Below are 72,089 nucleotides of genomic sequence, written 5' to 3'. Positions count from 1 at the left end.
TTTACGGACCATGGTATTTCTGTTCTAAATTGGCCCGCCAACTCCCCTGACCTTAGCCCCATAGAAAATCTGTGGGGTATTGTGAAAAGGAAGATGCAGAATGCCAGACCCAAAAACGCAGAAGAGTTGAAGGCCACTATCAGAGCAACCTGGGCTCTCATAACACCTGAGCAGTGCCAGAAACTCATCGACTCCATGCCACGCCGCATGAACGCAGTAATTGAGGCAAAAGGAGCTCCAACCAAGTATTGAGTATTGTACATGCTCATATTTTTCATTTTCATACTTTTCAGTTGGCCAACATTTCTAAAAATCCCTTTTTTGTATTAGCCTTAAGTAATATTCTAATTTTGTGACACACGGAATTTTGGATTTTCATTTGTTGCCACTTCAAATCATCAAAATTAAATGAAATAAACATTTGAATGCATCAGTCTGTGTGCAATGAATAAATATAATGTACAAGTTACACCTTTTGAATGCAATTACTGAAATAAATCAAGTTTTTCAAAATATTCTAATTTACTGGCTTTTACCTGTGTGTATATATATATATATATATATATATATATATATATATATATATATATATATATATATATATATATATATATATATATATATATATATATATATATATATATATATATATATCCTGAAAATATGCAAACAAAACTGTTTAGATATTTGATACTTCAAACTTGCATAAATAAATCTTAAGGAATATAACATAACTTGGCTTCTGAGAGCTTCAAAATGTAATGAATAAAATGCTAAAGTTGTTGATAAACAAGCAATTATTTTAATAATTAAATATGGTCATTTAAATGAATTATTTTTTTTTTTTTTTTTAATATTTATTTTTAGGTAAGATAAACATAATAATAAAATGTATCTCTAGTCTGGATGATTTAGTTCTTGTCACCCTGTTGTCCTCCCGTCATGAAAAAAGGCTGTCCTCACTCCGGTCTGCATGGAGCTGGAGGCCACGCCCCCTCCAGCTCCGGCTGAAAATCGGGAGATTTTCGGGAGAATATTTGTCCCGGGAGGTTTTCGGGAGAGGCGCTGAATTTCGGGAGTCTCCTGGAAAATTCGGGAGGGTTGGCAATTATGGCAATATGACTCAAGTAAACAACACCAACATTTAATTAATTCCATTTAATTTAATAATGCTGGGACATGATGATGCATTTACTAAAATCAATAAGAATGTACCGTATTTTTCGGACTGTAAGGCTGTCTTAAGTGATTTATATTGCGACAAATTAGCTGTAGTGCACAACACATTCCGTATTCGAAAGCCGTCTTTTACCCGTGGAAGGACAAGCTCCGCTTCCTCCTCGTCTCGCCTTCTCCTCCAACAAACCCATCGCACAGTCCCTCTGTTCTCGCACCCCGAGGCGCAACGTTGTGTCAGAGCTAACCAGGGAGAGGAACAGAGAGAAGAAGGGGAAAGACGGGGCGAGAGGCAAGGAAAGAGAAGTCGGGGGCCGCAGCAAAAAAAAAAAAAAGATGAGACGCATGCACAGAGTTTGTTTCATGTGCTGCAAGGAGAGGCCGGATTCATAGTTGATGTTGTTTTTACAGCGTGACCCATCACTCTTTCCTTCTTTAGACGTAATGGCCCACTAACCTTTGTTCCACCGGGCCCACTTCTAACACCTGACATCAGTCAGTGCATTCTTGCAAACACACATGATGTCACCACCTGACAAAATATCTGTTTTTAGTCACGTCTAAACATACAAGCACAACTCAGGCACTGTAAACACACCTGAGTGATGTACACTCACTCACACTCACACCTTAAAGGGGAACTGCACTTTTTTTTTTTTTTTTTTTAAATGTTGCCTGTCTTTCACAATCTCTATGTAAGACAAGCACACATGTACAGTCGTGGTCAAAAGTTGTTGTTTTTTTCATTTCATTTTATTTATCTCCTTCATTGATGTGCATTTTTGATCAATAGACAATTCAACTTTAACAACAAAACACATATTTACACACCTATGCTTGAAAAGGAACAGGATGAAGAAAATTAGGGATGTCCGAAAATGGCTTTTTGCAGATATCCGATATTCCGATATTGTCCAACTCTTTAAGTACCGATACCGATATCAACCGATATATACAGTCGTGGAATTAACACATTATTGTCATGACTTGGTCTTGGGTGTGTGCTTTTCCGGGATGCAACGGAAAGTTGGCTCGGGCGAGACGGGAATGAAGGTACATGATTTATTTATTATTATCAAAAAAAAAGGAATAAATGAAAGCGCGCACAGTGGCGGAGAATAAACTATGAAACCAAAAGACTATAGCAAAAAAGTACAAATGAAAAGCACGCACAGTGGCGGAGAACAAACTATGAAAAACAAAAAGACTATAAACATGGAACAAAAATTTACTTGGCTTGGACAAAAACAGTTGCATGAAGAATGGACATGGGAAGAAGTGCCAGGCATGGACAGAGCATAAATGTGGTGAGGTCGTCAGAACGACAAACTGAAAAGAATGAACTTAAATACTATGGACATGATTAGTGAAAGCAGGTGCGTGACTCAAAACGTGAAACAGGTGCGTGACGTGACAGGTGAAAACTAATGGGTTGCTATGGTGACAATCAAGAGTGCACAATGAGTCCAAACGTGGAACAGGTGAAACTAATGGGGTAATCATGGAAACAAGACAAAGGAGTGAAAAGACAGAAACTAAAGAGTCCTATAACTAAACAAAACATGACTTAAAACAAAACATGATTACACAGACATGACAATTATTATGCCTAATTTGGACAACCAGGTATGGTGAAGATAAGGTACTTTTAAAGAATAAAATAAAATAAGATAAATAAATTAAAAACATTTTCTTGAATAAAAAAGAAAGTAAAACAATATAAAAACAGTTACATTGAAACTAGTAATTAATGAAAATGAGTAAAATTAACTGTTAAAGGTAAGATCTATTAGTGGACCAGCAGCACACACAATCATGTGTGCTTACGGACTGTATCCCTTGCAGACTGTATTGATATATATTGATATATAATGTAGGAACCACAATATTAATAACAGAAAGAAACAACCCTTTTGTGTGAATGAGTGGGGGAGGGAGTTTCTTTGGGTTGGTGCACTAATTGTGAGTGTATCTTGTGTTTTTTATGTTGATTTAATAAAAATAAAAAAATAATAAAAATAAAAAACAATTTAAAAAAATACTGATACTGATAATAAAAAAAACGATACCGATAATTTCCGATACTACATTTTAACGCATTTATCTGCCGATAACATCTCTAAAGAAAATGTTATATTTCCTGCTCCCTTCAACATAATAAGTAGTTAATGGGTAGCCCAGATTCACAAGCATACAAACCAAACAAATGCATCCAATTATAGAATAGAATAGAACAGAATAGAATAGAATAGAAAGTACTTTATTGATCCCTGGGGGAAATTCAGCACCACAGTTCGCTCACAATAGACTAATAATAATACATAATATAATATATATAATTAGGGATGATGTTTGATAAGAAATTATCGAGTTCGAGCCTATTATCGAATCCTCTTATCGAACCCATTCCTTATCGATTCTCTTATCGAGTCTAGATAGGTTGTTGTGTATTGGAAAAAAACAACACAATATTTGGTTTAACAAAAGCTCACTTTTATTATATAAGAAAAAAATTAAATCTAATAAATAAATAAATATTGACTGTTACCCCCCTAAAAAAATTAAATAAAATAAATAAATATTGACTGTTGTTACCCAAAGTATATTAAGTGGAATTTTTCAGAAAAACAAATATATAAAGTAGCACAAAAACAACCTGTCTCTGTGATCACTATAGGTGTATAAATAATAATATAGTGTTAAATAAAATCAGTCCCTTGGGCACAAAAGTGAAAATAATACAGCTCTCCAAAAAGTGCACTTCTGCTGCTATTTGACATAACTGTTTGTTATGATGCTTTGACATTGTTGCACTTTATTTCTTTATTGAAAGAAAATTCTAAGAAGAGAAAAGTTGTTTGCAAATGTGGTTACAATGCTAAAAAATGAAAAGTTAAAGCTAAAAAAAGAAATAGACTTTATTGAGTTAACATTGTTTCTTTATAGGGGGAAAGATGTAATGTTATGAGCTAGGAGGGAATATAACAACTACACTACCCAGCATGCAACGGGAGTGCGCGGTAGCCCCGAAAAGTGTTGTTGCATGTCGTCACCCAGCAGCTCAGAATGAAGTTATGAGCACGCTGTGAAAGTAAACGTCAAGAACTCAGCCGACACGCCTCGTCTGTATTATTTATAATTAGACAGACAACACATATACAGTGTGATGTTGTTTTGTTTACAAGGAAAGAAAAAGAAAAGTTAAAAAAGGGAGATATGTTGTATATATATGTATGTGCTGCGGTTGCTTTAAGAACGTTGCGACAGCTGCCATAAAGGAGGTGCGTTGCTAGCCTGGTTGCTATGTTTCCGCTTGGTCGTAAAAGTGTTGGTCATGTGTTTGTACCCTGCTCAAATCTCTCAGTAAAGTTGTTCATTGGATTATATATTTTGTTTTGAACTTTATTACACCTTGGAGCGCTTTTTCCGGTCCATTGTTTTTCCTGCTGTCGCTATCTGCGCCTAATGACTGAGCTATGTGACGTCATTTCTTGTGATGCCTCACGTAGCATTTCTGGTCGGGACGGGATTCGTTCCAAGGGATTCAAATAAAGAACCAACTCTTTTTCTTTACTATAGTGGTCTCGATAACGAGTACCGGTTCTCAAAAAGGGATTTGAGTCCGAGGACTTGGTTCTTTTCTAATCGAACAACCGGGAAAACCGGTTTCGAGTATCATCCCTATATATTATATATATAATATATTCTACATTTAAGTGCAGTCAAGAAGGAACATATGCATTATACAGTCTGATGGCTGTCTGTATGAAGGACCTCCTGTGTCGTTCCGTGTTGCATTTTGGGAGTCTGAGCCTTCCACTGAACGTGCTCATTCTCTCCGCAAGGTCCGAGTATAGTGGGTGGGAGGTGTTGTCCATAATGGCTAGGAGTTTTGCTAGACTTCTCCTCTCTGACACCACCGCCAGAGAGTCTAGCTCCACTCCCACCATGTTACTGGCCTTCTTTACCAGCTTGTCCAGTCCGTTTGCGTCCCTCGCTCTCAGCCCGCTGACCCAGCAGGCCACGGCGTACAAGAAGGCGCCCGCCACTACCGACTCGTAGAACATCTTTGTACAGACGTTGAAGGATACTATCCTCCTGAGGAAGTAGAGGCAGCTCTGTCCCTTCTTGTAGAGTCCCTCAGCATGTTTTGACCCATTCAGCTTGTTGTCCATGTGTACACCGAGGCATTTACTTCATTTAAGAATATTTTTCAACAGATCAAGAAAAGTGCACTTGTCATTAGTGAGAATATACTTATTTTAAGGTATTTTGGGGTTCATTGTTAGCTTAATAGGGACCGAGTCCCTTTGGAACAGAGGACCCTATTGTATTTCTAGCGTTTTATTATTATTATTATTCCGCCGCCTTTTTGAGCTGTAATTTGACTCCCTTAACATGCTTCAAAACTCACCAAATTGGACACACTCATCAGGACTGGCAAAAATTGCGATCTAATAAAAAAACCAAACCCCAGAACTCAAAATTGCGCTCTAGCGCCCCCTAGGAAGAAAACACAGACAAAACTGCCTCTAACTCCCAGTAGGAATGTCGTAGAGACATGAAACAAAAACCTCTAGATTTCATTCACTGAAAACCCCCAGCAAAAATCAACAGGAATTTTGCAATTCCCCCTTCAAAACAAAAGTTGAGTAAAAACAGTCACCTTTTTTCGAACATTATCTCCTCTGAGCGCGTTTGTCGTGTCGGCTTCAAATTAGCACAGGAGAGAGATTGAACCCTTCTGATTAAAAGTTGATAATGAGTTTTAATTACTGCTCCGGTTCTGTCCATAACCTTTATGGACAGAATTTCTAGGCGCAGTCAAGGCGTTGAGGGGATCTGGTTTGGTGGCTGCAGGATTAGGTCACTGCTATTTGCAGATGATGTGGTCCTGATGGCTTCCTCCGGCCAAGATCTTCAGCTCTCACTGGATCGGTTCGCAGCCGAGTGTGAAGCGACTGGGATGGGAATCAGCACCTCCAAGTCCGAGTCCATGGTTCTCTCCCGGAAAAGGGTGGAGTGCCATCTCCGGGTTGGGGAGGAGATCTTGCCCTAAGTGGAGGAGTTCAAGTACCTCGGAGTCTTGTTCACGAGTGGGGGAAGAGTGGATCGTGAGATCGACAGGCGGATCGGTGCGGCGTCTTCAGTAATGCGGACGCTGTATCGATCCGTTGTGGTGAAGAAGGAGCTGAGCCGGAAGGCAAAGCTCTCGATTTACCGGTCGATCTACCTTCCCATCCTCACCTATGGTCATGAGCTTTGGGTCATGACCGAAAGGACAAGATCACGGGTACAAGCGGCCCAAATGAGTTTCCTCCGCCGAGTGGCGGGGCTCTCCCTTAGAGATAGGGTGAGAAGCTCTGTCATCCGGGGGGAGCTCAAAGTAAAGCCGCTGCTCCTCCACATGGAGAGGAGCCAGATGAGGTGGTTCGGGCATCTGGTCAGGATGCCACCCGAACGCCTCCCTAGGAAGGTGTTTCGGGCACGTCCGACCGGTAGGAGGCCACGGGGAAGACCCAGGACACGCTGGGAAGACTATCTCTCCCGGCTGGCCTGGGAACGCCTCGGGGTCCCACAGGAAGAGCTGGACGAAGTGGCTGGGGAGAGGGAAGTCTGGGCTTCCCTGCTTAAGCTGCTGCCCCCGCGACCCGACCTCGGATAAGCGGAAGAAGATGGATGGATGGATGGATGGGCTCCGGTTTAGATTTTATGAGCCCTCAAAGTCGGTCCCGTCCATCGCTGCTTGCAGCTTTAATTTTACTTGTTTTGGAAAGTCTTGACAAGCCAAATTTTCTTGTTCTATTGGCAGATCATTTTCCTTAGTTCAAGTAAAATACACCGAATTTTTTTATTTTTTTTTCTTGTTTTTGAACATTGACTTTTTGCAGTGTATGTGAGTCAAGGCAGGTGGCCAAATACTTTTGGCGATATAGTGTATAATTGCATGCAGTACATTTTTTTTTTCCTTTTCAAAATGATGTGGCGGGCCTTGAGTTTGACACCTGTGGTTTAGTGAGTACAAGTCAAGGTGTGATCCATCGGCCCTCGGTGGGGTTTAGGTGAGGGTCTTTTGTTTGGCCCTTCTTGCTTTTGTTGCTCTATCAGCACGCCGGCATCTTTTTTTTTTTTTAGCAAACAAAGTCTTTGGCCGTATTGATTCAGTCACTATCGATGGGCTCCACGTCTTTATTTTGTGTGTGTGTGTGTGTGTGTGTGTGTGTGAGCTACCTGAGTATGTTTTCGCAACACTTCCAGTCAGCCGGTGTGTCATGATGTGCATCTAACAGTCGGTGCATGTAGGCGTGTGCACGAGGCGCACGTGCACGAGCGGCGCTATTCCCTGGGCTGCTAGTTATAATGTTTCTGGGGGTGATGGGGGGGGACTTGAAAGCCCTGTGCTGGCCAAATCAAAACTAACAAGGAAATGATGGGGGCTCCTTTATCTTCTCTCTGGCCTGGGGTGGTGAGGGGGTGTGAAAGGGGGGGGGGAGACGGAGGTGAGGGAGGGGTGGGATGTTTGGAGCGAGAAGAGGGGGGGGGGTGAGGGGGGTGTACGCCATGCTTCCTCTTTGATTTGTAAAAAATACATTACCTCCCGAATCAAACGGAAAATTACTGCGCCGACGCAAAACACATAAGAGGGCCGGGCGGGGATGGGTGTGGGAGTGGGCGGAGCTTGAAAGGAACTGGTGAGGTGAGCGGGAAAGTGGAGGGGATGAGGAAAGGAGGATTCACCTGGATTAGGTACGGGGGGGGGGGGCGTCAAAATGAAAGATGCGAAGCTGCACTGCAAAAACTGAAATCTAAGTAATATTAAATATCTCAAATAAGGGTGATATTTGCTTATTTTCTGTCTGATAAGATCATTCTTCTCACTAAGCAGATTTTATGTGAGAGTGTTTTACTTGTTTTAAGTGTTTTGCTCCTAAATGATCTCAGTAAGATATTACAGCTTGTTGCTGAGATTTGATGACCTATATTGAGTAAAACATGCTTGAAACTAGAATATCAAGTGTTGCAAAGCTGTGTCATCAACACTCACAAGTATAAAACTACTTTTTTAAAGTAATCATTTCTTATTTCAAGCATGAAATAAAAAAAAAATCATGACTTTGACACAATTGTGTCTCATAATTAAAACAGATGACAGCCAAATTGGACTTTGGTGTTTTACAAACCCCGTTTCCATATGAGTTGGGAAATTGTGTTAGATGTAAATATAAACGGAATACAATGATTTGCAAATCCTTTTCAAGCCATATTCAGTTGAATATGCTACAAAGACAACATATTTGATGTTCAAACTGATAAAAAAAAAAAAAAAATTGCAAATAATGATTAACTTTAGAATTTGATGCCAGCAACACGTGACAAAGAAGTTGGGAAAGGTGGCAATAAATACTGATAAAGTTGAGGAATGCTCATCAAACACTTATTTGGAACATCCCACAGGTGTGCAGGCTAATTGGGAACAGGTGGGTGCCATGATTGGGTATAAAAGTAGATTCCATGAAATGCTCAGTCATTCACAAACAAGGATGGGGCGAGGGTCACCACTTTGTCAACAAATGCGTGAGCAAATTGTTGAACAGTTTAAGAAAAACCTTTCTCAACCAGCTATTGCAAGGAATTTAGGGATTTCACCATCTACGCTCCGTAATATCATCAAAGGGTTCAGAGAATCTGGAGAAATCACTGCACGTAAGCAGCTAAGCCCGTGACCTTCCATCCCTCATGCTGTACTGCATCAACAAGCGACATCAGTGTGTAAAGGATATCACCACATGGGCTCAGGAACACTTCAGAAACCCACTGTCAGTAACTACAGTTGGTCGCTACATCTGTAAGTGCAAGTTAAAACTCTCCTATGCAAGGCGAAAAAACCGTTTATCAACAACACCCAGAAATGTTGTCGGCTTCGCTGGGCCTGAGCTCATCTAAGATGGACTGATACAAAGTGGAAAAGTGTTCTGTGGTCTGACGAGTCCACATTTCAAATTGTTTTTGGAAACTGTGGACGTTGTGTCCTCCGGACCAAAGAGGAAAAGAACCGTCCGGATTGTTATAGGCGCAAAGTTGAAAAGCCAGCATCTGTGATGGTATGGGGGTGTATTAGTGCCCAAGACATGGGTAACCTACACATCTGTGAAGGCGCCATTAATGCTGAAAGGTACATACAGGTTTTGGAGCAACATATGTTGCCATCCAAGCAACGTTATCATGGACGCCCCTGCTTATTTCAGCAAGACAATGCCAAGCCACGTGTTACATCAACGTGGCTTCATAGTAAAAGAGTGCGGGTACTAGACTGGCCTGCCTGTAGTCCAGACCTGTCTCCCATTGAAAATGTGTAATATGAAGCATAAAATATGACAGAGACTCCGGACTGTTGAACAACTTAAGCTGTACATCAAGCAAGAATGGGAAAGAATTCCACCTGAGAAGCTTCAAAAATGTGTCTCCTCAGTTCCCAAACGTTTACTGAGTGTTGTTAAAAGGAAAGGCCATGTAACACAGTGGTGAACATGCCCTTTCCCAACTACTTTGGCACGTGTTGCAGCCATGAAATTCTAAGTTAATTATTATTTGCAAAAAAATAAATAAAGTTTATGAGTTTGAACATCAAATATGTTGTCTTTGTAGCATATTCAACTGAATATGGGTTGAAAAGGATTTGCAAATCATTGTATTCCGTTTATATTTACATCTAACACAATTTCCCAACTCTTATGGAAACGGGGTTTGTATTTTCAATGAAACAATTTTTTTGATTTAGGGCTATATAAATAAACATTGATTGATTGATTGATGACCAAAAGTCAACAAGCATTGAAAAAGAGCGCGGAGCTGACATAACCAGCTGCCAATTCAGCGGCGCCGTTTCTACATACAGCTAAAAAAAAAGAAAAGGAAAACCCAAGGAAAATCCAGAAAATGAACAATAAATGATACACATTGAGCACATACGATTGCACCATGCACGGGGAGACAACAGAACAAAACATTTCAACACCCACACTAGTGTTGTCCCCATACCAATATTTTGGTACTGGTACCAAAATGTATTTTGATGCTTTTCGGTACTTTTCTACATAAGGGGGACCACAAAAAATGGCATTATTGGCTTTATTTTAACCAAAGAATAATTTAATTATATATTCAAACACAGTGCCATCCATCCATCCATCCATCTTCTTCCCATTATTCAAGGTCGGGTCGCGGGGGCAGCAGCCTAAGCAGGGAAGCCCAGACTTCCCTCTCCCCAGCCACTTCGTCCAGCTCTTCCTGTGGGATCCCGAGGCGTTCCCAGGCCAGCCGGGAGACATAGTCTTCCCAACGTGTCCTGGGTCTTCCCCGTGGCCTCCTACCGGTCGGACGTGCCCGAAACACCTCCCCAGGGAGGCGTTCGGGTGGCATCCTGACCAGATGCCCGAACCACCTCATCTGGCTCCTCTCCATGTGGAGGAGCAGCGGCTTTACTCTGAGCTCCTCCCGGATGACAGAGCTTCTCACCCTATCTCTAAGGCGGAGGAAACTCATTTGGGCCGCTTGTACCCGTGATCTTGTCCTTTCAGTCATAACCCAAAGCTCATGACCATAGGTGAGGATGGGAACGTAGATCGACCGGTAAATTGAGAGCTTTGCCTTCCGGCTCAGCTCCTTCTTCACCACAACGGGCCACAACATTAGGTACACCTGCAGACTGCAGCACGGATTTCATATTTCATTCATTCACAACTCCTCCAACACGAACATTATTGTTTTAGCACTTTTGGCTTCTTATTAAATAACTTTTTTAAATAGATAGTCTTTCTGTGGCAGCGTCGGAGAAAGTTGTACATGGTGAGTTCAATGACCGCCAAAATGAGTAGGACAAAACGGCGCTGGCCATATATTCTCATCAGTGAAGCATGTTTAATATAAACAATGGGTTTTCTAACAATTAGGAATGTTTGTGTCATGTTTTACTTGTGCCCTACAGAGGACACAAGTAGAGGAAATTAAATGAGCTCAAATACAGGATACCTACAAATGAGGCATAATGATGCAATATGTACACACGGCTAGCCTAAATAGCATGTTAGCATGGATTATTAGCAATCCACGCAAGTCGATAACATCAACAAAGCTCACCTTTGTGCATTCACGCACAGTATAAAACGTTTGGTGGACAAAATGATGCAAAGGAGTGGCATTAAACACATCTTCCTGTGGCAGCGTCGGAGAAAATTGTACACGTAAACCAACTACGGTGAGTTCAAGGACCGGCAAAATGAGTAAGACAAAACGGCGCTGGCCAAATACTCTCATCAGTGAAGCATATTTAATACAAACAATGGGCTTTCTAACAATTAGGAAGGTTTGTGTCATGTTTGTCCTCCTACAGAGGACACAAGTAAAGGAAATTAAATGAGCTCAAATACGATATACCTACAAATGAAATACAATGATGCAATATGTACACACAGCTAGCCTAAATAGCATGTTAGCATGGATTATTAGCACTCCACAGAAGTCAATAACATCAACAAAGCTCACTTTTGTGCATTCACGCACAGTATAAAACGTTTGGTGGACAAAATGATACAAAGGAGTGGCATTAAACACATCTTTCTGTGGCAGCGTCGGAGAAAATTGTACACGTAAACCAACTACGGTGAGTTCAAGGACCGCCAAAATGAGTAGGACAAAACGGCGCTGGCCAAATACTCTCATCAGTGAAGCATGTTTAATATAAACAGTGGGCTTTCTAACAATTAGGAAGGTTTGTGTTATGTTTCTCTTCAATAAGAAACCTTTTCCATTTTTGAAAAAGCTCCAGAGAGCCACTAGGGCGGCGCTAAAGAGCCGCGAGTTGCTGACCCCCGCGCGAGTGGCAGAAATGTGTAAATAAGTCCACTCCCGAGGCTCCTTTTTCTTTGAAACGTTGCATGCTGGCCCGGCGTGCTCAATCCTGCTCTGGTGAAATGGGAGGATAAAATGGCGTCCCGTCCCAAAGGTGACTCAAAAAAGGGACGGCGCAAGATAAAACGAAAGAATGATAAGATGAATGGTAATAAGAGGAGTGGCGTGGAAACACCAAAGATAAAGAGAGAGAGTTTCTAGCATCCAAAGGCCAGGAGCGGGTGGAGAGATGGAGTCTCTCAAAAAAAGAGAGAAGTGCCTGGAGTTAGCAATAATAATTTATACAAACACACCTTAATAATTCACGTTCCATTTCAATGCTGGAGGGAAAAATCCCAAATTCACAGAGCATAATTAAATAGAGGCAGAAGGAAGAGTGATGGAGAGGGCAGCATTAACCATAGCAGGAGAAGAAGTGGAGCAGCAGGGCATCTTCTTCTTCTCCTCTTCTTCTCCTCTTCTTCTTCATGGCAGCTTTGTAAAGCAAACCCTTGATGAAAAGTGGCCGCGTGTCGACCGCACGACCAGCCAGGGTCACGCAGTCGTCCTCTGCCAGCGCCTGCGGACATCGAGTGTGTGAGCGCCGTCATTAGTAACATGATTAGTCTCTGGCTCATTTCAATAGGAGCGGAATTTAGACATGAGCTACCTTGTAATGTGACTCATTGGAATTCAACTCTTATTTTGAAGCCACAGAATGCTCCTGGACTTTGGACTAAAAATCATTTTTAGATTATCGTAATTTAAAAAATAATAATGAAAATGACTTGAATTTACGCCAATACAAACTCTTCATCATAGTAATTAGTAGTGTCCATTTTGGGGATATAATTTGGATTATTTTTTTATTTTTGTCATATTATTATAGTTTTTCTAACTTTTTTGTAATGTTTTTTGGGGGGGTCGGGGTTGACCGAAACAAACTCAAAATCAGCTACATTTTAGGGTTTGGGGCTTGGTAATTTTCTGGAATGCATCATGAACTGTTGAATTAGTAAATATTTAGTAGAAACTCATGTAATATTTAGAATGTGTATTAGTAGTTAGCATATATACTGTATATATAAATATATATATATATATATATATATATATATATATATATATATATATATATATATATATATATATAATTATTCCTATTATTATTTTTATTTATTTATTTCTGAATTATTTACATTTTTGTATAATTTTTTGGGTCCGTTTTCTATAGTATATTTTTTTGTCAAAACTACGCACCTAAACTACTGATTTGTATCGCGATGCAAGTGCTACATGTCCACAATTTTTTGCAATGTTTTTTTGGTATAATTACACAAATATGAATAATACTAGCGCTTAAAGTCAGCAACATTTTAGGCATCAAAGCATTGCAGATTTAAAAAAAAAAAAGGTACTGTTAATTTAGTAAATAGATAGTAGAAACTATTATAATATTTTTAACATACATATATATATATATTTATATGTGTATATATATATTTATATGTGTATATATATATATATATATATATATATGTATATATATATACATATATATATATATATATATATATATATATATATATATATATATGTATTTATATATGCCAAATTTTCAAAGAGAATGGCCTACGGATCACGTCACTTTCAACCTGAGAAATAACAGCTACCAACCATTCACGAAACCCAACACAACACTCCAATACGTGCACCATGACAGCAACCACCCACCCACCACCACGAAAAGAATACCTACCGGAATTAATAAAAGGCTATCGATGCTGTCATCTACCAAAGCTGAATTTGACCAAGCAACCCCCCCGTACCAAAAAGCCCTTGATGAAAGCGGATACAATTTCACCCTCACCTATGAACCCACGCCAGGAAACCAGCCAAAAAAGAACAGAAAACGAAACAACATCATCTGGTACAACCCCCCATACAGCAAAAACGTCTCAACTAACATTGGACACAAATTCCTCAATCTGATTGACAAACACTTTCCCAAAGACAACACCCTAAGAAAAGTATTCAACAAGAACAACATTAAATTGAGCTACAGCTGTATGAACAATATACGACAAATTATCTCAAACCACAACAAAACAATTGCAAATGAGCCGTCGGCCCCCGGACAGAGCGACTCCAAAACCAACAAAGGCTGTAACTGTCGAAAGAAACCTGATTGCCCTCTCAACGGGGGGTGCTTACAAACATCAGTTGTCTACCAATCTAAGGTAATACGCAAGGACATTAACACATCCGACACATATGTAGGATTGACTGAGGGAGAATTCAAAACCAGATGGAACAATCACAAGGCTTCTTTCAGGAACCAAAACCTGCGGAATACCACAGAACTCAGCAAACACATTTGGGACCTCAAAGACAATAATGTTGAATATTCAATAACATGGCAAATTCTTGCATCCAGCACACCTTACAATAGTGGTAATAAAAGATGCAACCTATGCTTGAAAGAGAAACTGTTTATTATTTACCGTCCAGACCTGTCATCCCTCAACAAGCGCAGCGAAATTGTAACAGCATGCCGCCACAGACGGAAACACCTCCTAGGTAACACATGAGCCAATCACCACGCCCCTACGCCAGCCTGTACCCACCCACTCTGTGCTCTATATAAACCATGGTATGCGAATGCTCCCATTAAAATCTCCTGATGATTGAGGGAACCCCCCCTCATGAAACAGGCCTGTAGAGATGAAATAGTCTTGTGATTTTTTTCCCACACATACATATATATATATATATATATATATATATATATATATATATATATATATATATATATATAAATGTTGTTGTTTTCCTTTTGTGAAAACTATGGACCTAAACTACCGATTTTTTTAGCGATGCTAACGCGACATGTCGACGATATTTTGCATGGTTGGTTGCCAATATTTGGTAACGCATCTCTGTAGAATATTGCCATTTAAAAGTGAATTTTGCACTTTTAAATTGAGTGTAATGTTGGTTTTTTTTCTGTCCGTTTCAAATGAAATGCAGGTTTTTAGTCGTAGAAGAAAATAGACTTACTTCACGTGCAACCAATTTGTTTCACTATGTTTTGACGTAGTATTTATATTTTAGTTTAACTGTTTTGTTCGGAAGCGTCTTGCTCAATCACTTTACTTTTTGATTAACGACCCTACTTGCAATTTGGAGGTACATTTGCTTACTCTTTTACTATGAAGCCACGTTGATGTAACACGTGGCTTGGCATTGTCTTGCTGAAATAAGCAGGGGCGTCCATGGTAGCGTTGCTTGGATGGCAACATATGTTGCTCCAAAAGCTGTATGTACCTTTCAGCATTAATGGCGCCTTCACAGATGTGTAAGTTACCCATGTCTTGGGCACTAATACACCCCCATACCATCACACATGCTGGCTTTTACACTTATATATATTAGTTTAACCGTTTTGTTCGGAAGCGTGTTGCTCAATCAGTTTACTTTTTGATTAACGACCCTACTTGCAATTTGGAGGTACATTTGCTCACAAGTTGCGAGTTACTTTTTGTCAACATCCTTGTGGGTTCAACAGAAACTTTTCCACCCTTAGAGTTTTAAAAAAGTTCATTTCAGCATATTGGACTGCGTGTAATATGTACTGCATAAACAAAGTCGTTCGCATTTTTGTGTACTGCCTTACGCAAGAATACTTGAAAATTCTTCCTTATTAAATCAAATTCAACTTTACGCGCTTTTCAAGTGTATTGCTGCTGTTTATGGATGCGTATGCATGTCCAGCGTGTTGCATCACGGCCAGCCTCAGGTGGCCAACACAGGATTGCATCCTCAAACACCTGATCGCTACATAAAAAAACATAACCTTGCCGTGTTTCAACGTCAATACCGAGTTCTAGACCAAATCTTCAGCCTTCACCTCCATTTTCAAGCCCTCCCCCCGGGAAAGGTTTTCAGCCAAGATCACAATCTGCAATACTTTGCTGCAACTTGTGAGCGTGTTTTAACGGCCAAACTCATCATGTTTCTCATCTGTTTGTGTTGAAGGTGTTGCAGAGGCATGGACTGTAACTGCGTCAGCGATCTGCTGCTGCCCCCGGTGCCCGCCCTCTGGACGCCAGGTGAGTACCCCAAGTCTCACTTAGATGACTGACGACGGACCAAGCAGAATAATGGAATTAAAAAACAGAGAATTCAGTCTGGTTGTATTAGTGGTTGTTGAATATTTAGTAGCATTGCAACCTTTGGACACATTTCAGCAGAAAATAGTGGCATTGTTGTAGGGAATCTATTAACAAAAATAAGAAAATATTATTTAAAATATACACTTTAAATATAAAATAATAACAAAATTATTTTGAAATAATACTTGTCCTTCGTGCACGAGTGCAGCTGGGATAGGCTCCAGCGCACCCCGCGATAAATAAGCGGTATAAAGGGGATGGACGGATATTGTACTATATATAAACATGTTTATTATTTTACAAATAGTAAAAATGTGGTTTCTATCAAACATATTTTAGTATTTCTATAACCTAAATATTTTATATTATTTTACTGTTTCTATATTTGTATAATAATATTTGTATATTGATTTCATATATTTTATTAATTCTAAATAAATAATAATAAGTTTCTATGTAATAAACCATTTCAAAAATATTACAATTATTACTTTACAAATTAAGATGTATTTTAAATTACGAAAAAATTAAAACAAAATTAACTAATAAGCGGTAGAAAGGGGATGGACAGATATTATACTATATATAAACATGTTTATTATTTTACAAATAGTAAGTCATTTTAAAACACCAAAAACGAATTAACTAAATAATGCAAATTATCTAAAGTAATGTAATAAAATATGATTTCAAAATAATTTATATTTGTGTTTATACATCATGTATTCAAAAATGTGGTTTCTATCAAACATATTTTAGTGTTTCTATAACCTAAGTATTTTATATTATTTTACTATTTCTATATCTGTATAATAATATTTGTATATTGATTTCATATATTATATTAATTCTAAATAAATAATAATAATTTTCTATGTAATAAACCATTTAAAAAATATTACAATTATTACTTTACAAATTAAAATGTATTTTAAATTACGAAAAAATTAAAACAAAATTAAGTAATAAGCGGTAGAAAGGGGATGGACGGATATTGTACTATATATAAACATGTTTATTATTTTACAAATAGTAAGTCATTTTAAAACACCAAAAACGAATTAACTAAATAATGCAAATTATCTAAAGTAATGTAATAAAATATGATTTCAAAATCATTTATATTTGTGTTTATACATCATGTATTCAAAAATGTGGTTTCTATCAAACATATTTTAGTGTTTCTATAACCTAAATATTTTATATTATTTTACTATTTCTATATCTGTATAATAATATTTGTATATTGATTTCATATATTATATTAATTCTAAATAAATAATAATAATTTTCTATGTAATAAACCGTTTAAAAAATATTACAATTATTACTTTACAAATTAAAATGTATTTTAAATTACGAAAAAATTAAAACAAAATTAAGTAATAAGCGGTAGAATGGGGATGGACGGATATTGTACTATATATAAACATGTTTATTATTTTACAAATAGTAAGTCATTTTAAAACACCAAAAACGAATTAACTAAATAATGCAAATTATCTAAAGTAATGAAATAAAATATGATTTCAAAATAATTTATATTTGTGTTTATACACCATGTATTCAAAAATTTGGTTTCTATCAAACATATTTTAGTGTTTCTATAACCTAAATATTTTATATTATTTTACTATTTCTATATTTTTATAATAATATTTGTATATTGATTTCATATATTATATTAATTCTAAATAAATAATAATAATTTTCTATGTAATAAACCGTTTAAAAAATATTACAATTATTACTTTACAAATTAAAATTTATTTTAAATTACGAAGAAATTAAATCAAAATGAAGTAATAAGCGGTAGAAAGAGGATGGATGGATATTATACTTTATACAAACATGTTTATTATTTTACCAATAGTAGGTCATTCTAAAACACTAAAAACAAATTAACTAAATAATGAAAATTATCTAAGGTAATGAAATAAAATATGATTTCAAAATAACACAAAATAATTTGGTTGTTTATATACCTTGTTTTTATATTCTGTTTATACATCATGTATTCAAAAAATTTGGTTTGCATCAAACATATTTTAGTATTTCCATTACTTAAATATTCGATATTTATTGTAATATTTCTATATTTGTATAGTAATATTTTAATATGTATGTTATATATTATATTAGTTTAAAAATAAATAATAATAATTTTCTATGTAATAAACCTTTTTGTAAATATTACAAATATTAATTTACAAATTAAAATTTGTTTTAAATTACGAAAAAAATTTAACAAAATTACATAATAAGCAGTAGAAAGGGGATGGATGGATATTATACTATATATAAACATGTTTATTATTTTACAAATAGTAAGTAATTTTTAAAACACTGAAATCTAATTAACTAAATAATGCAAATTATTGAAAGTAATGAAGTAAAATATGATTTAAAAATAATTCAAAATATTTTGGTTGTTTATTTACCTTGTTTTTATATTTTGTATTCAAAAAATGCGGTTTGTATCAAACATATTTTAGTATTTCCATAACTTCAATATTTATTTTAATATTTCTATATTTATATAATATTTTAATATTTATTTCATATATTATACTAATTCTAAATAAATAATAATAATTTTCCATGTAATAAACCATTTAAAAAATATTACAATTATTACTTTACAAATTAAAATGTATTTTAAATTACAAAAAAATTTAAACAAAATTAAGTAATAAGCGGCATAAAGGGGATGGATGGACATTATACTATATATAATCATGTTTATTATTTTACAAATAGTAAGTAATTTTAAAACACTAAAAACGAATTAACTAAATAATGCAAATGATCTAAAGTAATTAAATAAAATATGATTTCACAAAAACACAAAATAATTTGGTTGTTTATATATATACCTTGTTTTTATATTTTGTTTATACATCATGTATTCCAAAAATGTGGTTTGTATCAAACATACTTTAGTATTTCTATCATTTAAATATTTAATATTTATTTTAATATTTCTATATTTGTATAATAATATAATAATATTTATTTCATATTATATTCATTCAAAATAAATAATAATTTTCTATGCAATAAACCATTTAAAAATATTACAATTATTACTTTACAAATTAAAATGTATATTAAATTACGAAAAAAATTTAACAAAATTCATAAGCGGTAGAAAGGGGATGGTTGGATATTATACTATATATAAACATGTTTATTATTTTACAAATAGTGAGTCATTTTAAAACACTAAAAACGATTTAACTACATCATTTAAATTATCTAAAGTAATGAAACAAAATATGATTTCAAAATAATTTGGTTGTTTATATACCTTGTTTTTATATTTTGTTTATACATCATGTATTCAAAAAATGTGGTTTGTATCAAACATATTTGAGTATTTCTATAACTTAAATATTTAATATTTATTTTAATATTTCTGTATTTGCATGACAATATTTTAATATATATTTCATGTATTATATTAATTCAAAATAAATAATTTTCTATGTAATAAACCATTTAAAAAAAATATTACAAATCCAAATTAATTTAAAATTACGAAAAATTAAAACAAAATGAAGTAAAACTATTTAAAATTATCCAAAACGATATGTAATTTTTTTTTTTGTTCCAAAGTCTTACAACCAAAATAAAATGTCGAACAACATTAATTACCTGACCATTTGTTGCTAGGCAGAGTTTCAATAACAAAACAGAATGGAGTTCAATCACTGCTCTGCATTCAGAATAAAAAAAACAATGCACCATTGTTGTTTATTCAAACGAGCAATGTTAGTTGTGGTATTGAGCGTCGTCTCGTTGTGTATCGACTTTTCTTCAAGGCTACTTTGATTGTCCCATGAGTTAAGCGCCACGTGTGCTGTGCAAACGGGCAGCTTTAAGGCTGGCGTGTGTGCCGCCGCATCAATCACATCTCACCCAGAGACGTGTCATCATCCACCTGACCAATCTGTGCAGCCTAGAGGGCACCAGCGCATGCTAACATAGCTCAGGGCACGTGCGGTGATATTAAACACATCATCCCTCACCTTCATCACTCATCAGTCATCTGGACAGCGCCCCCACTCCCCCACTCCGCCCTCCTTTACCCACCCATCCCCAGTGGCGAGCGATGGGGATAAACGAGAGGCCTCTTAACCCCCGCTCCTCTCTGGCGCAGGGTTCGCTTTCCCGGACTGGGCCTACAAGCCGGAGTCCAGCCCCGGATCCAGGCAGATCCAGCTGTGGCATTTCATCCTGGAGCTGCTGCAGAAGGAGGAGTACCACGGCGTGATCGCCTGGCAGGGCGACTACGGCGAGTTTGTCATCAAGGACCCGGACGAGGTGGCCCGACTGTGGGGGATCAGGAAGTGCAAACCTCACATGAACTATGACAAGCTGAGCAGGGCACTGAGGTACGCCGCTCGCTTCCACGCAGTCACTTTCTGCCACACATCCTGTACAGTCAAAGTTTGGGGCCTCGTTCTAGAGTCTAATCAAACTTTATTTATAAAGCGCTTTTCATACATAAAAGAAATGCAACGCAAAGTGCTTTACAAAGTTAAAAACAATACCCCGATATCCCCCATTATCACATACATACGCACGGACACAGATACTAAACACAAACACACACACATACACACATATGCAACTATATATGCAAATGATTGCATGACTGAGTACAGAGGAGACATGTGAGTAAACACTATCACAGGAGCAATCTGCACCAGGAGGTCATCAGACCATGGCCACCAGGACGCTGACACAAAGCGCCCCCACAAGCACAGCCGATAACCCCCGAGGCAGATGGCTTATCTGAGGAACATTGGAAAATAAAAATAATAAAACTTGTAAAATAGTAAGAACCATGAGTAGGGATAAAGAATAAAATACTAGTAAAACATATGAAGATTAATGGATTTAAATAAAAATTAAAATAAAATAAAATAAATAATAAAATATACAGTAAATAAATAATAAATAAATAGAACTAAATAAAATATTGCATAACTATTAGGATAAAAATAAAAATACAAATAATTAATATCAGGTAAAAGCCAAATCAAAAAGATGGGTCTTAAGCCTGCTCTTAAAAACATGAACGTTCTCCGCAGCTCTGAGGTCCTCCGGGCAAGCTGTTCCATAGAACGGGGGCCACAATGGTGGAAAAAATGCCATCCCGTGACTTTATGTCCTGACTTTTGGAATAATTAGGAGATGAGTGCCGGGAAGGCTCATAGGGTAAAAGCAAATCTGAAAGATAAGAAGGCCTAACACCATAAAAAACATTTATAAACCATAAGAAGACCCTTAAAATTGATCCTGAAACACACACGGGGAGCCAATGCAGAAATTTTAAATCTGGTGTAATATGAGCCCGTCTTCTGGTCTTCGTCAGGACACGTGCCGCTGAATTTTGGAGTGATTGCAAAGGTGTAATAACCTTTTTAGGAAGAGCAGAAAGCAGGGTGTTACAATAATCTATACTGCCATGTGACGGCCATCTACTGGTCACACTTATTATTACACCATGTACCAAATAAAATTGATTCGAGGTCGGTAAGCACAACCAGAATTTTTACGTACATTAAGCACACTGTCGACCTTTGAGAAAATGATGAAAAGGATTTTAAGTGCGCCTTATAGTCTGAAAAATACGGTAATTCAGACGGAAGAAAGGTGGAAACGTTGGCCACACCTTTTTCTGTTGTTTTTAATTCCAAATCAAATGCATTCCTCTCATGTGGAAGGCTCATAGGGTAAAAGCAAATCTGAAGGATAAGAAGGCCTAATACCATAAAACCATTTATAAACCATAAGAAGAACCTTAAAATTGATCCTGAAACACACGGGGAGCCAATGCAGAGATTTTAAAACTGGTGTAATGTGAGCCCGCCTTCTGGTCTTCGTCAGGACACGTGCCGCTGAATTTTGGAGTAATTGCAAAGGTGTAAAACTTTTTTAGGAAGACCAGAAAGCAGGTTCTAGTCAGGGTTTTTTTTCACACAAAAGGCATAAGGGTCATATTATGATTTTTTTTTTTTCTAAATTTAAAACACTTCCTTGTGGTCTACATAACATGTAATGGTGGTTCTTAGGTCAAAATGTTGCATAGATTATGTTTTACAGATCATCTTCAAGTCGCTTTTTGACAGTCATGGCTTACCAAAGTCGTACTAAAACATTTTGACGGATTTTTGAGCGCCTTGTGTAATGTTCTTTATTTTCAATGGAACATTTAAATTGTTGGTGTTGTTTACTGGCGTCATATTGCAGTCTACACATATCTCTTATGTGTGACTGCCATCTACTGGTCACACTTATTATTACACCATGCATCAAATAAAATAGCTTCGAGGTCGGTAAGCACAGCCAGAATTATTCCGTACATTAAGCACACTGGGTTGTAGGGCGAACTGTCGACTTTTGAGAAAATGATGAAAAGGATTTTAAGTGCGCCTTATAGTCCGAAAAATACGGTCATTCCGACGGAAGAAAGGTGGAAAAGTTGGCCACATTTTTTTCTGTTGTTTTTAATTCCAAACCAAATGCATTCATGTGGAAGGCTCATAGGGTAAAAGCAAATCTGAAAGATCCATCCATCCATCCATTTTCTACCGCTTATTCCCTTCGGGGTCGCGGGGGGCGCTGGAGCCTATCTCAGCTACAATCGGGCGGAAGGCGGGGTACACCCTGGACAAGTCGCCACCTCATCGCAGGGCCAAAAATCTGAAAGATAAGAAGGCCTAATACTATAAAACCATTTATAAACCATAAGAAGAACCTTAAAATTGATCCTGAAACACACACGGGGAGCCAATGCAGAGATTTTAAATCTGGTGTAATATGAGCCCGTCTTCTGGTCTTCGTCAGGACATGTGCCGCTGAATTTTGGAGTGATTGCAAAGGTGTAATAATCTTTTTAGGAAGAGCAGAAAGCAGGGCGTTACAATAATCTATACTGCCATGTGACTGCCATCTAATGGTCACACTTATTATTATACCATGTACCAAATAAAATTGCTTCGAGGTCGGTAAGCACAACCAGAATGTTTACGTACATTAAGCACACTGTCGACCTTTGAGAAAATGATGAAAAGGATTTTAAGTGCGCCTTATAGTCTGAAAAATACGGTAATTCAGACGGAAGAAAGGTGGAAAAGTTGGCCACACCTTTTTCTGTTGTTTTTAATTCCAAATCAAATGCATTACTCTCATGTGGAAGGCTCATAGGGTAAAAGCAAATCTGAAGGATAAGAAGGCCTAATACCATAAAAACATTTATAAACCATAAGAAGAACCTTAAAATTGATCCTGAAACACACACGGGGAGCCAATGCAGAGATTTTAAAACTGGTGTAATGTGAGCCCGCCTTCTGGTCTTCGTCAGGACACGTGCCGCTGAATTTTGGAGTGATTGCAAAGGTGTAATAACCTTTTTAGGAAGAGCAGAAAGCAGGGCGTTACAATAATCTATACCACTTGGAATAAAAGCATGCATTAGCGTCTCCATGTTGCCCTGAGAGAGAATTTGGCGAACTTTGGCTATATTCTTGTGGTGATGAAAACCTATTTTTGGTCTATTTTTTATACGTGGTATCAAACTAAGGTCAGAGTCGAAACCGACGCCCAGATTTGTCACTAGTAGTGATGGAGTTAAAGACAATGATTGTAGTTTTGATATGTGTTTCTCTAACACTGTTTTTCAACCACTGTGAGATACAGTCTGGTGTGCCGTGGAAGATTATCTAATTTCACCTATTTGGGTTAAAAATACTTTTTGCAAACCAGTAATTATAGTCTGCAAATGATGTGTTGTTAGTGTCGGTGCTGTCTAGAGCTCGGCAGAGTAACCGTGTAATACTCTTCCATATCAGTAGGTGGCAGCAGGTAGCTAATTGCTTTGTATATGTCGAAAACAGCGGGAGGCAGGGTGCAGGTAAAACGGTGTCTAATGCTTAAACCAAAAATAAACAAAAGATGAGTGCCCCTAAGAAAAGCCATCGAAGCTTAGGGAAGGCTATGCAGAATGAAACTAAAACTGAAATGGCTACAAAGTAAACAAAAACAGAATGCTGGACGACAGCAAAGACTTACTGTACATCCGTACATGACATGACAATCAACAATGTCTCCACAAAGAAGGATAAAAACAACTGAACTATTCTTGATTGCTAAAACAAAGTAGATGCGGGAAATATCGCTCAAAGGAAGACATAAAACTGCTACAGTAAAATACCAAAAAAAGAGAAAAAGCCACCAAAATAGGAGCGCAAGACAAGAAGTAAAACACTACACACAGGAAAACAGCAAAAAACTCAAAATAAGTCACGGCATGATGTGACAGGTCGTGACAGTACACCTACTTTGAGACAAGAGCTATAGTGATGCATGCTTGGTTATGCTTTAAAGTCATATCCAACAATTGCGACAACGACTTTTTACTGTCAACTGAGTTTCGTTTTTTTAATGATTTCTGCTGGTGGTGTGCATCCGCATTTTTTCAACGCAAAAATGTGCCTCGGCTCAAAAAACAGTTGGGCCAAAATAAAATAAACAGGAGTGATACCTCGCACATCTAATACACAATCTTTGTGCCTCACCAACAACTCAGCCAAAACAAGAAGTGGAACGAAAAATAAGGCAAAGCAACTTTATTTGTATAGCACTTTTCATACACAAGGCAGACTCAAAGTGCTTCACAGACAACAAAGTGAAATGAAAGAAAATAAAAGCAAAATTAAAATGCAGACAATAAAAATAAAAACATTGCGGACGTTAAAAGTTAAAAGATTTAGCTGAAATCGAAGGTGAACATAAAAGTTTTCAGTCTAGCATTTTTTTTCAACGCAAAAATGTGCCTCAGCTCAAAAAACAGTTGGGCCAAAATAAAATAAACAGGAGTGATACCTCGCACATCTAATACACAATCTTTGTGCCTCACCAACAACTCAGCCAAAACAAGAAGTGGAACGAAAAATAAGGCAAAGCAACTTTATTTGTATAGCACTTTTCATACACAAGGCAGACTCAAAGTGCTTCACAGACAACAAAGTGAAATGAAAGAAAATAAAAGCAAAATTAAAATGCAGACAATAAAAATAAAAACAGTGCGGACGTTAAAAGTTAAAAGATTAAAAGATTTAGCTGAAATCGAAGGTGAACATAAAAGTTTTCAGTCTAGCATTTTTTTTCAACGCAAAAATGTGCCTGGGCTCCAAAAAGGTTGCAACACACTGCTCTAACACAATACTAACAGTGACACTTGTGAACGTGTCCAGAATAAACTCTAACAAAAAAATAGGAAAAAAATAAAGAGATGACATTTGGAACCTTTGACTAGGAAACGTCAATATTCCTCAATTGCGGCTTATCGGCGGACTTCTTAATGGAACGTTCCGTGAGGAGCTACTCACAACAAAGACGTTCAATAGGGATTTTAAAATGTGTAAAGTTGCTGGAACTTTGTCAAACTTGTTATGTTTTCCACACACATCATCAAGTGTTATCTGGAATGGCGCCTGGGCCCCGCCTTCTCCTTTCTTGTGGCCTCTCCTTAATGGGGGTTGTCGTCAGACTCTAATTGTTATGAATTGGCTGGGGCCACAATTAGCCTTCTTAATTAGCCTCATTTAATTGCTCAATTAAGGGCCGCAGCACAAAGCAAAACACACAGAGGCGTGTAAGCGCGGGTACGTACGTGATCAGTGGGTGTGTGGGTGCATAATCACTGCTGCGCTCTAAAGGAACAAAGGGGAATACAAAACTATGTGGCTTCTAGTTTCACTTGGTGGGTTCCTTCACACCTGAGCGCCGTAGCCTGAGCCAGGTGGCGTGCAGACGTACACCTCAGTGGGTGACACAGGAAGCTGACATGGCCACAGGGAGACACCTGGAGTTGTTACCATGGAGACACCTGTACCCCCCCGCTGTTCTTATGTTCTTTTGACTGACACTCTCAATACCACACAATGTTTGTTATCCTTTATAAGACCAAAGATTTTGTCAAACTATCACTATCAAAAAATAAATAAATTGCGAGAAATATAGGCTTTTTTTTTTCTTTGAACACCATTGTTAAAATATACCAGTTGCAGATAGGGATGTCCGATAATGGCTTTTTGCCGATATCCGATATTCCGATATTGTCCAACTCTTTAATTACCGATACTGATATCAACCGATACCGATATCAACCGAAATAAAAACAGTCGTGGAATTAACACATTATTATGCCTAATTTGGACAACCAGGTATGGTGAAGATAAGGTACTTTAAAAAAATAAAAAATAAAATAAAATAAGATAAATAAATTAAAAACATTTTCTTGAATAAAAAAGTAAAACAATATTAAAACAGTTACGTAGAAACTAGTAATTAATGAAAATGAGTAAAATGAAGTGTTAAAGGTTAGTACTATTAGTGGACCAATCATGTGTGCTTACGGACTGTATCCCTTGCAGACTGTATTGATATATATTGATATATAATGTAGGAACCACAATATTAATAACAGAAAGAAACAACCCTTTTGTGTGAATGAGTGTGAATGGGAGAGGGAGGTTTTTTGGGTTGGTGCACTAATTAAGTGTATCTTGTGTTTTTTATGTTGATTAAATAAATATTTTCAAAAAAAAACGATACCGATAATTTCCGATATTACATTTTAACGCATGTATCGAGATCTCTAGTTGCAGATTCACATACAATTAAATGTGATATATTTCGATACCTTTGTTGCACGTGACGTCACGTCGGGTTGCAAAATCAGGCACTATATATATATATATATATATATATATATATATACACACAATATATATAAATATATATATATGTATATATATATATATATATATATATATATATATATATATATATATATATATATATATATATATATATACACACACACAATATATATAAATATATATATATATATATATATATATATATATATATATATATATATATATATATATATATGTATATTGTGTATATATATGTATATATGTATGTATCAGTGACGTGCGGTGAGGTTGATGGCTGGTGAGGCACTGACTTCATCACAGTCAGATTTACAAACATATGAACCCTAAAGAGTATCTTATTCACCATTTGATTGGCAGCAGTTAACGGGTTATGTTTAAAAGCTCATACCAGCATTCTTCCCTGCTTGGCACTCAGCATCAAGGCTTGGAATTGGGGGTTAAATCACCAACAATTATTGCCGGGCGCGGCGCCGCTGCTGCCCACTGCTCCCCTCACATCCCAGGGGGTGAGCAAGAGGATGGGTCAAATGCAGAGGAAAAATTTCACCACACCTAGTGTGTGTGTGACAATCATTGGTACTTTAACTTAACTTTAACTTTACACATACAAACTGTAGCACACAAAAAAGCACATTTAATAAAAAAAACGTTATTATGGTCTTACCTTTACTTACAAGTGCGGGAACAGTGGTGTTCGTGTTGGAGGAGTTGTGAATGAATGAAATATGAAATCCGTGCTGCAGTCTGCAGGTGTACCTAATGTTGTGTCCCTGCAGTCGTTCACGGCTCCTCCGGCGCGAGCAATGTTGTTTTTGCACTTTTTGGCTTCTTGTTAAGTGACTTTTTTTGGGTGGATTTGGTCTTGCACATGGAGGGTTTGGGTGTGGGCTTTGGTTGGTGTGGCGCTCCCGTCGGGGGGTGCAGTCTGCGGCGGAGGTGCCTTAACCGGCACCAGGAGGCGGGGTTACGGGAGCCTCAGCCAGTGCGTCTTCGCAGCAGTTTTATGATCGCTCAGCACAAGAAATACGTTACACACATACAGTTGTTGACAAAATACACTGTACATTATATACCTCAGCTAACTAAACTATGGAAATGTATAATATAATTCATATAGCAATACGGTCTCACTGCACAGCAGGCCAGCAGTTAGCCGAGTCCGCAATCCATGTTGAGGCACTGAGTGACGTGCCTCAACTGGCTGCTGATCACCGCACCGTCTCTTCTCAGTATTTGAACGGCAAATGTGAAAATTCTGCGATTTTGAATAAAAATAATCTAAAACTGGTGAAGTTAAATGGAAAATAACTTTATAGTATAATCACTGGATACATATAACTTTTTACATTTTTTTTCTTTCCATGATGGCAGGTGAGGCCCCGCCTCTACTGACCGCACATCACTGGTATATATATATATTGTGTGTGTATATATATATATATATATATACATCCTGAAAATATGCAAACAAAAGTGTGTTTAGATAATTGATACTTCAAACTTGCATAAATAAATATTAAGGAATATAACATAACTTGGCTTCTGAGAGCTTCAAAATGTAATGAATAAAATGCTAAAATTGTTGATAAACAAGCAATTATTTTAATAAGTAAATATGGTCATTTTAAATGAATTATTATGATCATTTAAAATTAAAAAATATTTTTAACCCAAATAGGTGAAATTAGATAATCTCCCACGGCACACCAGACTGTATCTCACGGCACACTAGTGTGCCACGGCACAGTGGTTGAAAAACACTGATTTAGAGGGCTTATATAGTGGGAGCATATCAGTGATGTACTTTGGCCCTAGACCAGGGGTCGGCAACCCAAAATGTTGAAAGAGCCATATTGGACCAAAAATACAAAAAAAAAAAATCTTTCTGGAGCCGCAAAAAATTAAAAGCCATATAAATTGAATTAAGAGGACTTAAAGGAAACTAAATGAGCTCAAATATAGCTACAAATGAGGCATTATGATGCAATATGTACATATAGCTAGCCTAAATAGCATGTTAGCATCGATTAGCTTGCAGTCATGCAGTGACCAAATATGTCTGATTAGCACTCCACACAAGTCAATAACATCAACAAAACTCACCTTTCATGCACAACCTTAAAAGTTTGGTGGACAAAATGAGACAGAAAAAGAAGTGGCATAAAACACGTCCTCGAAAGTCGGAGAAGGTTATACATGTAAACAAACTACGGTGAGTTCAAGGACCGCCCAAATTAGTGGGACAAAACGGCGCTTGCCAAATACTCGAATCATTGAAGCATGTTTAATATAAACAGTAACAATTAGGGAGGTTTGTGTCATGTTTGTCCTCCTACAGAAACCATATTAAAATAAAAAATAGATTTTTTTTCCCCCTCATCTTTTTCCATTTTTCATACATTTCTGAAAAAGCTCCAGAGCCACTAGGGCGGCGCTAGAGCCGCTGGTTGCCGACCCCTGCCCTAGACCATGTAGTGATTTATATGTGAGCAGGAGGATTTTGAAATCAATTCTCTGATGTACAGGGAGACAATGTAAGGATTTAAGATTTGGTGTAATGTGCTCACATTTTTTAGTCTTTGTTAGAACTCTAGCAGCAGCGTTCTGAACAAGCTGTAGCTACCGGACAGTTTTTTTTTTTGGGAAGACCTGCAAGGAGACCATTACAATAGTCTATAGCCTACTGGTAATAAAGGCATGTACAAGTTTTTCTAAGTCTTGAGCTGACTTGTTACATTTTTGAGGTGATAGTAGGCCGATTTTGTTACTGATTTGATGTGACTGTCGAAATGTAGATCAGAATCTAAACTAACCCCAATATTTCTGGCTTTATCTGAGGTTTTCAGGGACAGTGATTGAAGGTGAGCACTGGACAGGAAATAATACAAAACTCAAGAAACTAATAACGACTGTCATGTGAGATCATGACACGCCGGCTCCAGTTCTGAAGTCTGGTACGACTTTAAGGATATGTTTGTTCAAATGTGTTCAGGTTCAGAGTGAAATATTCTTCACTGAAACTTGCTAGCAGCTGAATGAAACTTTTCCACTAAATAGGCCTGATATTGTATTGAATGAAGGCTTTCAGACATGAAATGGATGAGAGGGAGGAGGAGATGTATTCAAAAGAGTGGGAAATCAGCTCAGCCTGCAGCACTCAACTTGTTGACTTATTCATTTTTGGTAAATCTCTAACCTTGACACAAGCGTTATGTTAAGCCTTTCCTCTATCCTTTATCCCTCATTCGATTTCCTCCCCTCTGCGTTGCAGGTATTACTACAACAAGCGTATTTTGCACAAGACCAAAGGGAAGCGCTTCACCTACAAGTTTAACTTCAGCAAGGTGGTGCTGGTCAACTACCCCATCCTGGACATGGCCAACTCGCCCTTCTTCCTGGCCCAGAACCACTTCAACGGGGGCTCCACGGCACCGGACTGCAGCCCAGAGGTAAACACCCGCTCACTTTTACACGTCGTGCCCAAACAAATGTGACACATGCCATGAAACTGTTGTTTACATGCAAATTACGATTAGCGGGTCTAGTCAGGTTTTTGTTTTTTTTTTCATACAAAAGGCACACCGGATTATAGGGTCATATTATGATTTTTTTTTTCTAAATTTAAAACACTTCTTCATAGCTTATGTGGAGCTTATGTGGAGAATGCATATATGTTTATTATTTATTATTATTTCTTTATTCATAGTCATGTTTAAATCAGCTAGTGTTTTTCCATTTGTACTCTTTCTATTTTTCAATCTTATGTCCGCAAGTAAACTGTGTGTTTTACCTTGAAGGCTTGGAATGTAGGAGTTGGAGTACTCCCTTTATATCTTATCTGTATTAGAACAATGAGGCTGTATTCCTTTCTGGAGAGGGTGGGGGCTGTTTGCGTATTCAAGAAGTTGTCTCATCCTGTTTGAATGTTAGACCATCCCAAGATGACTGTATTGAAGTGGGCTGGTCTCCTAAAGCTTTAGTAAAACTCGATAATATTCCTATTCTGTCTTGATGGTCCTTCTTACTCTGCATATATGTCATATGAAAGAATTTGGGATTGACCAGTGACTTTAATTCCCTGGGAGGAAAGGGTGGTCAGACGCAACAATCACCAAAGTCGTACTAAAACATTTTGACGGATTTTTGAGCGCCGTGTGTAATGTTCTTTATTTTCAATGGAACATTTTAAAGTTTTGGTGTTGTTTACTGGCATCATATTGCAGTCTACACGTATATCTTATATATGACTGCCATCTACTGGTCACACTTATTATTACACCATGTACCAAATAAAATAGCTTCGAGGTCAGTAAGCACAACCAGAATTATTCCGTACATTAAGCACACTGGGTTATAGGGCGAACTGTCGACTTTAGAGAAAGTGAAAGGATTTTAAGTGTGCCTTATTAGTCCGAAAAATACGGTAATTCAGATGGAAGAAAGGGGGAAAAGTTGGCCACGTTTTTTTCTATTGTTTTTAATTCCAAACCAAATGCATTCCTCTCATGTGGAAATAGGGTAAAAGCAAATCTGAAAGATAAGAAGGTCTAATACCATAAAAACATTTATAAACCATAAGAAGAACCTTAAAATTGATCCTGTAACACACAGGGAGCCAATGCAGAGATTTTAAAACTGGTGTAATGTGAGCCCGCCTTCTGGTCTTCGTCAGGACATGTGCCGCTGAATTTTGGAGTGATTGCAAAGGTGTAATATGCTTTTTAGGAAGACCAGAAAGCAGGGCGCTACAATACTCTATACCACTTGGAATAAAAGTGCGCATTAGCATCAGTGAAAGGATTTTAAGTGCGCCTTATAGTCCGAAAAATACGGTAATTCAGACGGAAGAAAGGTGGAAAAGTTGGCCACATTTTTTTTCTGTTGTTTTTAAAACATTTTCTTTAAAAAAAAAAAACAGATTTAATTCCAAACCAAATGCATTCCTCTCATGTGGTTGTGCCATTCCAGTTAGCCGCTACCTGCTGGGTCTTTCCTGTTTACAAAAACATCCGCTTTAAAAAAAAAAAAAAAACTAATTAATTCACTGTATTTCAAAATGTGTTTTAATATTGAGAATCATAAATTAAAACCTTGCAAATTGACGCAAATCATCACGGTCGCTTCATTCGTCTTGGACTTCATTAAAAAATAAGATATTGTTCATGTTGTTATGTGAATCATTATTGATTTACCTGTATGAAGAGAACTGTTGTACTTAGAATTGATTGATGTAAATTATGTTTCAAAATGAGAGCAGGAAGTGACCATACAGTATGTGTTAGTAATCGCTATGAATTGGAAAAGGTGTAGGATTGAATAAGCTCTGCTTCTTCCTACTCCTTTTCAGACATGTCGTAAAGAGAAATTAGAATATATACATGCTCGAATTATAAACAAACCAGACAACCAACCATTCGGGATAGATGAGGTATCATTTTTGTCAGTTCAAACTCATAACGGATCTGAAATTGTGGACTTTTTGTGGAAAACTCAAAAGACATTTGCGGTAATTAAAGAGTTGGACAATATCGGAACATCGGATATCGGCAAAAAGCCATTATCGGACATCCCTAATATATCATACCTGCCAACTACTCCGGTTTTCCCGTAATTAGTACGGTTTTCATCAACCTATTCCGGGTTACGGTTGCAGTGATAAAAAATACGGTTTTTCATTAATTAAAAAAAAAAAATGTTTTTAAGTTTTATTCACGAAATCGCGCAACAACAATGATAATCGACACTGCTTCCCGTAACTTCCTATCGAGCCATTCCGAATGCCACGCGCGAGGCTATTTATAGCACCGCTGCCAAGCACGAGGCACCAGTTGCCATTGTTTCCAAACGAGCGAACGATCATGGAATCAGCCGGAGAAAAATCGCAAACGAGTCTTAAACCGAAAAGAAAACTGCAGTCATTCCGTGAAGAATATTCAAAAGCCTATCCGGGAATAATTATCCCTTCCAAAAAGGGTGAAAACTACGCGAATTGCACCTTGTGCAGACAAGATTTTTCGATCGGACACGGAGGAATTAGCGATGTAAAAGACCACGTTGGGACAAAAAAACACAAGTCTAATGCCGTTGCTAGCGATACAAGTGGAAAACTTTGGATTTTAGCCACAAAAAGGTAATGACACCAATGTTATCTATTGGAATTGTTTAGTACTGTTATACTGTTAAAAGTGTTTATACTATTTATGCTTTCAAGTCCAAGTTGAAGAAATCTTGTTAAATGTTGACAGCATAACTACCAAAATACAGAAGTATGTCCTTAATATTTTTGCAGTGCTATTTCTGTTGAAAAGTTAAAATGATTACATTAAAGATGTGATGTGCCACTTTTCAAGTGTCTGATGGCTTCAATTAATTTTCATGAATTTTTCATATTTTGAATTCTTTTGAAAGGCTTACAAAAAAACTACATTTGAATTGTAATTCCATGCTATTGACAGGACTATTAATTTTAATGAAGTTAGCTTACCATGTTTACAGTATGATAATTGTGATAGAAATGTGAATTTTAGGCACAGAATATTTTTTACAATTGAACAAGGCAGTAGATTATACAAGCTTGGACAGAAAGTTAATAATTACACCAATTTTTTTTTTAATGGAATTGTTTAGTACTGTTTTACCATTTGTTTACTGTAAAAAGTGTTTATACTTTCAATTAACAAATTGAAGTCTTGTGAAAGGTTGACAGGATAACTGGCATTAACTGTCAAAATAATTTCAAACGATTGAAGTTAGCTTACAGAATAAACATGTCAATCAACCCATATGATTTTTGCTGTAATATTTTTGTTTTGAAAAGTCACTGTGACTGATAGAAAAGTGATGGTTTTAGCAACATTTTAACCTGTCTGAATGCAATCAATCATTTTGCGTCGGGGGGCGAAGCCTGAACCCCCCACCAGGACTTTGTCCTGGACCTACCGGGTCCAGGACCTACGCGGCCCCTGGACCCTGGCTACTAGGTTTTTCTGATTTCAAAAGTTGGCAGGTATGATATATATATATATATATATATATATATATATATATATATATATATATATATATATATATATATAATAGGATATATATATATATATATATATATATATATATATATATATATATATATATATATATATATATATATATATATATATATATATATATATCATACCTGCCAACTTTTGAAATCAGAAAAACCTAGTAGCCAGGGTCCAGGGGCCGCGTAGGTCCTGGACCCGGTAGGTCCAGGACAAAGTCCTGGTGGGGGGTATATATTGCGCTCTACTACGGTATCGAGCACTATTTTTTGGATAACCTTATTAAGACATATATATATATATATATATATATATATATATATATATATATATATATATATATATATATATATATATATATGTATGTATGTATGTATGTATGTATATATATATATATATATATATGTGTGTATGTATATATATATATATATATATATATATATATATATATATATATATATATATATATATATAAGAAACACTTAAATTTCAGTGAATTCTAGCTATAAATATACTCCTCCCCCCTTAACCCCGCCCACCCCCAATCTCCCGAATTTGGAGGTCTCAAGGTTGGCAAGTATGCCAATTCAGTAGTGTACACAATTTTGGAAAAAAGAGCTAAAAGGTGCTGTCCACGCATGTGGCCACTAAGCGTTTTAAAAGGAAGTCTGAAGGAAGGCAAGATTGTTTTATAAATATCTTACAATTTTTGGCACTTATGCAGCAGGTAAGAAAAGTTGCTTCTGCATAACAGGGCCCCTTGAAGTCATTGATTAGTATTTTTTTATGCACCGCTTGCGTCCATTCCGTCCGACTCGTCAATGTTGAAAAATGTCCGCGTTGAAGAGGCTGCTACGATAGGTTGTGATGTGCTCCAGACCTCACATCGTTTGTTTCATTGGCATTTCACTCCAGCGACAGCCTTCACGCGGCGTTCCCTCGGGGGGGCGGGGGGGTGGGTCGACGGAACAAAACTCCACATGCTTCTAAAGTAGCCGCGTGACTGATGATGTCCAAGTTAAAAGTACAGTAGCAGCGTGTCATCCATCACTTGTCTTGAGGTCGCGAGGAGAGGAGGCTTTAACTCGTCCTTAAAGCCTCCTCCCCGTAAGACCACGTTATCCCCCCCCAAACCCCCCTCCTGTCTCGCTCCCCTGGTCTTTGGCGGCGTATCCATGTGTCATCGATCGGAGGGGAAAAAATGAAAGCGGGGTCGCGTCAGATCAGATCAATGGACGGGTCGTTAATGCGGTTTGTTAAGCAAACGTGGATCTGGCAGCTCGGGGAGTACAGTCTTTCAAAGTTGGGGTGACACTGCTATTGATCCACACACTACAAAAAAAAAAATCCCCCCCTTCGTCCCTTCTTATACCCCAGATTCATCTGTTCCATTTGTTTCACCTCGTCTCCTTCTCCCTGGTGACTTCGTCTTCTTTTTTTTGTGTGTGTGTGTGTGTCCTACATCCTCACTGACTGTCACCCCCTCAGATCTCACTCCCGTCTCCCGCCATCTTTCCCGCTTCCCTCCTCATTTATCCTTTGTAGCCTCAAATGTGTCCTCCCCATTCCCATGACAGCCTCTTTGTGCCCCGTCCTTGCCTTCGCTGTGTCCCCCCCGCTTGCATCACGCCGCGCAGGACATGGAACTCCAATAAAACAACCAAGCAATTGTCTTGTTTTTTAACAAGTATCTCCGCCAGAACTGGAATGTCCTTTGGAGGCCACGCCTCCCCCATATCATACAGCAGATCTCGGAAAAATACGGCCCGCGGGCAACATGCGGCCTGTTAAGATTTTAAATTCGTTCTACATAATTTTTTTAGACCTTTCACCTCCGACGACTTGGTGTCCACATATGTGGACATCACATTTTTGGTTGTGTAGACCACGATACAACATCATTACCTGCTAGACCCCAGTTTCCACTTACAAGGACATTATACCGCCAATTAGTGGCGGAGGAAGTCTATACCACATCACTTACATCATATCCAAAAGTTCAGATGGCAACTTTCAACTTTTTTCAGTTTTTATACTGATTGGCTTCCAAAGAGCCTAAATAGCTAAGATAAATTTAAAATGCATGCCATGCAACAGTGGTCCCCAACCACCGGGCCGTGGCCCGGTACCAGTCCGTGGATCGATTGGCACAAGAAATTTAAAAAAAATAATAATAATAATTAAATTTTTTATTTTTTATTATTTATTATATCAACATAAAAAACACAAGATACACTTACAATTAGTGCACCAACCCAAAAAACCTCCCTCCCCCATTTACACTCATTCCATACTTGCCAAACTTGAGACCTCCGATTTTTGGAGGTGGGAGAGGGGCGTGGTTGGGGGCGTGGCTAAGAGGGGAGGAGTGTATTTACAGCTAGAATTCACCAAGTCAAGTATTTCATATATATATATATATATATATATATATATATATATATATATGTATATATATATATATATATATATATATATATATATATATATATATATATGTATGTATGTGTGGGGAAAAAATCACAAGACTACTTCATCTCTACAGGCCTGTTTCATGAGGGGTTCCCTCAATCATCAGGAGATTTATAAATATAAATCAAATATATAAATCTCCTGATGATTGAGGGAACCCCTCATGAAACAGGCCTGTAGAGATGAAGTAGTCTTGTGATTTTTTTCCCACACATACATATATATATATATATATATATATATATATATATATATATATATATATATATATATATATATATATATATATATATATATATATATATATATATATATATATATATAAGAAATACTTGACTTTCAGTGAATTCTAGCTATAAATATATATTTATTTTATTGTATATATATATAAAATAAATACTTGAATTTCAGTGTTCATTTATTTACACATATACTTGTTGAGTTAAGGGTTGAGTTGTCCATCCTTGTTCTATTCTCTGTCACTATTTTTCTAACCATGCTGAACACCCTCTCTGATGATGCATTGCTGTGTGGCACGCACAAAAGTGCTTTTCATCAAATGCACCAGATGGCAGTATTGTCCTGTTTAAGAGTGTCACAACATTGCTGTTTACGGCAGACCAAAACGTGACTGCTGTTGTTGTGTGTTGTTGCCGCGCTGGGAGGACGTTAATGAAACTGCCTAACAATAAACCCACATAAGGAACGAAGAACTCGCTCTCGATCATTCTACAGTTATAACGTCATTGGGCAGGCACACCGTTTATATTGTGGGAAATTCAGGCGGACTAAGGTCCGCATGGACCTGAGTCCGCCTGAATTTCGAGAGATTTTCGGGAGATAATTTGTCCCAGGAGGTTTTCGGGAGAGGCGCTGAATTTCGGGAGTCTCCCGGAAAATCCGGGAGGGTTGGCAAGTATGACTCATTCACACAAAAGGGTTGTTTCTTTCTGTTATTAATATTGTGGTTCCTACATTATATATCAATATAGATCAATACAGTCTGCAAGGGATACAGTCTGTAAGCACACATGATTATATTTCTTTATGACAAAAAAAAATTTAAAAAATAAAAAATACCATACCCCCCTGGTCCGTGGGACAAATTTTCAAGCGTTGACCGGTCCACATCTACAAAAAGGTTGAGGACCACTGCCATACAAGACTCCGGGTCTTGGGAGTTTAACATCAAAACTGTCGCCGCCATTATGATGTGCAGTGCTGTTTTTGATGTTGATTTTATTTTGTATTTTTTTATTAAGGATCCCCATTAGCTGGTTGCCACAACAACCCACTAGTCTTCCTGGGGTCCACAAACTCAATACAATAACAAGTAAAAGCATATAATTATAACTACATGTGGAGGGGGGCGTGGCCTGCTGCGAAGCGGGGTGTGCCAGGACCGGCCTCGAAGTCAGCGACAAATGCGTAGGTGGCCCATGCGCGCTCTTTCAGTTAATTAGTGCGCGAGGAATATACAGTATGTGTATGTACATATATATATATATATATATATATATATATATATATATATATATATATATATATATATATATATATATATATATATATATATATATATATATATTAGGGATGTCCAATAATGGCTTTTTGTCGATATTCCGATATATATATATATATATATATATATATATATATATATATATATATATATATATATATATATTAGGGATGTCCAATAATGGCTTTTTGTCGATATTCCGATATTGTCCAACTCTTTAATTACCGATACCGATATCAAACGATACCAATATCAACCGATATATGCAGTCGTGGAATTAACACATTATTATGCCTAATTTGGACAACCAGGTATGGTGAAGATAAGGTACTTAAAAAAATAATAATAATAAAATAAAATAACCTAAATAAATTAAAACCATTTTCTTGAATAAAAAAGAAAGTAAAACAATATAGAAACAGTTACATAGAAATTAGTAATGAATGAAAATGAGTAAAATGAAGTGTTAAAGGTTAGTACTATGAGTGGACCAGCAGCACGCACAATCATGTGTGCTTACGGACTGTATCCCTTGCAGACTGTATTGATATATATTGATATATAATGTAGGAACCTACCAGAATATTAATAACAGAAAGAAACAACCCTTTTGTGTGAATGAGTGTAAATGAGGGAGGGAGGTTTTTTAGGTTGGTGCCCTAATTAAGTGTATCTTGTGTTTTTTATGTTGATTTAATAAAAAAATTAAAAATAAATACAAATTAAAAAAACGATACCGATAATAAAAAAACGATACCGATAATTTCCGATATTACATTTTAACGCATTTATCGGCCGATAAATGACATCTCTAATATATATATATATATATATATATATGTGTGTGTGTGTGTGTATACAGCCGCCCCTCCCCCCTTCCCTTTTGTATTTCACTGTTTGTTTCATTTTTGTTGCGTTTCGCTTGATTGTAAAATGCCGATAAATGCGTTAAAATGTAATATCAGAAATTATCGGTATCGTCTTTTTTATTATCGGTATCGGGTTTTTTTGTTTTTGTTTTTAATTAAATCAACATAAAAAACACAAGATACACTTACAATTAGTGCACCAACCCAAAAAACCTCCCTCCCCCATTTACACTCATTCACACAAAAGTGTTGTTTCTTTCTGTTATTAATATTGTGGTTCCTACATTATATATCAATATATATCAATACAGTCTGCAAGGGATACAGTCCGTAAGCACACATGATTGTGCGTGCTGCTGCTCCACTAATAGTACTAACCTTTAACACTTCATTTTACTCATTTTCATTAATTACTAGTTTCTACATAACTGTTTTTATATTGTTTTACTTTCTTTTTTATTCAAGAAAATGTTTTTAATTTATTCATATTATTTTATTTTATTAATTTTTTTTAAAAGTACCTTATCTTCACCATACCTGGTTGTCCAAATTAGGCATAATAATGTGTTAATTCCACGACTGTATATATCGGTTGATATCGGTATCGGTAATTAAAGAGTTGGACAATATCGGAATATCGGCAAAAAGCCATTATCGGACATCCCTAGTAAATATCGTAAATCCCAAATTCTTTATTTTCATGTACATTCTGGGTGTCTCATTCAGTGGAAAATGTAAAATTCCATTCCGTTTTGTTTGTTTTTTTACGTTTTTAGCGTTCAATCAGACATTATTGTGAGGTTTTGTATTAGTGCTCCTAAAAATAAATATACCTGCCCCCACACTGCAAAAAGTCAGTGTTCAAAAACAAGAAAGAAAGAAAAAAAAATTAGGGGTATTTTACTTGAACGAAGCAAAATGATCTGCCAATAGAACAAGAAAATGTGGCTTGTCAAGACTTTCCAAAACAAGTAAAATTAACTAACCTCGATGAACCCAAAAATACCTTAAAATAAGTATATCCTCACTAATAACAACTGTACTACTATAAGAGTACGTATTTTCTATTGTTTCATTGAAAATAAAACAGCAAAGTCCATTTGGCTGTCATCTGTTTTAATTATGAGACACAATTGTGTCAAAGTCATGATTTTTTTTTTCATGCTTAAAATAGGAAATGATAACTTTAAAAAAGTAGTTTTATACTTGTGAGTGTTGATGACACAGCTTTGCAACAGTTGATATTCTAGTTTCAAGCATGTTTTACTCAATATAGGTCATCAAATCTCAGCAACAAGCTGTAATATCTTACTGAGATCATTTAGGACCAAAACACTTAAAACAAGTAAAACACTCTAACATAAAATCTGCTTAGTGAGAAGAATTATCTTATCAGACAGAAAATAAGCAAATATCACCCTTATTTGAGATATTTCATCTTACTTAAATTTCAGTTTTTGCAGTGCAGACACATTTTTTTCTCTAAATTTAGCCCCCGAGTCAAAATAATTGCCCAGGCCTGGTTTAAGGGGTTACCCGGCTTAGTGTAGACATAGATGGATGGATGGATGGATGGATAGATAGATAGATAGATAGATAGATAGATAGATAGATAGATAGATAGATAGATAGATAGATAGATAGATAGATAGATAGATAGATAGATAGATAGATAGATAGATAGATGGATAGATAGATAGATAGATAGATAGATAGATAGATAGATAGATAGATAGATAGATAGATAGATAGATAGATAGATAGATAGATAGATAGATAGATAGATAGATAGATAGATAGATAGATGGATAGATAGATAGATAGATAGTACTTTATTGATTCCTTCAGGAGAGTTCCCTCAGGAAAATTTAAATTCCAGCAGCAGTGTACAGAATTTTAAAAAGTAAATAAATATTACAATAGAATAAAAATAAAAAGCAACAATGAGAATAAAAATATAACAGTAAAATAAGAATTTAACAAGAGAAACTAGGCAGTAGTGACCATGTTATGAAAAAGTATTGCACTGTTATTGACTTAGGAGCCTGAAATGTGTATCAGAACCAAAATGTTGCACTTTTTTGTGGAAGTAGATAAAAAAGCAAACTTGAAAATGGCATACTTGCCAACCCTCCCGAATTTTCCGGGAGACTCCCGAAATTCAGCGCCTCTCCCGAAAACCTCCCGGGACAAATATTCTCACGAAAATGTCCCGATTTTCAGCCGGGGCTGGAGGCCACGCCCCCTCCAGCTCCATGCGGACCTGAGTGAGGACAGCCTTTTTTCACAACGGGAGGACAACAGGGTGACAAGAACTAAATCATCCAGACTAGAGATAAATTGTATTATTATGTTTATCTTATCTAAAAATAAATATATTTATTAATTTAAAAAAAAAACTAAAGACATTTTTACTATATTTTGCTAAAAACATCAAAATTAATTGTATTTGTATTTGTATTTTTTCGTGACTCCTTATTACATCCAGCCATAGAATTATACATTAAAATAAACATATTTGAAATAATTAATTTCATTTTAAATGATCATAATAATTCATTTAAAATGACCATATTTAATTATTAAAATAATTGCTTGTTTATCAACAACTTTAGCATTTTATTCATTACATTTTGAAGCTCTCAGAAGCCAAGTTATGTTATATTCCTTAAGATTTATTTATGCAAGTTTGAAGTATCAATTATCTAAACACAGTTTTGTTTGCATATTTTCAGGATATATACATATGTATGTATATATATATTAGGGCTGCAGCTAACGATTATTTTTCTATCGATTAATCTATAGATTATTTTTCGATTAATCGGTTAATCTATAGATTATTTTTTCGATTAATCTATAGATTATTTTTCCTTTTACCGATTTTTTTTTTTTATTTAAAATGAAGAGGAAAAAATAAATGTAGGCCAGTTTTTTCAAAAGGCATGGCTTTTATTTACAAAAAAAAAAGTATGGCCACTAGTCAGTCAACATTGACAACAACATGACAAAATATTCTGTAACAATGTAAACATTTAAAACTTTTAACATTTAACAAAATTAAAAGTAGCTTATTTGCTTTTTAATGTGCAAATATAAAAGTAAACATCCAGTGCAAATCTTAATATTCTGGAATAGTATAAGCATTTCAAAAGTAAAAGTATTGCTTATTTTGCTTTAAAATGTGCAAAAATAAAGATAAACATCCAATACAAAAAAGTGCAAAACGGAAATATTCTGTAACAAGTGTAAACATTTCAACAAAAGTAAAAGTATTGCTTATTTGCTAAAATGTGCAAAAATAAAGCTAAACATCCAATACAAAAAAGTGTACAGTGTAAACATTTCAACAAAAGTAAAAGTATTGCTTATTTTGCTTAATAACACAACAATGATAGTATGATTAAAGTGAAAGTTAATTGTTGGTTTGTACATAGTATATGTAACTGTTAATGTTGTAAAAGGTATTTGCACAACTAATTAACGTTAGCGTTTGTGACACGTCTTGTGCCGTGGGGTTCTTTCAGGACCGACAGACTGAACGCCAGACGGCTTTGCCAGGTTTACAATCTTTTAATTTTACACAAAGTCTTTTCTCTTCCAACTGCGCGGATCGCGCACCTGGGCACGATTGCGGCGTCGCTCCCGGCGCGCCCCGCCTCGCCGCTCGCTCGCCGCCGCCGCCTCTCCACAGCGTTAAAGAGGAGCGCGTCTTTGTAAACACTGAACAGGCACGCCAAACGCGCCTCTCAGAGCGAAACGGTGCTTTAGTTTATGAATTTACAACGCAGATGCAAATGACACATCCATGTTTTTGTGTAATAATGACAACGTATACGCACGCGGACGATTGACTTGTTGATGGTGATGGCAAGAACGCTGTCGGGGGTTTTCTTTTCAAATGTTCGTTCATAGCCGTTGTGCTGCTATGATAGGCCATTTCCGCTCGACACAGTGTGCATACAACAACATTATTAGGCCGTTTATTGAAATACTCCCACACTTTTGACGACTTTTGGTGTGCTTTTTTCCCCTCGCTCGCATCGTCTGCTTTGCGCTCCGCCATGACAGTAAAGTAGTGTGACGTAAATATGCGACGCGCCGACGCACAAAAACGGCGTCGACGTATTTACGTAACCGATGACGTCGACTACGTCGACGCGTCGTTTCAGCCTTAATATATATATATGAAATACTTGACTTGGTGAATTCTAGTTATCAATATACTCCTCCCCTCTTAACCACGCCCCCAACCACGCCCTGCCCCACCCCCGACCACGCCCCCACCCCCCACCTCCCGAAATCGGAGGTCTCAAGGTTGGCAAGTATGGAAAATGGTGTAACTCTTCTCGTCCTAAAAGGGATGACAGTTAGTCAAAAAAATAAATAAATAAATAAACTGTCACCGCTTGCATCAGCACGCTTGCCAGCCTTTTTTTTTTTTTTTTTTTTTGTACGGATGCTGAGTTTTGTGCACATTTTCATGGCATTCCTCCGTCTTTCAGGCCATCCAGTCCCTGTTCCCTCGCTTGCCCGACTCCGGCAGAGCTTCCTCCCTGTTTGATCGGGGGACGACAGCGCCGGCGCCCGAAGGAGACAAGCTCAGACTGGACACGTTCCCTTTCCTCGGCTCAGGTGAGCAGGCTACAGAAAAGTGAGGGGAGGGGGTGGGGGGGTCATGTGAGGTCGGTACTGGTTGACACGCGCCAAAGAAGGTGAGGAAACAAGCAGGAGGATTGAGTAAGTGGGCGGGCGTGAGTATTTATTGTTAAAGGAAATATGAGACGTGGCTGTCCTGTTTGCCGCCTGCAGCGTTCATCGTGTGAATTAGACATTACGGTCCGAAACAAGGAAGGTGAGGTCACTCCGGCGTCTCGCCTTCTGCTCGGCGTCCGTGAGCCAAAATGCGTAAGCCAGAATTGTCTCCTCCAGGCTAGACTACTGCAGCTCACTTCTTGTCGGGATCCCCTAGCAAGAACATCCAGAAGCGGCAGTACTTGCAGAATAGTGCTGCTAGGATCCTGATGAGAGTGCGGAAATGCGACCACATCACACCACTTCTCAAATCCCTCCACCGGCTTCCTTTTCCACTCAGGATTGAATACAAAGTCTCCCGACTAACCCACCAGTGCCTCAAAGAACTGCTCACCACCCAAATCCTCCACACGACACCTCCGCTCCGGACAGGCTAACCTCCTCCAACCTCCGAGGACAAAGCTACGAACAATGCTCCGCCGCTCCCAGTCTGTGGAACTCTCTCCCTGACCACCTGAGGGCACCACAGACTGTGAATGCTTTTAAAAAAGGCTTAAAAACCATTCTTTTTAAAAAAGCCTTTTTTTAGATTTATGCGTGCTAGATAATAATAATAATACATTTTATTTGTAAAAAGCACTTTATATTAAGTAAACGATCTCAACGTGCTACAGTGTATTAAAAAAATAAAGAAATAAAAAGATAATAAAGAACTAATAAAAAAATAAAGAAATAAAAAGATAATAAAGAACTAATGGGGTATCGGACTGTCTGATTGTGGCAGTCCGCTCCCTGTATGATCAGTGCCAGAGCTTGGTCCGCATTGCCGGCAGTAAGTCGGACACGTTTCCAGTGAGGGTTGGACTCCGCCAAGGCTGCCCTTTGTCACCCATTCTGTTCATAACTTTTATGGACAGAATTTCTAGGCGCAGTCAAGGCGTTGAGGGGATCCGGTTTGGTGGCTGCAGGATTAGGTCTCTGCTTTTTGCAGATGACGTGGTCCTGATGGCTTCATCTGGCCAGGATCTTCAGCTCTCACTGGATCGGTTCGCAGCCGAGTGTGAAGCGACTGGGATGAGAATCAGCACCTCCAAGTCCGAGTCCATGGTTCTCGCCCGGAAAAGGGTGGAGTGCCATCTCCGGGTTGGGGAGGAGATCTTGCCCCAAGTGGAGGAGTTCAAGTACCTCGGAGTCTTGTTCACGAGTGAGGGAAGAGTGGATCGTGAGATCGACAGGCGGATCGGTGCGGCGTCTTCAGTAATGCGGACGCTGTATCGATCCGTTGTGGTGAAGAAGGAGCTGAGCCGGAAGGCAAAGCTCTCAATTTACCGGTCGATCTACGTTCCCATCCTCACCTATGGTCATGAGCTTTGGGTTATGACCGAAAGGACAAGATCACGGGTACAAGCGGCCGAAATGAGTTTCCTCCGCCGGGTGGCGGGTCTCTCCCTTAGAGATAGGGTGAGAAGCTCTGTCATCCGGGGGAAGCTCAAAGTAAAGCCGCTGCTCCTCCACATGGAGAGGAGCCAGATGAGGTGGTTCGGGCATCTGGTCAGGATGCCACCCGAACGCCTCCCTAGGGAGGTGTTTAGGGCACGTCCGACCGGTAGGAGGCCGCGGGGAAGACCCAGGACACGTTGGGAAGACTATGTCTCCCGGCTGGCCTGGGAACGCCTCGGGGTCCCACAGGAAGAGCTGGACGAAGTGGCTGGGGAGAGGGAAGTCTGGGCTTCCTTGCTTAGGCTGCTGCCCCCGCGACCCGACCTCGGATAAGCGGAAGAAGATGGATGGATGGATGGATAAATAAAAACTAGAACAGCCAAATAGCTATAACTAGTATGCATATATCTAAAAAAAGGTTGTTTTTTTTTAAAAAGAAGGGCTTTTAAGCCTTTTTTAAAGCATCCACAGTCTGTGGTACCCTCAGGTGGTCAGGGAGAGTGTTCCACAGACAGGGAGCGGCGGAGCAGGAAGCCCGGTCTCCCATTGTTCGTAGCTTTGTCCTCGGAGGTTGGAGGAGGTTAGCCTGTCCGGAGCGGAGGTGTCGTGTGGAGGATTTGGGAATTCTGGCTATTAGGCTGTTCTAGTTTTTATTTTTATTCATTTTATTATCTTTTTTTTTTTTTCATACACTGTAGCACTTTGAGGTTGTTTGCTCAATGTAAAGTGCTTTTTTACAAATAAAATCTATTATTATTATTATTATTAAACAGATGCGCTAACTCGACCCCCCTCCTGCTGTTTGTCCTCAGGACTTATGCCCGCCTTCTTCCCTTCTCCCTCCCATGTGTCCCCGCCCGCCCTAATCCCTTCCCAGGCAGGAAGGTCCTAATTGAGGGTGCAGGCTTCAGTTTGTGGCCTGTGGGCGCCCATTACTGTGTTTTCATAAGCAAGTGAGAGGGCCCGTCTGACTAATTCAATATTCATGTGTCTGCCAGCTACTTCACACACACACACACACACACACACACACAGACACACACACACACACACACACACACACACACTGTCAAATTAGCCCCGCATAGTAAATAACGAAGGAGAGCAGGGAGAAGAGCAGACTAGCAGAGAGGAAAGAAGAAGAAGGAGGAGGAGGAGGGAATCTGAGTGAGTTGGTTGTCAGTTTGGAAGGAAGTCTGCCTCCACGGGCTGGCAGGTGGATGCTTTTGTTTGTTCATTAAATATGAACAACATCCCAGCACACACTCAGTCTAATACAAGCATTTTTTATTTTTTTATTTTATTACTGAAATTCTTACACGTTTTTTTTATTACATTTTTTACCAAGGATGGGTCACAACTAGAGATGTCCGATAATAGCTTTTTTGCCGATATTCCGATATTGTCCAACTCTTAATTACCGATTCAGATATCAACCAATACGATATATACAGTCGTGGAATTAACACATTATTATGCCTAATTTTGTTGTGATGCCCCGCTGGATGCATTAAACAATGTAACAAGGTTTTCCAAAATAAATCAACTCAAGTTATGGAAAAAAAAATGCCAACATGGCACTGCCATATTTATTATTGAAGTCACAAAGTGCGTTATTTTTTTTAACATGCCTCAAAACAGCAGCTTGGAATTTGGGTTTAGGTGGGCGGGGTTGTGGGGGGGTGAGGTGGGGGGGGGCGTAGGGGGTAGCGGGGGGTGTATATTGTAGCGTCCCGTAAGAGTTAGTGCTACAAGGGGTTCTGGGTATTTGTTCTGTTGTGTTTATGTTGTGTTACGGTGCGGATGTTCTCCCGAAATGTGTTTGTCATTCTTGTTTGGTGTGGGTTCACAGTGGGTTCACCTACCCATCTCAGGGCGGACACTCTAACCACGAGGCCACTGAGTAGGTTAGACTTATTTTTAGTAATATTATGACTTTATGGTCAAATAATTCTACATTTCTTCCTGTTAATACCATGATTTGTTTGATAAAGTTATGATTTTAACTATTATAGCAATTTTATATATATTTTGTTATATGTGGCACTAATACTCTCTAATGAGGAGGCTTTTTTTGGCCAGTTTTTATTATATGAAAAAATCTTAATTACTAGTGATTTATTAGCATTTATTAAATTATTTTTTTATTTTTTATTTTTTATTGCTTGAATTTTTTATTGTTTTATTTTTTTTCCTATGATACTGTAATGAGTCTTTAAATTTATTGTGTACAATTTTCCATTCTGTCTTTATTTGTGCACCTTCATTTTATTATGTCAATTGATTTGGTGGTAGTGGGGGGTGTATATTGGAGTGTCCCGGAAGAGTTAGTGCTGCAAGGGATTCTGGGTATTTGTTCTCTTGTGTTTATGTTGTGTTACGGTGCGGATGTTCTCCCGAAATGTGTTTGTCATTCTTGTTTGGTGTGGGTTCACAGTGTGGCGCATATTTGTAACAGTGTTAAAGTTGTTTATACGGCCACCCTCAGTGTGACCCATACTTGCCAACCATCCCGATTTTCCCGGGAGACTCCCGAATTTAACCTGTCGTCACGTTCGCATTTCCGCCATTCAAACAGCGTGCCCACCCAGCCACGTAATACATGCGGTTTTTACACACACATGAGTGACTGCAAGGCATACTTGATCAACAGCCATACAGGTCACACTGAGGGTGGCCGTATAAACAACTTTAACACTGTTACAAATATGCCCCACACTGTGAACCCACACCAAACAAGAATGACAAACACATTTCGGGAGAACATCCGCACCGTAACACAACATAAACACAAGAGAACAAATACCCAGAATCCCTTGCAGCACTAACTCTTCCGGGACGCTACAGGCTACAGTATACCCCCCCCACTACCACCCCCCCCCCCCCCCCCCCCAGAATGAAAAATTGTACAAAATAAATCAAAGACTTATTACAGTATCATAGGAAAATAAATAAAACAATAAAAAATTGAAGCAGTAAAAAAATAAAATAATAATAATTTAATGAATGCTAATAAATCACTAGTAATTAAGATTTTTTTTATATAATAAAAACTGGCCAAAAAAAGCCTCCTCATTAGACAGTATTAGTGCCACATATAACAAAATATATATATAAAATTGCTATAATAGTTAAAATCATAACTTTAACAAACAAATCATGGTATTAACAGGAAGAAATGTAGAAGTATTTGACCATAAAGTCATAATATTACTAAAAAGATGTCTAGCCTACTCAGTGGCCTAGTGGTTAGAGTGTCCGCCCTGAGATGGGTAGGTCGTGAGTTCAAACCCTGGCCGAGTCATACCAAAGACTATAAAAATGGGAGCCATTACCTCCATTACCACTGCCTGAGTGCCTGCTTGGCACTCAGCATCAAGGGTTGGAATTGGGGGTTAAATCACCAAAAATGATTCCCGGGCGTGGCCACCGCTGCTGCTGACTGCTCCCCTCACCTCCCAGGGGGTGATCAAGGGTCATGGGTCAAATGCAGACAATGATTTCGCCACACCTAGTGTGTGTGTGTGAGACAATCATTGTTTTTTTAACTTTAAACGTTAGGGGGGAAAAGTTCATTTATGACAAAATAATACTTTTATATTAAAATAAAGTATAATTTTAGGGAATAAAGTTGTATTATTACCAGGTAAAAAAGTCTTAATTTTATGATTTAAAAAAAAGTCATAATATTACTATTAAAAAAGTATAAATGTAGGCAATAAAGTTGTATTATTACCAGGTAACACAATCTTAATTTGATGACAATAATATTCATAATATTATAATATAATAATAATAAAGTTGTATTATTACCAAGTAAAAAAGTCTTAATTTTATGATAAAAATGTCATAATATTACTATTAAAAAGCCTAAATGTTAGGGAATAAAGTTGTATTATTACCAGGTAACAAAATCTTATTTTCAAGATACTAAAGTCATAATATTACTATTAAAAAAAGACAATTTAAGTTGTATTATTAACACAATCTTAACTTTATGACAATGAACTCATAATATTATCAGAAATCAAGTCTAAATGTTTGGGGGGGAAAGTTGTAATATTGCCCAATAACAAAATATTCCTTTCATGATAAAATTATACTTTTATATGAAAAAAAAAGTATAATGTTAGGGAATAAAGTTGGATTATTACCAGGTAACAAAGTCTTAATTTTATGATTAAAAAAAGTCATTATATTACGATTAAAAGTCTAAATGTTAGGGAATAAAGTTGTATTATTACCAGGTAACAACATCTTATTTTCATGATAATAAAGTCATAATATTACTATTAAAAAAGTCTAAATGTAGGCAATTAAGTTGTATTATTGCCAGATAACAAAATATGAATTCCATGATAAGTCATAATATTACTACAAAAAAGTTTAACTGTTAGGGAATAAAGTTGTATTGGTACCAGGTAACACAATTTGTGTTATGTTTAAATAAGTCATAGTATTACTATTAAAAAGTCTAAATATTAGAGAATAAAGTTGTATTAGTACTTAGGGGGGTAGATGGTTATATATATATATATATATATATATATATATATATGTGTGTGTGTATATATGTGTATATATGTATATGTGTGTATATATATATATATATATATATATATATATATATATATATATGTGTATATATATATATGTATAGACGTTAGGTCAAGAAAAAACACAGAGGCTATGTCATCCCTACAAGCCTGTTTCGCAGGTTTCTCTGCTCTTCAGGGTTTTTTTCTAACATACATACATATATATATATATATATATATATATATATATATATATATATATATATATATATATATATATATATATATATATAGCCGTCGGCCCCCGGACAGAGCGACTCCAAAACCAACAAAGGTTGCAACTGTCGAAAGAAACCTGATTGCCCTCTCAACGGGGGGTGCTTACAAACATCAGTTGTCTACCAATCTAAGATAACACGCAAGGACATTAACACATCCGACACATATGTAGGATTAACTGAGGGAGAGTTCAAAACCAGATGGAACAATCACAAGGCTTCTTTCAGGAACCAAAACCTGCGGAATATCACAGAACTCAGCAAACACATTTGGGACCTCAAAGACAATAATGTTGAATATTCAATAACATGGCAAATTCTTGCATCCAGCACACCTTACAATAGTGGTAATAAAAGATGCAACCTATGCTTGAAAGAGAAACTGTTTATTATTTACCGTCCAGACCTGTCATCCCTCAACAAGCGCAGCGAAATTGTAACAGCATGCCGCCATAGACGGAAACACCTCCTAGGTAACACATGAGCCAATCACCACGCCCCTACGCCAGCCTGTACCCACCCACTCTGTGCCCTATATAAACCATGGTATGCGAATGCTCCCATTAAAATCTCCTGATGATTGAGGGTACCCCCCCTCATGAAACAGGCCTGTAGAGATGAAATAGTCTTGTGATTTTTTTCCCACACATACATATATATATATATATATATATATATATATATATATATATATATATATATATATACTTCTTTTTTTTTAAATACCGGTATGTATTTTAATAATCCACATTAAAGTGAATTATATTTATAGAGCGCCTTTTTTGTCTGGACTCATAAAGCGCTTTCCATAGTGAAACCCATTATCTGCACCTTTAAGTAAGAGAGTGTGTCAAGTGTCTTGCCCAAGGACACAAAGGCAGTGACTAGATAGATACGGTACTTTATAAATCCCGGGGGGGTTAATGAGATAGATACTTAATTAATTGTTAATAATTAATTGTGTGGTCCTCTGTGTTTTTCAATTGTTATTTATATGTATTGTTTGGATTGGTTTTACCCTTTAAAATCGTTTTTAATCATATTTATTTTTATATGGATTTTATATTGATTTATTTTGTTTTTATTCAGTCATTAGTGGAGCTAAGGACAGTATTTGGATCTTTTGTTTTTAATATTTTTGTGCAGCACTTTGGAAAACATGTTGTTGTTTAAATGTGCTGTATAAATAAAGTGGATTGGATTGGATAATTAATTATCGGTGGCGGAAGCTGGAATCGAACCGGGAACCCTCAAGTTCAGAGCCACGCCGCCCCAACGGGAACGACCGACTTGACTTTGTCACGGAAACAGCAAGTTGAGGAAGTGTTTGGTGTTAAAGCGCCCCCTGTGGCTGCTGACTGTAACTGCTGCTAACCTCCATCTTTTCTCTGTCCCGCTTGTTAGGCACCCCGTGTTACTCCAAGCCCCCGTCCCTGCTGGGCCCCTACCCCCGCAACCCTCCCTTTGACTACCCCTGGGGCTTCAACCCCTACCTCCCCGGGGCCTTCTCTCTCAACAACTGCCCCAAACTGCCCGCCGGCTCCCTCTACCCCTCCCAGTTCTACCCCGGCCCCTTGCAGAGCGGCCTCTCCCAGCTGCCTCACCCCTTCGCCAGCTTGCTGCCCCCGGGGGAGGCGGCAGCAGCGGCGGCGGCGGCGGCGGCGCACACCGGCGGGACAAACGGCACGGCGGGGAGCAGACTGGGCTTGCCGCCCTACCCGGGGAGCCTGACGCTGGGGCGCGCGGACATCGCCAGCGGGGCGTCGTTAGGGGAGAGACCGGAAGCCGCGGCCCCGGGCTCGGTGTTGAACCTGGGCCTCGTCGCCGCAGGGGGCCGCCAGAGCCCCGCGGAGAGGCAGGGCAGCGTGAAGCAGGACCCCGAGTCGGACTCCGACCTGGAGATCACAGACCTGAGCGACTGCAGCTCGGACAATGAGCCCGAGTTCACCGCGGCCAAGGAGGTCCGCCTGGGGGTGCGGCCGCAGACGGCGCCGGATGGGAAGAAGGCGGCCATATTGCCGCCCATCACGTCCGTGTCCCCCCACCCGCTGAAGACCCTGGTACCCATCACTCCCACACCCCCTGCCCTCACGCCCTCGCTGGTCCCCGCCGTGGCTTCTTTGCATGATCGACACAGGGAGACAGAGACTCTTAAGACGATCCGCAGCTAATACTTCTTCTTCTTCTTCTACGGTGTGTGCGCGCTCTTCTTCTCTGTAGCACTTTCTTCTAAACACGCAAACTTTTATTTCTTTTATTTATTTATTTTTACGCCCATCAAAAATGTAATGACATTGAAGATACTTACAATTGTCTTTTCAAAATTGCCGTTTTTGTTTTACAAATATTATGACATTTTGTTTGTAGTATATTGCAAAGTAGAATACAGTATTTTTATTTTTTTTATTTTATAAACCTTTATTTATAATATGCGACATTTCCATACAATCAAGAAATAATAATAATCAAAACAAGTACAGAAACAGTACAAAACAGTGCCAGGGGGTTGTAAACTCAATAAAGGAATTAAATAGAATGCAAAATATATATCCATCCATCCATTTTCTACCGCTTGTAACAAAATGTAAAGCCATAGGCTCACAAAAGTTACATGAATAATTTAACTTTGGTTAAGTTTTCACAGCTTTCTGGTTAAACACGCAAACTTTTTTAAAAAATTTTATTTTTTTACGCCCATCAAAAATTGAATAACATTGAAGATACTTAAAATTGTACTTTCAAAAATGCTGTTTTTGTTTTACAAATATTATGACATTTTGTTGTAGTATATTGCAAAGTGGAATACAGTATATTGCAGTATTTTTCTCTTTTTTTGAATTTTATAAACCTTTATTTATAATATGTGACATTTACATACAACCAAGAAATAATAATAATCAAAACAAGTACAGAAATTAAAGGAACTAAAATAGAATGCAAAATATATATCCATCCATCCATTTTCTCCCGCTTGTAACAAAATGTAAAGCCATAGGCTCACAAAAGTTCCATAAATAATTTCACTTTGAAACACAGCATCATAGTTTTCACAGCTTTTTGGTTAAACACACAGGTTTTTGGTTTTTTTGGCTTTTTTTATTTATTTATTTTCACACTCATCAAAAATTGAAGATACTTAAAATTGTACTTTCAAAAATGCTGTTTTTGTTTTACAAATATTATGACATTTTGTTGTAGTATATTGCAAAGCGGAATACAGTATATTACAGTATTTTTCTCTTTTTTGGGGGGGAATTTTATAAACCTTTATTCATAATATGCGACATACAGCCAAGAAATAATAATAATCAAAACAAGTACAGAAACAGTACAAAACAGCGCCAGGGGGTTGTAAACTCAATAAAGGAACTAAAATAGAATGCAAAATATATATCCATCCATCCATTTTCTACCGCTTGTAACAAAATGTAAAGCCATAGGCTCACAAAAGTTCCATGAATAATTTAACTTTGGTTAAGTTTTCACAGCTTTCTGGTTAAACACGCAAACTTTTTTTTAATTTTTTATTTTTTTACGCCCATCAAAAATTGAATGACATTGAAGATACTTAAAATTATACTTTCAAAAATGCTGTTTTTGTTTTACAAATATTATATTTTGTTGTAGTATATTGCAAAGTGGAATACAGTATATTGCAGTATTTTTCTCTTTTTTTGAATTTTATAAACCTTTATTTATAATATGTGACATTTACATACAACCAAGAAATAATAATAATCAAAACAAGTACAGAAACTAAAGTAACTAAAATAGAATGCAAAATATATATCCATCCATCCATTTTCTCCCGCTTGTAACAAAATGTAAAGCCAAAGGCTCACAAAAGTTCCGTAAATAATTTCACTTTGAAACACAGCATCATAGTTTTCACAGCTTTTTGGTTAAACACACAGGTTTTTGTTTTTGTTTTTTTTGGCTTTTTTTATTTATTTATTTTCACACTCATCAAAAATTGAAGATACTTAAAATTGTACTTTCAAAAATGCTGTTTTTGTTTTACAAATATTATGACATTTTGTTGCAGTATATTGCAAAGTCGAATACAGTATATTACAGTATTTTTCTCTTTTTTTCTTTTTTTGGGGGGAATTTTATAAACCTTTATTCATAATATGCGACATACAGCCAAGAAATAATAATAATCAAAACAAGTACAGAAACAGTACAAAACAGCGTCAGGGGGTTGTAAACTCAATAAAAGAACTAAAATAGAATGCAAAATATATATCCATCCATCCATTTTCTACCACTTGTAACAAAATGTAAAGCCATAGGCTCACAAAAGTTACATGAATAATTTAACTTTGGTTAAGTTTTCACAGCTTTTTGGTTAAACACGCAAACTTTATTTTTTATTGATTTTTTTACGCTCATCAAAAATTGAATGACATTGAAGATACTTAAAATTGTACTTTCAAAAATGCTGTTTTTGTTTTACAAATATTATGACATTTTGTTGTAGTATATTGCAAAGTTGAATACAGTATATTACAGTATTTTTTATTTATTTATTTATTTTATAAATCTTTATTTGTAATATGCGACATTTACATACAACCAAGAAATAATAATAATCAAAACAAGTACAGAAACAGTAGAAAACAGCGTCAGGGGGTTGTAAACTCAATAAAGGAACTAAAATGGAATGCAAAATATATATCCATCCATCCATTTTCTACCGCTTGTAACAAAATGTAAAGCCATAGGCTCACAAAAGTTCCGTAAATAATTTAACTTTGGTTAAGTTTTCACAGCTTTTTGGTTAAACACGCAAACTTTTTATTTTTTTATTTTTTTTTACGCCCATCAAAAATTGAATGACTTTGAAGATACTTAAAATTGTACTTTCAAAAATGCTGTTTTTGTTTTACAAATATTATGACATTTTGTTGTAGTATATTGCAAAGTGTAATACAGTATATTACAGTTTGTTTTTTTTAATATTTATTTTATAAACCTTTATTTATTATATGTGACATTTACATACAACCAAGAAATAATAATAATCAAAACAAGTACAGAAACAGTACAAAACAGCGCCAGGGGGTTGTAAACTCAATAAAGGAACTAAAATAGAATGCAAAATATATATCCATCCATCCATTTTCTACCGCTTGTAACAAAATGTAAAGCCATAGGCTCACAAAAGTTCCGTAAATAAACTTTTATTATTATTATTTTTTATGCCCATCAAAAATTGAATGACATTGAAGATACTTAAAATTGTACTTTCAAAAATGCTGTTTTTGTTTTACAAATATTATGACATTTTGTTGTAGTATATTGCAAAGTTGAATACAGTATATTACAGTATTTTTTATTTATTTATTTTATAAATCTTTATTTATAATATGCGACATTTACATACAACCAAGAAATAATAATAATCAAAACAAGTACAGAAACAGTACAAAACAGCGCCAGGGGGTTGTAAACTCAATAAAGGAATTAAATTGAATGCAAAATATATATCCATCCATCAATTTTCTAACGCTTGTAACAAAATGTAAAGCCATAGGCTCACAAAAGTTCCGTAAATAAACTTTTATTATTATTTTTTTTTCTCCCATCAAAAATTGAATGACATTGAAGATACTTAAAATTGTACTTTCAAAAATGCTGTTTTTGTTTTACAAATATTATGACATTTTGTTGTAGTATATTGCAAAGTGGAATACAGTATATTACAGTATTTTTCTCTTTTTTTTTCTTTTCTTTTTTAATTTTATAAACCTTTATTTATAATATGTGACATTTACATACAACCAATAAATAATAATAATCAAAACAAGTACAGAAATTAAAGTAACTAAAATAGAATGCAAAATATATATCCATCCATCCATTTTCTACCGCTTGTAACAAAATGTAAAGCCATAGGCTCACAAAAGTTCCGTAAATAATTTAACTTTGGAACACAGCATCATAGTTTTCACAGCTTTTTGGTTAAACACGCAAACTTTTATTTTATTTTTATTTTTTTCTACGCCCATCAAAAATTGAATGACATTGAAGATACTTAAAATTGTACTTTCAAAAATGCTGTTTTTGTTTTACAAATATTATGACATTTTGTTGTAGTATATTGCAAAGTGCAAAACAGTATATTGTAGTATTTTTCTCTTTTTTTTTTAAATTTTATAAACCTTTATTTACAATATATATAATAATAATAATCAAAACAAGTACAGAAATTAAAGTAACTAAAATACAATGCAAAATATATATCCATCCATCCATTTTCTACTGCTTTTAACAAAATGTAAAGCCATAGGCTCACAAAAGTTCCGTAAATAATTTAACTTTGGAACACAGCATCAGCTTTTTGGTTAAACACGCAAACTTTTTTTTAAAATTATTATTATTTATTTATTTTTACACCCATCAAAAAATTAATGACACGGAAGATACTTAAAATTGTATTTTCAAAAATGCTGTTTTTGTTTTACAAATATTATGACATCTTGTAGTATATTGCAAAGTGGAATACAGTATATTTCAGTATTTTTCTCTTTTTTATTTTATTTTTCGTTAAACTTTTGATCAATGTCATTTTAGGAACTCGACATGAGCACAAACACAACAGACGAAGAAGACACGGTGCAATATCGCCATCTAGTGGTGCAATCATTACTGTTCCTCCCATTGAATTGAATGAAAACCACGATTTTAAAAGGTGTAAAAAAAAATCCGTGCTTTTAAATAAAGGGAAGAAAAGAGCCGGAATGTAAAGAATTTGTATGAATATTTCCGTGTGTGTATATATATTTTAATATTTGTTATTACTTGCCTATGATGATAAGAGTTAGCTGTATCGTTGTGATTTTATTCCGTATTTAAAATGTAAAAAAAAAAAAAAAAGCTTATGTGTATCACAAAGTTTTTAATTATTCATGAATGAAGATGGGGTTTTTTTGTATACACCAAGCTTATTTGGATTGTCTTAATTGGGCCCTTTGGTCTTTTTTTCTTTCCTCAAATGTCCACGCTGCTCCACAAACTCTTTTGGGATACAAAATATCCCAAAAATCATTAGCATTCATCCCGTGTAACAGTACTGTAATTAGTCAAATGTGAATTATGTTGCTTTTGCATTTATTGATCTAATTATTTGGCAATCAATGCTTGTTGTACTTGCCAGCAAAATGGCAATTTGTTTTATTTTATTTTATTTTATTCCCTGACTCGATCACCTTGTAGCGCTCCACGGCCAGTGACACCTCTCTTGTAAAAGTTCATAATGTGAAGCTCTTTGTTTGTCACTCCAGGATGTTTCCACGCAAACACACGCAGCTGTAAATATTTGTCCACTCTCGGTGTGCGTATGCGCGCGCACCCATCTGACGTCATTTGTTTTTACTGTAAAGAAGTCAAATAGAAGATGCAAAAGAGGGAGGAAAAAAAGAAGACAAAGATGAATACATTGCAAAGCAATAAACTATTATTCCGGATATAGTGCGCTTGTTGTCTTGTGGGTTTGTTGACTATTGTTTGATGAAAATAATGAAATTGCCTTCATTATGTTTTTAATTTACCGATTTAATTTTTATTTTTTTTAAACTAACACAAAAAATACGTTTGAAAATGTTTTGTGTTTTTTTATTTTTTGTATATATTTTTAATCAAGTTAATTATTTTTAATAAACATTTTTTTGCTTTTTTAAAAATTATATATTTACCTGCAGAATATGCATGGGAAAGAAAAACGGGCAATAGGCAAAAAAAAAAATTTATTCAAAAATACACAATTCATACAATGAATTAACATAACTTATGCAAATTACAGAAGTAAACAAATATTGTATTACATTTAAGTTAAACCCTAAACCCTTTCGGTCTGCAACATTTTTTTTAATTTATGAATGTACAACTGTTTGTTTATGAATGTACAACTGTTTGTTTATGAATGTACAACTGTTTGTTTATGTAAAACTGTTGACCATTGACCACAGAAATAATAAACTAAACTAAAACTTTATTATAATATATATTTATTATATATTATAGTATGTCAGCTTCCATTAAAAGTAATATCCATTATTTCTGACTAAATTTAAAACGTTTTAAAGTTCATATACCCCCCGCGACCCCGAAAGGGACAAGCGGTAGAAAAAATGGATGGATGCATGTAAATATTTATTCAAAAATACACAATTCATACAATGAATTAATATAAGTAATGCAAATTACAGAAGTAAACAAATATTGTATTACATTTAAGTTGTTCCACTTTATTATAATATATATTTATTATAGAAGGTATTTGGTATTTATGTCAGATTCCATTAAACTGATGAAAAAACTATCAAACACAACAGAGAAATAAATACAGCCCTGTTACTATTGCTACAAGAAAATTAAAAAGTATAAACAACACATCAGTGCACTGTAAGATCCAACTTTCAACTGCACTTGTAAAGTAATATCCATCATTTCTGACTAAATTTAAAACGTTTTAAAGTTCATATACACCCCGCGACCCCGAAAGGGACAAGCGGTAGAAAAAAATGGATGGATGCATGTAAATATGTATTCAAAAATACACAATTCATACAAAGTTATACAAATTACAGAAGTAAACAAATATTGTATTACATTTAAGTTGTTTCACTTTATTATAATATATATTTGTTATAGGAGGTATTTGGTATTTATCTCAGATTCCATTAAACTGATGAAAAAAATATCAAACACAACAGATAAATAAATACAGTCCTGTTACTATTGATACAACAAAATAAAAAAGCATAAACAACACATCAGTGCACTGTAAGATACAACTTTCAACTACACTTGTAAAGTAATATCCATCATTTCTGACTAAATTTAAAACGTTTTAAAGTTCATATAAACCCCGCGACCCCGAAAGGGACAAGCGGTAGAAAAAATGGATGGATGCATGTAAATATGTATTCAAAAATACACAATTCATACAAAGTTATACAAATTACAGAAGTAAACAAATATTGTATTACATTTAAGTTGTTTCACTTTATTATAATGTATATTTGTTATAGGAGGTATTTGGTATTTATGTCAGATTCCATTAAACTGATGAAAAAAACTATCAAACACAACAGAGAAATAAATGCAGTCCTGTTACTATTGCTACAAGAAAATAAAAAAGCATAACCAACACATCAGTGCACTGTAAGATACAACTTTCAACTGCACTTGTAAAGTAATATCCATCATTTCTGGCTAAATTTAAAACGTTTTAAAGTTCATACAGTATATTCATATCAGACTGTGATTGTGTTCATGTGCCTGTTATGCGCTGTTTTCCACAGAGGGGCGTCAGAACACAACAAAAGCAAGCAACCAAAGTCGAGTTGCTTTGTCAGAAAACATATTAACATTAAAATTATTATCTTGCCAGGCGTGAAAAGTATGAATATTCGACCACTTTCAGGCGACATTGGATTCATTAAGAGTTGCAACTTTTATGTGCCAAAATCAACGAGACAGTTTGAGTAATATATATGAACACTAAATCAGCAAATTATCGAACAGAGTTTATAGAGTGAAATATAATGCATAATAAAGCATAATGACGAAAGTTTAAAAAGTGGTCTTTTTCTTTTTAAACACAGGAAGCAGGACAGTTTTGTGTGTAACACAATGCGGAAGCAACTCGTCGAACAGCCGTTGTTAACTCTTACAGACGTCAAAGGAATTAAACACTATATAAATACACATACATATATTACAAGTTATTTATGTATGATACATTTATCAATTTATGAAAAACATTTATTTTTTGAAAATGTGATTAATTTGTTCCGCTTACGGTAGCGTCTCGTGTACTTCCGCGTACAATATACCCCCCCCCCCCCCCCCACCTACATCACTCCGCGCACTTCACTTTACTGACACACGACAACTTTCCAACAGGAAACCTTACTTTGACGATACCGCCTGACGTTTTTCTGCCTCTTTGCTGGTGAGTAAAGCTTTCAAACGTTACCCCCCCCACGTACTGCATGGCCACAAAGCGAGGGACTTTGTAAAGTGTCTAATAAAAAAAACAGCAAAGTAGCGGCGGAGCACTACTTTTTTTTTTTTTTTTTTACAAACCGTCAATTACATGCCAAATCGACCGCAACTAACTATGTCGCCTAATCACTTGTCTTTTAATTATTTAATTATGTAGTGGAATACTTTCGATTTGCGTGACGGTGGGGGTTGTGTGTGATTAAAACAACTCCTGCGTTTGTTTGAGTGCAAAGATCGTGTTGCTTTTGAGGTCTCGACAAAAAAATCGGAAAAAGCAGAGTTGCTTACACTACATTTACACACGTATGTAAGCTGTGTTGTTTACATGCCGTGACAGCTCGTCATTATTTATAGGATGTATTGCAACATGTAAACTGCCCCCACTATCATACAAACCCCGTTTCCATATGAGTTGGGAAATTGTGTTAGATGTAAATATAGTTGTGTGTGATTAAAACAACTCCTGCGTTTGTTTGAGTGCAAAGATCGTGTTGCTTTTGAGGTCTCGACAAAAAAATCGGAAATAACAGAGTTGCTTACACTACATTTACACACGTATGTAAGCTGTGTTGTTTACATGCCGTGACAGCTCGTCATTATTTATAGGATGTATTGCAACATGTAAACTGCCCCCACTATCATACAAACCCCGTTTCCATATGAGTTGGGAAATTGTGTTAGATGTAAATATAAACGGAATACAATGGTTTGCAAATCCTTTTCAACCCATATTCAGTTGAATATGCTACAAAGACAACATATTTGATGTTCAAACTCATAAACTTTTTTTTTTTTTAGCAAATAATCATTAACTTTAGAATTTGATGCCAGCAACACGTGACAAAGAAGTTGGGAAAGGTGGCAATAAATACTGATAAAGTTGAGGAATGCTCATCAAACACTTATTTGGAACATCCCACAGGTGAACAGGCAGATTGGGAACAGGTGGGTGCCATGATTGAGTATAAAAGTAGATTCCATGAAATGCTCAGTCATTCACAAACAAGGATGGGGCGAGGGTCACCACTTTGTCAACAAATGCGTGAGCAAATTGTTGAACAGTTTAAGAAAAACCTTTCTCAACCAGCTATTGCAAGGAATTTAGGGATTTCACCATCTACGGTCCGTAATATCATCAAAGGGTTCAGAGAATCTGGAGAAATCACTGCACGTAAGCAGCTAAGCCTGTGATCTTCCATCCCTCAGGCTGTACTGCATCAACAAGCGACTTCAGTGTGTAAAGGATATCACCACATGGGCTCAGGAACACTTCAGAAACCCACTGTCAGTAACTACAGTTGGTCGCTACATCTGTAAGTGCAAGTTAAAACTCTCCTATGCAAGGTGAAAACCGTTTATCAACAACACCCAGAAATGCCGTCGACTTCGCTGGGCCTGAGCTCATCTAAGATGGACTGATACAAAGTGAAAAAGTGTTCTGTGGTCTGACGAGTCCACATTTCAAATTGTTTTTGGAAACTGTGGACGCCGTGTCCTCCGGACCAAAGAGGAAAAGAACCATCCGGATTGTTCTAGGCGCAAAGTTGGAAAGCCAGCATCTGTGATGGTATGGGGGTGTATTAGTGCCTAAGACATGGGTAACTTACACATCTGTGAAGGCGCCATTAATACTGAAAGGTACATTCAAGCAACGTTACCATGGACACCCCTGCTTATTTCAGTAAGACAATGCCAAGCCACGTGTTACATCAACGTGGCTTCATAGTAAAAGAGTGCGGGTACTAGACTGGCCTGCCTGTAGTCCAGACCTGTCTCCCATTGAAAATGTGTGGCGCATTATGAAGCCTAAAATACCACAACGGAGACCCCCGGACTGTTGAACAACTTAAGCTGTAAAAATCAAAATGTGTCTCCTCAGTTCCCAAACGTTTACTGAGTGTTAAAAGGAAAGGCCATGTAACACAGTGGTGAACATGCCCTTTCCCAACTACTTTGGCACGTGTTGCAGCCATGAAATTCTAAGTTAATTATTATTTGCAAAAAAAAAAAAAAAGTTAATGAGTTTGAACATCAAATATGTTGTCTTTGTAGTGCATTCAATTGAATATGGGTTGAAAAGGATTTGCAAATCATTGTATTCCGTTTATATTTACATCTAACACAATTTCCCAACTCATATGGAAACGAGGTTTGTAGTTAAAGATGCAGACGTGATCAATAAGTAGTGTCTGTGTGTTATTGATTGGGGAGGTTTTTTTTTCCGCCTGTGTGTGTTTCCTCTCCCAGGAAGCTACAGTGCACAATTAAGTTAGTAGAGATCATTTTAAAATGTTTAAATAATTTATATGATAATAATGAAATAATGTATGATAGTCTAGATATTTTTCCTTTATTATTATTAATTTATTTATTTTATATCAGAGTGTATGTGATTGTGTTTTTATTTTGTGTACAATGAATATCCCTGTAGATCAGGGTTGTCCAACCGCATACTGAAAAATGAAATCATTTTCTACATAAAAAAAAATGCTTAAACCAACTCAATGCATACCTGTATCTGATTAGTTATGTAGAAAAATACTGTATTTACATTGTTGTTGTTTTTATGTCTTAACATGTGTTTATGTGCTATAGTGGCTAGACATATTTTTTTCCTGGCCCCAAACTGAGCTCCATAGAAGCTCAGTCTGAGATCAACTTTTTTTCTTATTCAACCTCCCCCCCATGTTTTAAAAACATTCCCCACCTTTATGGGTTGCACAAGCGGCGACCCATCAGCGTTTCTGTTTCGTCAACTCCGTAATGTACGTTTGCTCTGGAACGGGTCTGAGCTGAAAATGTAATTTCGTTGTACTTTTTGAGTGCAATGACAAAATCAATCTATTAATCTTTAGTGCAGGTTTCTGTGGTTCGTCCGTTATACAGTGCTCAATACCGGGGTAGAGCGGAATATACTCTTACAACATACTTGCCAACCCTCCCGAATTTTCCGGGAGACTCCCGAAATTCAGCGCCTCTCCCGAAAACCTCCCGGGACAAATATTCTCCCGAAAATCTCCCGATTTTCAGCCGGAGCTGGAGGCCACGCCCCCTCCAGCTCCATGCGGACCTGAGTGAGGACAGCCTTTTTTCACAACGGGAGGACAACAGGGTGACAAGAAATAAATCATCCAGACTAGAGATAAATTGTATTATTATGTTTATCTTACCTAAAAATAAATATATTTATTAATTAAAAAAAAAAAACGAAATAAATATTTACTATATTTTGCTAAAAACATCCAAATTAATTGTATTTTTTTTTGTATTTTTTCTCACTCCTTATTACATCCAGGCATTAGAATTATACATTAAAATAAACATGTTTGAAATAATTAATTTTAAATGATCATAATAATTCATTTAAAATGACCATATTTAATTATTAAAATAATTGCTTGTTTATCAACAACTTTAGCATTTTATTCATTACATTTTGAAGCTCTCAGAAGCCAAGTTATGTTATATTCCTTAAGATTTATTTATGCAAGTTTGAAGTATCAATTATCTAAACACAGTTTTGTTTGCATATTTTCAGGATGTAGAAATATATATATATATATATATATATATATATATATATATATATGTGTATGAAATACTTGACTTGGTGAATTCTAGCTGTCAATATACTCCTCCCCTCTTAACCACGCCCTGCCCCACCCCCGACCACGCCCCCACCCCCCCACCTCCCGAAATCGGAGGTCTCAAGGTTGGCAAGTATGTCTTACAAGCCTGTTTCCGTGCGAAACAGGCTTGTAGGGATGAAATAGCCTCTGTGTTTTTCCCTGACCTAACGCATCTATCTATCTTTTCATTAATAATTAATTCATTTAATTTTCCGAACATGTCGAAGGCCAAAAAAAAATATTTGCGGAACGAAAATGGCCTCCGAGCCACATTTCGGAGAAAATGGTAAATTATATTAACATTAGGGCTGCAACAGCTAATCGATTAAAATCGATTATAAAAATAGTTGGCGATTAATTTAGTCATCGATTCGTTGGATCTATGCTATGCGCATGCGCAGAGGCTTTTAAAAAAAAAATTGTAATAATTTTTTTTTTTTTTATAAACCTTTATTTATAAACTGCAACATGTACAAACAGCTGAGAAACAATAATCAAAATAAGTATGGTGCCAGTATGCTGGTTTTTTTCAATAAAATACTGGAAAGGATAGATATACGTTTGTCTCTTTTATCCGATTATTAATCGATTAATCAAAGTAATAATCGACAGATTAATCGATTATCAAATTAATCGTTAGTTGCAGCACTAATTAACATCAATCAATCAATGTTTATTTATATAGCCCCAAATCACAAGTGTCTCAAAGGGCTGCACAAGCCACAACGACATCCTCGGTACAGAGCCCACAATAATCATGGCACTGACATAATTTGTGATCATTTAGATTTTTTTAAAATTATATTTTGATTATATTAGGACATGTGAGCTCTGTCAAATCACTCATCATTTGCTCTCAAAGGTGGAGTAGAGTGAGCCACACACATTTGAACAAGTGCAGACTTGTATGGAAGCCTAAAGGCCACCTTGTCTTCCGTTTAAAAGGAATGTTGCCTCGTTTAATGGCACTTCTCTTTCTCTCGTTACCTCGTCGTTGTAATAACGGGGGTCCGCGTGGTAAACTGGCCCACCGTTGGCGTAAACAGCCATTCTGTATGAGAGGTATCAACCCTGTTAGCGTGGAACAGCCAGAGGGTATCCCGAGGCGCTTCGTTTGCAGGCGAGCTAATAATAATTTATTATAGTCGGGGCTCGGACTTCAAAGCTGGCGCAGGTATTCTTCTCTGGCTTGATGCGGGAGTGATGAACAGGCAGAAGATAAGCAGAGACAGACCTCTTCTTCTCGTCTTTGAGGTCTGCTGATGACTCCTGCATGAGCTGAGTGTAAAATGGGGTGAAATGCATTGTTTTGTTGAATAACGAGCATTAGTGCTGTGTCTTCTGAGGTTCTTTTTGTGTTTAGACATGTTTGCTGGGATGGATTAAAGCCGCTCACGGATTACAAATCAAAAACTGTGCAGTTGAATCTCTAAAGCAGACTTCCGGGAGGGGAAAATATGCCCTTAAAAATGGTGCAAACCTCATGCGTAAGGTTTTCGTAGCCCCCAGTGTACTTCACAGGAGCTCATTTCAGTGTTTTCATTACCGTTTTCTGGCTTTTTAGCTTTCTCCGTCCCTGTCTCGTCACCTGTCCGTCTCACTGGTGGAAAAGCAGCAACATGGAAAGACTTACTCCAGTCTAGCTCACCCAGTCTTGAGGCGTAGGATTGGGAAAAGCTGATGCGACAAGAGAATAAAGTCATTCATTGGAGAAGGCTGGGGGGGGGGGGGTTCTGATGTTTACTCTTGTGTGGGTGTGAGTTGGGGTGAAAGGTCTCACTCAGAGGCCACTTTGCTGTGGACACTTGGAAATGATAGCAGCAGCCATGTACTGGCGCTAGTAAGTAGAGAATGCAGTTCCTCGGGAAGTCATGTGTAAATGCATATTGTAATAATTGTAAATGGGCAGGCTGTGTAATATGTGGACGTGTTGAACATGGCAGCTGCACAAGGTTGAACTGTTGGGTCGAAACGTGTGCAAAAACTGGGCAGAAATGATGAAAGTGCTTTGAGGCAATGCCCTGGCATCATTTCCACCTCATTGCTTTTTCTGTCCTTCATTTTGCCTTTGATGTTGCTGCCGAGAAAGTCTGTATATTTCAGAAAACAACATTTGAGAATCACGCAGAACGTGCATCGGAATGAGCAGACCATTCTAAGCACGGTATCCGCGGGGTCTTAAAAGGTCTAAAATCCAATAATTACAATTGAATGTTTTAAATTCTATCAATATCTCATAAAAAGACTCAAAGGGGACCTATTGGGCAAAAACAACTTTTCTTACCCATTAGTACCAGTTTTTGTGCACAATTGAACTTTGGGTTAGGAACTCAATTGGTTCTTAAACATGGTTTGTAAATCAAAAAGTTTGTATAGCGAAGCATAGTTCTCCATAAGAAACAATGCAAACATAATTGGTTCAACCCTTGACAAAAGGCCCTATTTGAGTTTAGGAATGCACACTTTGAAAACACAATAAAATCTTTTTATATATTTATGTACCGTATCTTTTCATTTAATTTTCTCAAAATTCAACAGTGAGCCTTATAACCCGGTGCGCCTAATGTACGGAATAATTCTGGTTGTGCTTACCGACCTCGAAGCTATTTTATTTGGTACATGGTGTCATCATAAGTGTGACCAGTAGATGGCAGTCACACATAAGAGATACATGTAGACTGCAATATGATGGCAGTCACACATAAGAGATACATGTAGACTGCAATATGTCTCAAGTAAACAACACGAAAATGTTATATGTTCCATGTGTATATATATATGTATATATATGTATATGTATGTATATACATATGTATGTGTATATATATGTATATATGTATGTATGTATGTATGTATGTATATATATATATATGTATATATGTGTGTGTGTGTGTATATATATATATAAATGATAAATGGTAATATATATGATAAATGGTAATATATATGATAATATATATATATATATATATATATATATATATATATATATATATATATATATATATATTAGGGATGTCCGATAATGGCTTTTTGCCGATATTCCGATATTGTCCAACTCTTTAATTACAGATACCAATATCAATCGATACCGATATATACAGTCGTGGAATTAACACATTATTATGCCTAATTTGGACAACCAGGTATGGTGAATATAAGGTACTTTAAAAAAAAAAATTATAAAATAAAATAAGATAAATAAATTAAAAACATTTTCTTGAATAAAAAAGAAAGTAAAACAATATAAAAACATTTACATAGAAACTAGTAATTAATGAAAATTAGTAAAATTAAGTGTTAAAGGTTAGTACTATTAGTGGACCAGCATGTGTGCCTACGGACTGTATCCCTTGCAGACTGTATTGATATATATTGATATATAATGTAGGAACCACAATATTAATAACAGAAAGAAACAACCCTTTTGTGTGAATGAGGGAGGGAGGTTTTTTGGGTTGGTGCACTAATTGTAAGTGTATATTGTGTTTGTTATGTTGATTTAATAAAAAATATTAAATAAAAACACTATTTTATAATGTTAAAACAAACTTACACAGCATTTATTAGGTAGTAATTAGGGATGTTACAGTATTGTAAACACTGCGGTTCAAATCATTAATAAGTTTGTCGGATAGCAATGATATTGATATCTGACCCCAGGAGATCGATATTATTTCCCTCTAAGTTCCCTCCCCCGTCGTGGAAATGCACAACTTTTGTGTGCTGGTGCCGATTGCAAAAATTTACCTTTTAGACTTTTCCCCCACAATAAAATGAAGTCCAGACCCACAAACAGCTGACTATAAATAAACCACAGCATGGCCCATATGCTAACGGTCTTTGTGTTTGGCCTCAGCAATTAGCGCTACACACACACACACGGAAGTAGGTAGTTGAACTGCCAGTCGATTGCTCCTGGCCTATCGCATGTTTCCATGCAGCCGCTGACCTCTATGTAGGCAGAGAAGAGGGGGTTGGAGTGCAGTTGAGTGGGGCGCTCCATGAGTGGGAGCAGGGGAGAGAAAATGAGGCTGCATTAAGTCGATTTTATTTATTTTCTTACATTTCCGTTCCGACTCATAGAAAACATTTGGAAAGCGGTGTGAAAGTGAAGAGAAATTTAGTAGCCGAAAAAGAGTAATACATCTCATGTAATGCTTACACCAATCCAACATTTGTTTTTTAAGGAGGGGAAAAAACAAGGCCTAATCTTATTTTAGCCGCTAAGGTAATGCTCGATAAATGACATAATTGGCCCTTGTCTGACTGCCATGAATGCATCACTGTGGTGGCCAGCCTCCTCCCTCCCTGGCCTGCACAAGAACCCACTTTGTGTGTTAACACTGAAGGTGGCGGAGGTTAAAAGACGCTGCATTTACAATGGTAATATTCCTTTTTCGTTGTTCTGAACTCCTGTTTCCACACCAGTGTGTTGTACTGAGCAGATTAATGGTGGTGCTTGCAGGGGTAGACCAGGCTGCTGGATGTGAACCGCTCATGATGACTTTAAATGCAGTTAATCAAAGAATCAAACAACACCAGTGCAGTTGCCTTATCTTTGGAGGATAACTCCAAGTCACGACTGACATTAATTTCGCCACCCTCAGCTGGGCATTTAGCACCACATTCGGTCTTTCTGTTTATTTGCACATGAGCTTGCAACCACAAGTGGAACAGGAAAAGATTGACTGTGATTGGCTGTTGTCACGGACATTTCCGTCATGTTTTGACAGCCATTGCGGGCGCTGTTCTGTCATTTGCAGCTTTCCCCCCCAAAAGTGATAGTTTATGTAGAGATAAGACCGCATTATAAGCTACACTATTCACTAGGGGTGTAAAAAAAAAAAAAGATTTTCAACTGAATCACGATTCTTACTTGTTACGATTTTTAATTGATTTAAAAAAATCTAATCGATTTAAAACAAATACTGTATATATATATGTATCTATGCATGTATATGTGTGTGTGTATATATGTATGTATATATATATATATATATATATATATATATATATATATATATATATATATATATATATATATATATATATTAAGGCTGAAACGACGCGTCGACGTAGTCGACGTCATCGGTTACGTAAATACGTCGACGCCGTTTTTGTGCGTCGGCGCGTCGCATATTTACGTCACACTACTTTACTGTCATGGCGGAGCGCAAAGCAGACGATGCGAGCGAGGGGAAAAAAGCACGCCAAAAGTCGTCAAAAGTGTGGGAGTATTTCAATAAACGGCCTAATAATGTTGTTGTATGCACACTGTGTCGAGCGGAAATGGCCTATCATAGCAGCACAACGGCTATGAACGAACATTTGAAAAGAAAACCCCCGACAGCGTTCTTGCCATCACCATCAACAAGTCAATCGTCCGCGTGCGTATACGTTGTCATTATTACACAAAAACATGAATGTGTCATTTGTATCTGCGTTGTAAATTCATAAACTAAAGCACCGTTTCGCTCTGAGAGGCGCGTTTGGCGTGCCTGTTCAGTGTTTACAAAGACGCGCTCCTCTTTAACGCTGTGGAGAGGCGGCGGCGGCGAGCGAGCGGCGAGGCGGGGCGCGCCGGGAGCGACGCCGCAATCGTGCCCAGGTGCGCGATCCGCGCAGTTGGAAGAGAAAAGACTTTGTGTAAAATGAAAAGATTGTAAACCTGGCAAAGCCGTCTGGCGTTCAGTCTGTCGGTCCTGAAAGAACCCCACGGCACAAGACGTGTCACAAACGCTAACGTTAGTTAGTTGTGCAAATACCTTTTACAACATTAACAGTTACATATACTATGTACAAACCAACAATTAACTTTCACTTTAATCATACTATCATTGTTGTGTTATTAAGCAAAATAAGCAATACTTTTACTTTTGTTGAAATGTTTACACTGTACACTTTTTTGTATTGGATGTTTAGCTTTATTTTTGCACATTTTAGCAAATAAGCAATACTTTTACTTTTGTTGAAATGTTTACACTTGTTACAGAATATTTCCGTTTTGCACTTTTTTGTATTGGATGTTTATCTTTATTTTTGCACATTTTAAAGCAAAATAAGCAATACTTTTACTTTTGAAATGCTTATACTATTCCAGAATATTAAGATTTGCACTGGATGTTTACTTTTATATTTGCACATTAAAAAGCAAATAAGCTACTTTTAATTTTGTTAAATGTTAAAAGTTTTAAATGTTTACATTGTTACAGAATATTTTGTCATGTTGTTGTCAATGTTGACTGACTAGTGGCCATACTTTTTTTTTTGTAAATAAAAGCCATGCCTTTTGAAAAAACTGGCCTACATTTATTTTTTCCTCTTCATTTAAAAAAAAAAAAAAAAATCGGTAAAAGGAAAAATAATCTATAGATTAATCGAAAAAAATAATCTATAGATTAACCGATTAATCGAAAAAATAATCTATAGATTAATCGATAGAAAAATCATCGTTAGCTGCAGCCCTAATATATATAGCTCTCTGTCTCTGTCTCTCTCTCTCTCTCTCTCTTTATATATATATATATATATATATATATATATATATATATATATATATATATATGTATGTATATATTAGAGATGTCCGATAATGGCTTTTTTGCCGATTTCCGATATTGTCCAACTCTTAATTACCGATTCCGATATCAACCGATACCGATATATACAGTCGTGGAATTAACACATTGTTATGCCTAATTTTGTTGTGATGCCCCGCTGGATGCATTAAACAATGTAACAAGGTTTTCCAAAATAAATCAACTCAAGTTATGGAAAAAAAAAATGCCAACATGGCACTGCCATATTTATTATTGAAGTCACAAAGTGCATTATTTTTTTCAATATGCCTCAAAACAGCAGCTTGGAATTTGGGACATGCTCTCCCTGAGAGAGCATGAGGAGGTTGGGGGGGTAGCGGGGGGTGTATATTGTAGCGTCCCGGAAGAGTTAGTGCTGCAGGGTGTTCTGGGTATTTGTTCTGTTGTGTTTATGTTGTGTTACGGTGCGGATGTTCTCCCGAAATGTGTTTGGTGTGGGTTCACAGTGTGGCGCATATTTGTAACAGTGTTAAAGTTGTTTATACGGCCACCCTCAGTGTGACCTGTATGGCTGTTGACCAAGTATGCATTGCGTTCACTTGTGTGTGTGAACAGCCGTAGATATTATGTGGTTGGGCATATATAATTTTATATATATATATATATATATATATATATATATATATATATATATATATAGGGTTAGGGTTTACCCTAACCCTATCCCATATCTGCTGTACAGACGTACTTTAGAAAAGAAAAGTGTTGGATACTTCTCTTATTGCTTTATTTGTATTTGACTCAGCACCCCCCGCCACCCCAAAAGGGACAAGCGGTAGAAGATGGATGGATGGATGGAAACATTTGGGTAGAATTTTATGAAACAAAACCAGTTTTCTTTTAAGTAATAAAAACATTTATCAGAGCTGTTTCACTATTTTATGGAGGAATGCAGTTAATCATATAACTGGCACCTACTGGTACTAAAAATTCACAGTCCTACTGTTCACAGAATGTGGTATGGTGTTTTTAATGTTTTACCGTTTCACGTGGTCTTGAGCAACGTCAAATTGGATACGTAGGATAATTTTCCACAGAAACCCTATCATCTACTGTAATTTCTCATCTGGCAACACTGTGCCATTTATACAGTAGCTCATCTTCCCATAGTCTTCTGTAGACTAGTTGAATGAACAGCGCCTCTGCTGGTCACAGCCAAGTAGTGCACTCCATTTTGCCAGGCCTACGTCCATGACTGTTGTTTGCTGGCTGTCAGAGCTGCAGCAGCAGCGGCAGTGAGATTTCTGGGATAACTTTGCCCTTTGTGTGCTGCTTACGCTGCTGTCATGTTGCCCTTTTACCTCGCTGAACCAACAGCATGCATTGGTTTGACTGACGTCCAGCTGCCGTGTACACAATCCTCCTACCCCTGTGAGGGACACGATAGCTATAGTAGTAGTTGTAGTCGTCATTATTTTAGTGCAAAATTGTGTTGTCGGCACAAGAAAAGTGACTTTTTAAAGGATTGAAGTGCTAAATTTCAGCTTGGTTGTAAGCATCAACTGCCAGACCTAGATAACATAGTAGCTAGGACATAGCACAGTAGATAAACCTGCTCCGTGGACACGCCCACCACTCTTTCGAGCAAAAAAAAAAGTCAGCTTTGCTAAACATCTTAAAATAGAGATGGGAACTCTCAGCTACAGTAGATGGTTGCTGTAAATTTGAGCATTTAGTTGATCTTTGGGTAGTCTGTTTACCGAGCACAGGCCTGGGCAATTATTTTTGTGTTGAAGGTGTGCTGGAAAATGCGGAACGGAAATTATAGGGAGCAGCAGAAAAGTGGAATGTACTATTTAAATAGGTGCGTTGGGAAACACGGAGCGGAGTTTTTTTTTTAACTGGATCTGGATCGGCATTTTCCCATGCCTTGCCGATACGCATTTTTTTGCAAATATCGGCGGCCGATCCGATCCAAATATCGGATCGGGA

At 36.8% G+C, this 72,089-nt stretch overlaps 2 protein-coding genes across 2 annotated transcripts in view; both read left to right on the top strand.

The window, feature by feature from the left end:
* Positions 1-16,108: 16,108 nt before the first annotated feature.
* Positions 16,109-52,175, top strand: erfl1 (Ets2 repressor factor like 1). Its single transcript, XM_061944442.1, has 5 exons — positions 16,109-16,175; positions 20,401-20,635; positions 30,267-30,444; positions 43,404-43,533; positions 51,314-52,175. The coding sequence occupies exons 1-5, from the start codon at positions 16,115-16,117 to the stop codon at positions 52,078-52,080; spliced, it is 1,371 nt and encodes a 456-aa protein (XP_061800426.1). The 5' UTR covers positions 16,109-16,114; the 3' UTR covers positions 52,081-52,175.
* Positions 52,176-59,753: 7,578 nt separating this feature from the next.
* The window catches only part of arhgef1 (Rho guanine nucleotide exchange factor (GEF) 1), a 156,618-nt gene continuing 144,282 nt past the window's right edge, over positions 59,754-72,089 (top strand). The window contains exon 1 of the mRNA XM_061947230.1: positions 59,754-59,873. The gene's annotated coding sequence lies outside the window, so the exon portion shown is untranslated. The remainder of the gene's footprint in view (positions 59,874-72,089) is intronic.

The sequence above is a fragment of the Nerophis lumbriciformis genome, linkage group LG04, assembly GCF_033978685.3.
Source record: "Nerophis lumbriciformis linkage group LG04, RoL_Nlum_v2.1, whole genome shotgun sequence".
NCBI classification, from domain to species: domain Eukaryota; kingdom Metazoa; phylum Chordata; class Actinopteri; order Syngnathiformes; family Syngnathidae; genus Nerophis; species Nerophis lumbriciformis.
Note: the sequence above shows the minus strand (reverse complement) of the source record. Positions and strands in the feature narration are given on the sequence as shown.

Excerpts from the sequence above, each read along its gene's own strand:
- erfl1 (XM_061944442.1), top strand. The coding sequence starts at position 16,115 with ATGGACTGTAACTGCGTCAGCGATCTGCTGCTGCCCCCGGTGCCCGCC. Across the intron at positions 20,636-30,266 it reads AAGCTGAGCAGGGCACTGAG|GTATTACTACAACAAGCGTA; the intron begins GTACGCCGCTCG and ends TCTGCGTTGCAG. Across the intron at positions 43,534-51,313 it reads GTTCCCTTTCCTCGGCTCAG|GCACCCCGTGTTACTCCAAG; the intron begins GTGAGCAGGCTA and ends CCCGCTTGTTAG.